The 72,089-nt window shown below is 43.0% G+C and overlaps 1 protein-coding gene across 1 annotated transcript; it reads left to right on the forward strand.

Moving 5' to 3' along the window:
• Positions 1–841: 841 nt before the first annotated feature.
• nfasca (neurofascin homolog (chicken) a) lies at positions 842–55,122 on the forward strand (the record flags this gene model as incomplete). Its single annotated transcript, XM_080000248.1, has 26 exons — positions 842–935; positions 5,748–5,853; positions 9,513–9,709; positions 9,831–9,953; positions 11,084–11,254; positions 11,698–11,748; positions 15,082–15,193; positions 15,746–15,930; positions 16,747–16,878; positions 17,011–17,154; positions 19,322–19,433; positions 19,528–19,694; positions 20,039–20,186; positions 20,761–20,885; positions 21,334–21,378; positions 22,281–22,382; positions 22,721–22,918; positions 23,192–23,262; positions 24,275–24,497; positions 26,271–26,386; positions 26,639–26,849; positions 27,796–27,918; positions 28,293–28,466; positions 39,724–39,855; positions 41,044–41,113; positions 51,167–55,122. The coding sequence occupies 26 exons, from the start codon at positions 842–844 to the stop codon at positions 51,393–51,395; spliced, it is 3,561 nt and encodes a 1,186-aa protein (XP_079856374.1). The 3' UTR covers positions 51,396–55,122.
• Between the last annotated feature and the right edge of the window lie 16,967 nt (positions 55,123–72,089).

Below are 72,089 nucleotides of genomic sequence, written 5' to 3' on the forward strand. Positions count from 1 at the left end.
TTCGTCTGGGGGAGCGGGGGGAGTTATTTGCGAGGTACTGGAGGGAGGGCATGAGAGCTTGAAGCAGGTGGTGGTGGCTTTGAGAAAGAGTAAGGGATCCCAGTTCTTGACCTACTAGAGTTCCCGGTCCTGGCTGGGGGTTGGCCTTTGCTCTGTGGCCGTAGAGAGCGGTTGGTTGGTTCCTGTGTCACTAAGACAGATGGTTCTGATATTTGTAGACTGCTGGGTGGCATTCTTTTCCCATTTTATTTTGGAGTTTAGGAGGGGGCGGCTTGTTGATTCCTGACTAGCCATCTCTAGGGGACCCAAGCGGGGATGTGAAAGTAAGCTGCCATTTGCAGCGTACTGAATACACTCAGACATGCCAACCCACTCACATACACACGTGCCTCATATGGCAAGGTGAGTACGGCCGTCTGCCAAAACGCTCGCATGTGGCATTCACGTGCACACGACACATTGAAAATTGACTGGATGTAATGGAAAAAAAGAAAGTTAGGTTTGAAGAAGCGTTTATTGAACCTCTTGACATTTGTACATCAATTTTTGGACACCCTATCTTATGTAGCTTCTTTGTTTGCTCTGCTCATTACAGTTCCGTATTTTAAAACATTCAAACCTTGCTTAATCAATCAGAGTATGTTTGGTCTACAGGAAGTTTCACACATCAAAATGTTCTCTCTCTCTCTCTCTCTCTCTCTCTCTCTCTCTCTCTCTCTCTTGTCCTCTCTCTCTCTGTTGCTCTCCCTCCCTCCGTTGCAGGTTGTGGGCACGGCTGTCAGGAGGTTGATCAAAACAGCAGGGGAGGTGAGGTGCTAGGCCAGCCCTTTGGAGGGGAGAAATGTTGGCACAGGGCAGCCATGCAGCCCTGGCTGTGATGTCACTACTGCTGCTGCTGAGGAAGCAAGCAGCAGCCATCGAGGTACCACAAGACCGTAAGTTACTCGGCCCAGACAGTACCGTGACAAATATACATGGAAATTAAAATAATAATAATAATAATAATAATAATAATAATAATAATAATAATAATAATAATAAATATAGCTGCAGGAAGTAATACATGGGGTCCAGTTTAGTCATGTTAAGCTGCTTTCACACATGCACTGCAACCCTGAAATTATCCAGACATTAGCCAGAGGGGCTGTATGTGTGAACGCAAATGTCCGAATCATTTGACCTGGACATTACCTGGACTTTTACCAGCCAGCACCCAAGTACAAAGTCTGCGCAGTGTCCGATTGAGCAGTTTTTGTGAACAGAGCAGGTAATTATCCGGATCATTCATAGCGAGCAAGTGGGAGTGTCGTGTGTTGAAGTCTCTATCATACGGCAGTTTACCTTTGTGCGGATCTTCATGCATGCTCAAGCGTAGCTGCTGCATACTTTTTAACACTATCTTGTTTATCAACGCAAAAAAATGCCCAACTACTGTTAAGTCTGTAGCCTCGTCCGCCATCTTGGGTGTGCTATAAAACTCTGCAGCGTCATTGTGTCATTGCGTCACGTCCTGCCTCCTGCACGCTCTACCCAGGCTCCGCCCGTCGTCTAAAACAAATGGATTATTTAAGGTGGTGTAAACGTATCTGACACAGACAATCTCAGTTTTTTTGCCTGTGAAAGGGTAACTCCAGACAATGCAAATGCAACACCTTGGAATGCGAATGAGCACAAAGCGATGATGTCACAAAGCTGCCCTCTCCTGAAACGAATCAAATCGTGTCAACGTTCTTCTACTTCCAGTAAAATTACGACAGTTTTTCACTAATTTCTACTCCAAATGTACATCGATATAAATCAAACTCAAATGACAAGATATCAGAAATGTCCCAGTTCTAACGAGACCTCAACCATGTCTGTGCGTACTGGGATTGTCGTGTTCCAGATACTTTTAGCCCGAAAAACGCAGAGAAGATTAAAAAAAAAAAATCCCAGCAATAACAATAGGGCCCTGTTATTTTATTAGTATTTATATATACTATATATTTATAAATATTTTTATTAGTAAATATATATATATAACATTTGCGCAGTGAAATCGGTGCAAATGATATATATCCTCCTTTGTTTACCATCTGATGCTCACCTGGAAGTTCCTTGTATGGAGAAAAAGGGGTGTGGTTTATGATAATAAGTGGTTTCACGCAGGTGTCTGTCAATTTAGAATGGTTCAGATTTATCAACATAGGCACCTGTTTAAAAACAAATGTGGCCGATACTCACACGTAATGAATCCGGTGCTGACTTTGCGTATCCAGATCTTTTGCGCACCAAGTAAGGACACTTCCATGCACATATTTGCATGCACACACCTAGTTTACATTGAATGGAAATGAAATGAATGATTAAAGTCTTGGATTTTAAGCACCACAACACTGTCTACATACATTTTCACAAAAATGTATTGTGAATTTTGTAGTAGCCTAGTACTTGACCTTCTCTGTGAACTTAACATGTCAGTTTATATTTGTGTTAAAACTGCCTTTACCTTCAGCATTAACCATAACCTGATATCTAAGTAGTGGTTGTACAAAAAAAGTTTGCATTAACATTTAATTATGACAGAAAAAAACACATCACCCTGTATTCCCCCTATATGTAGTAAATTCTTAATGTTTCATTGCCAGCTCACACTTCACAGCATGACTGAACACAGCATGGCAAAAAAGGGATGAAGCACAAAGTGGCCTTTCCCCTTCACAGCTCATCCTCATCCTTTGAGAGAGAGGATGAATAGTGCTGAATGTTTCACTCAGACGCAATGAAAATGCAAATGCAAATTATGTCTTTATAGCTCCCGACCTTCCAACCCTAGACTCACCAGGCTCTATTGATCTCACACACAGGCACACACACACACACACACACACACACACACGCAGACACGCAGATACGCACACAAACACAGGAACACCAGAAACGGCCCTTTACGGAGAAAGCATTTGTATACTACCTTTATAACCTGGTGACCTTTCCAAAATGTATGCCACTCGTTATCGACGGCTAGATGGACGGATATTTTGATGCATTCTCAGGCAGCTACAATGGGGAAGATGTATATATACAGTACACTGTATATAGTCCATTGCATATAAATATATATGTATATAAGTGTATATATATATATATATATAAATTATATAGCCGGTATATACGTACATATCCTTATATTTACTGTATATATGTATATATATTATTTACTTATATGTGTGTATATATATATGCTAATATGTGTACATATACATGTACATATACTGTATGTGTGTGTGTGTATATATAACTGGTATATATGTACAAATGTATACTGTATGTATATTTGCTGTATATATGTCTAAATGCAAAACATGATATCAAGCCAAAATTTGTGTGTCAAACGCTCTTTAATTTATTTATCACACAATGTCTTGACAACAGTGTGATGCAGCCAAAACACATAAGGCGAGTCAATCCAGTGAGTCTGTCAATCAAACATAACCCCCGCCTCGGATCAATTTCCTTTTGTTACCTTATCTGCTACACGCCAATGTGCCTGTGTGACCTTTATTGACGAGTGCTTTCTGCACTTCCATGAAGGACACACGCACGCCCGCACACATGTTAAATACACACATGTACACACATAAGGAGTTAAATAGATGGATGCTCACGTTTGCTTTGAGAAATGAAAGAAAAACAAATGCAGATCAATTTGGCTGCGCCACCATAAAATGAAATAGAGAAAGCACACACACATCATCGTGTAGGTAATATCTATGTTTGTATAATACAGTGATTGAGTTGAGTTGTGTGTGTGTGTGTGTGTGTGTGTGTGTGTGTGTGTGTGTGTGTGTGTGTGTGTGTGTGTGTGTGTGTGTGTGTGTGTGTGTGTGTGTCTTGTGTGTTTATGGCAACATTTTTCTGTTTCAATTACCGTCATGCTTGGCATTCTACCTGATCACAAAAATCACAACAAGAGGGAACCCTGGTCATTTACGTTGGAGGCACAGTTCCATTGTACATTCCATGATAATAAGACTCATAAGATTCAAAAATATATGATTCAGCTGCAAAGTATTTACTTAAACCTTACTTTTTCTTTCTCCTTTGGTTTCTCCTGACGGTGGTGGCTCCTTACAGGTAAGTCATCAGACACTGTATTTTTCTACCTTAATCCACTCCGCTAAATCAATGGACACCACCATCTTCATTTACATTTTTCAATGCTTAATATAGTTCACTGATAAGTAGCTATCTTTTTAACGCTGTCCCACCTCTAACCCGTTTAACCACCTCAGCTCTGTTTGTCAATCTCTCTCTCTTTCTGTCTCTCTCTCTCTCTCTCGCTCTCGCGCTCTCTCTGTCTCTCTTTCTGTCTGTCTGTCTGTCTCTCGCTCTCCATCTCTCTCTCCTCTCTCTCTCTCTCTGTTTCTCTCTCTCTCTCTCTCTCCCCTCCTCTTTGTGTGGCTCTCACCCTGGATTAACAGCAAAGATCCTGCAAGACCGTAAGTACTTCACACAAGAATATATATATATATATATATATATATATATATATATATATATATACATAAATTAAAGTGCAAAAAGGCCATATGAAGCAAACTGATCAAATATTAATTACAACCAATGAGTGTATACTCAGTGAATACAAAGTCCAAACATGGTGTTTTTGACATCATAAGCACAACTTATGCGACCTATATATGAATATACAGTATTTCTCTCTTCACTAGTGCCCTCACCATCCTAAGCATACTGGTAGAACTTGCACTGACGCCATGGTAACGTCAAGGATATACGTACGTACAGTCGTGCGGGGGGCTCGAGTTAAGTTGATCCGTAGGCTAACGCGCACTCGGGGCACTCTTTCAGGCGCTCTTTTTCCCCCCTCCATCTCGCTACACAACCTCAGAATTCGGTCATTCATTTATTCATTCAGAAACAGAATCGGTTGATTTGGCCAAGTACATTTTCAACATAAAAGGGGTTGGTTGGGATAAGATTTGGTGTGTAAGCATGATAAGCAGACGAGTAGCATGAAAAAGAAAAAAGGCATTACAGTCAGAAAAATACGATAAACAAAAATAGACAAATATATAAAAAAAAGATACAGGAATATTCAGAAATTGTTCTTCAAAGATTTCATCCATAGGATAAGTTAAGTTAAGCGATACTAGCCACATAGCCCCCAGCTTAGTGGCTAGTATGGCTGCTGGTATAAATGATACATTTAGATGGATAATATAGATGGTATAGATGGATATAGTGCACTGGATCACTAAATACAGTATGTATACAATAATATGGGCATAACAATGAACAAATAGGTATAAACTATTACTATGTTATTTACTTAATTCACGCAGCTCAGTGCCAGAACTCACTCGGGAACGCATCCAGTGTAGTTGCTCTAAGGTCAGAGACAGCCCTGCAGTGCTAGGTGGTCCGGAAACAACAGAGAGGGGCTGAAAAATGTCTTGGCCTGGCTGGCAGCCAGTCTGTGTGTGTTAATGGTGATGCCATTGGGGAGGTGGGGGTTTGTGGGACTTAAGTGGCCAATTACATATCCATAGTGGACTGAACCAATAAAAAAACAAAAAAAAGGGCCAGGCATTTGCATGCAGACCTAAACCTACGCTAAACAGAATTATCGATTGTCTTTTTGTTGTTGTTGTTGTTGTTGTTGTTGTTGTTGTTGTTGTTGTATTATTATTTCTGTCTTGACTGTGCGCCCCTATTGTCTCCTTGGCTTTTTCCGCCCACCACAGTCAAGCAGCCCCCCACCATAGTCAAGCAGTCACTGAAGGACTACATTGTGGACCCCAGAGATAACATCATCATCGAGTGTGAGGCCAAGGGCAACCCGCTGCCAACGTGAGTGATATGTCATGCACGCGCACACACACACACACACACACACACACACACACAGACACACACACACACAAACTGACACAAAGAAAGGTTGAAACGGATCCAAACACAAAAGAAATGTGAAAACACACCAAAATAGACACACACACACACACACACACGTCTTGTTAAACCCTCCCACCTCTCATTGGTCAAGTCGTCCTTTGCCTGACATTTCTCTAGACACCCCGCATCCTCTCTCTCTCTCTCTCTCTCTCTCTCTCTCTCTCTCAACAGCTCCTTGCGTACCTAGTTATCTCTGAAGAGAAATGTCTATGCTCTTACTGACCTGTGATTTTCCTGTGGTTTGTCTCTTAATTCTGTTGTTTTTGGTTCTGTCGTAATCAAGTTTCTGTGACATGACTTACTGAAAATAAAGGAACCTTAAAAGTAAAAAAAAAAACTCTCTCTCTCTCTCTCTCTCTCTCTCTCTCTCTCCTCCTCTATCTTTACATCTCCCTCTCTCTCTATCTCTCTTCACTTGTTCAGCGCTCCTTGCTCTCCACATTGTAAAATCGATACCGTTCGCTCAGTGAGGGAATGAGTCAGCGTGAAAACCAAAACAACAAATCCAACAACCTCTTTTCCCAGAAACCGTCCGTCCTCAATCTGTCTCTTACCTTGCATGTGCTACATTCTGAAGTTCCCTTTTTGTGCAGTGGACAGGACAGTTCATCCATTTCCTGATTCCGATTTCCAACCCTAGAAAATGGCGTGGGTAAAAAGAGGGAAGGCTTTTAGGACTCAGACTTATGCTTTCAGCACGTTGAGGGTTAGGGTACAGCAGTGTTTGCATACTTTGATATATCACCGTAGATGGTATATGTCACTGTATATGGTACGTCCTCCTGGTGCTTTGAGCTTTGCATGGTTTTGGACATACTAAGCACTAATGTGGTGCACTGGATTGTATGCCCACTTTCCTAGCTCATCGTACATTGACAGAACCACTCACTCACACGCATGCGCCACAATACCCAGCGTTTTTGCCGCATTGTTGTTATTAACCTTACCTGAATATTGAGCTTAATCTGTATGTTTAGTGCATGTAAACACACTGAGTGTTGCTCTATTTCTCTCTTTTTCCTCTCATCTCCCATATTTGTCTCTGCCCCTTTGTCCTCACATTGCCCCCACCCACCCACTCCATGCATTCCTGTCCATCCCATCAGTCCCCGTCCCCTTCACTCGCTCTATGGCGGTGTATGGGGGTTGATGCTTAGCGGGGCTGACAGTCATTAGTGGCAGCGGAAAAATGGAGGGGAACCAAGCTGTCCAAATCAGCTGTGCACCCCTCCCCCCCAAACAATACACATCCATGCACATACCACACACACACACACACACACACACACACACACACACGCACACACACACACACACGCTTGCACAAATGATGCTGTCTGTACCCCTCTGCCCTTGAAAAGTCCCCACACACTGTCAAACACACACCCACACACACACAATTTCCACTATCGCTCTCTCACTCTTCCCTTTCTGCCACACGTACCTTTCTCACATTTTTGCTTTCGATCTCTCTCTCTCTCTCTCTCTCTCTCTCTCTCTCTCCCTCGCTCGCACCTCACTGTCTGTCTCACACAGCACATCTCGCTCGAGCGCTAGACGCTTACGACACCTGGAAGTCACAAGCTCCCAATTGCACACTTGACATAAATAACCCCCCCGGGCTCTTCTCCCTTCCCCCGAAAACCCATGCCAAGACATGAATGTTGAGCAAATACAGTGTAACATGTAGATGAAATATCAGAAGTATATAGACATAGTTTGAATGTTCTCATTCAAATGACAAAAAAAATCTATTGATAAGTAAGGCAGTAAGACAGGGACTGTGAACGTGTCCCCATTACGCACGGTTACACACAGGGCCTTTTTTGTTTCATTCAACTAGGAAATGGAGTAAAATGAATAAATCTACATTAAAAACACTGTAGATCTGCAACTCAGATCTCCGCGCTGCTCCGCTGGAGCTGCTCCAGCTTTCCTGGGTCCAACGTGGAGCACAATACTCAGCATGATGGTGTGGGCCACTTTAGGGGTTACTGAAGTCATATTACAAGATTCCTCCAGGCATGAATATGAGAAATGTAATGTTTACAATCACGTTACAATAGTCATCCGCTTATATGGATCAAAAAGCCATAGGAATCTGTGTAGGAATCATTCCTACACAGATGCTATTTAATTAATTTGCTTATACAGTAGTAATCAAGTAGTCTGCTTACAGTGTTCATTTTGGGTATTTTCATCCATGACAAACTACGGTTATTTTTTCTTGACTCCAATGAAACTTTGCCTGGACGTAACCCCTCTGCAGGCGGGGCGCTACTCCAGGGCTTGCCGCTGCTATAGCCCCATCGGGATTTTGCATAGCACCGGCACAGCACCCCCCCAATTAATTTCATTAAGCATTACAATTTTACAATTTCACTTTAAATCCTGTCCGACAATTATTTTAGGTGTAATATTTATTTAAGACTGATAATTGGTAAAACAGGCAAGTCTAGAGCAGTGGCATACAGTAAATGCGTAATGGAGAGCGAGCAATCTCCCCTCTGCTGTGTGTCCCCGTTTCCCCTTACTCAAAAACAACAAAACAGATTAAAGTAGTTGGTTATTTTTCTCAATTTTCTAACTGAACAAAACAAAAACGCCCTGTGTGTCCCATGTCAGGCTCCGCAGAGCCATTGGTACCATTAAAAGGGAACCTGCATGAGAAATAAAGATAAATAAAATAAATTTGGTTCTAATAATCATCCGCTTATAGTGATCAATTTGACCCACACAGACGTGATCGCTATAATAGGTTTCCACCGCGGAGTCCCTTGTGGTTACATCATTCAGGGTCCGGATTCAGACTGTAGTTTCATCCAGGGAGACGTTGTTCTTTTTAAGACAGATTGGTTTTACGTATCACACACACACACACACACACACACACACACACACACTCACACACACACACACACACTCTCTTTCACCACTTCCCAGGACAGACATTGTTCTCGAATAATGTTCCTGGTTGACTATTCATGCCCATGAACATTCAGCGAAAGGGATCGTTCACTCATTCACTCCCAATCAGTCTCTCACCGCCTCACCACACCATGCGCAGAGTGACCCTGCAATGCAATAGTGGTCCTTTGTTCTACATCCTGCTAGCTGCTTACCACCAATAAGCAGGAGGAAAAGGGCTGAACTCCCTCGCTCTAGTCTGACAGTTACACATGACATCAACATTTTTTCTCACCTCTTCACCTCACTCGAAATAGAGCAATCACTTATGCTTAATTTCACATTACACTAACTTGTTCTCTATTATCATATCCTGTTGAAATCCAAGTGAGCATTGGCTTGTGAAGTGATACTCTTTCTGGACGGCTTCCGTTTGATGACGGGGATGGCAACAACAATCTGCACTCAAAAGACTTTCATATCAAAATGTAATAAAGAACCCACAAGCTCTCTGATAGAATTGAGAGAAAAGGACAATACAGCAGCCAGGCACTTCGCTGTGGTTGGGAAAAGTCAACCACTGTTATAAATTTCTCGTCCCTGCAATGTTTGGCGTCTTCCAGTCTTCGCTTTCTCCTCCTTATCAGGTTCTCATGGCGAAGGAATGGGAAGTTCCTCAACATCGGGAAAGACCCCAGGGTCACAATGCGCAAGCGCTCAGGGACGCTGGAGATCAGTTTCCGCAGTGGGGGGCGGCCCGAGGACTATGAGGGGGAGTACCAATGCTTCAGTAACAATGACTACGGAATGGCCCTGTCCAACAAGATCTTGCTGCGGGTGTCCAGTAAGGAGTTTTACACACATACACACTCGCGCACACACACACACACACTATTGCTAACACCTGTTCCGCAATCTTCTCTTCCTTTTGCTGTCCAAACCGCCCTGCTGCACCTTTTCTACAGAGGCCCCCCTGTGGCCCAAGGAGGTTCTGGAGCCGGTGGTGGTCAGCGAAGGCTCTCCGCTGGTGCTGCCCTGCAATCCTCCCCCAGGCCTCCCACCCCCCTACACCTTCTGGATGAACAGCGGTGAGCGCTCTGTGTGTGTGTGTGTGTGTGTGTGTGTGTGTGTGTGTGTGTGTGTGTGTGTGTGTGTGTGTGTGTGTGTGTGTGTGTGTGTATATGTATATATATATATATATATATATATATATATATATATATATATATATATATATATATATAAACTATTGCATTGCAGGGTCACTCTGCGCATGGTGTGGTGAGGTGGTGAGAGACTGATTGGGAGTGAATGAGTGAATGATCCCTTTCGCTGAATGTTCATGGGCATGAATAGTCAACCGGGAACATTATTTGAGAACAATGTCTGTCCTGGGCAGTGGTGAAAGAGAGTGTGTGTGTGTGTGTGTGTGTGTGTGTGTGTGTGTGTGTGTGTGTGCGTGCGCGTGCGTGCGTGCGTGCGTGCGTGCGTGCGTGCGTGTGTGTGATACGTAAAACCAATCTGTCTTAAAAAGAACGTCTCCCTGAATGAAACTACAGTCTGAATATATATATATGTATATATATATCTCGATCGGTATACAACCCAACTTGCACCCTGATGTTCTGAAGATATATATATATATATATATCTCGATCGGTATACAACCCAACTTGCACCCTGATGTGAACTTTTCACAAGCATGTATTCCATATGAGTGGCCACATCTACTCCTACTCACGTACTGACGCCAGTTCGTGAGTAGGACCGCCGGCATGACTGCTGATTGGTCCTTGGGCATCATTCAGTCTGACAACCATACGGCTAGTTTCAGTCGCCGCTGTTACACAGCGTGCGATTATGCGTCGGTCCAGCTATGTGGGTGTGATTTGAGTTAACATTAGCCTGTAGCGACTGACACAGTCTTTACGCAGGATGACACATTGGGATGGTTAACTGAGAGCCTACCATAGCCCAGCACTATTTCAGATGTGGCACTGGCATAAATATGAAAACCCATGGGGTCATTCGGCAGAGTTTAGCGAGGGGGCATCAGGCAAGATAATAAACAAATTGGTACATTGTGACACACAGTGATTGTATTATGCTGTCTTAGAAGAACTGGATCTGAAATGATCTCTCCGTTTGACTATGCTTAACTATTTAATTATCAATGTTATCTACCTATGTTCTGTATTCAATCCATCTCCCCTTCCAGCCATGACACCTATCCCCCAGGATAAGCGTGTGTCCATGGGGCTAAACGGAGACCTGTATTTCTCCAACGTGCTGGCAGCGGACGCCCACACGGACTACAGCTGCAACGCGCGCTTCCCCTTCACGCACACCATCCAGCAGAAGAACCCCTTCACGCTCAAAGTCCAAACCAGTGAGTAGACACGCCGATGCTCCTTCACCATCACGCTCTTACACCAGCGAAAAACAATATGCAGATTTTTACGAGTATACATTGGAGTATGTGTCCTTTAAACAGCCTTAAATAGGTCACAAACGTCTGGAAAATACTAAACAGACTGAATTACTATCAAATGTACACTTGTCACATGCAAAACGACGCGGAAGAAGCAGTCCTTGTAGAATCGTATTATCTGTGCTTTGCAGACATTGTCTACCAGTCTGACTCTGATTGGATGAAATAATGAAATATGATTTGTTGCCATCTAGAGGTTGGGTGATGACATGACAAATAAATTTTTTGGCCATTATGTAACAGACGCAATTAAGATCCAAAGAACAGCAGAAGTTTCCTGTAGTGTTGAAATGATTTGACATGTTTCTGGATTGCTGACTTTATTGACCGCCTGTTAACAGCGGAGCCGTTTCACGACACTTCGTCTTACAACTCCACTGACCCCTACGGTGGTGAGTCACTTCCTGTCCGGACGGCGCCACCTTCCCGTGCAACCTGCTGTTATTAATGCTAACAAGGCTAGCTTGCTAATATGCCGCAACAAATATCGCACAACCGATCTGCAAAATGCGCAGGAGAGTCATGCATTAGTGTATTAATACATTTTTACCCTTTAGCTGTGCTCTTAACTTTAGAAAAGTAAAAGAGACATAACTGTAACCTTCGTCTGTTGTCTGTGTGTAGAAAAACCTCCCCCCGTATGTCATGATTGCCCTGGAGTGCTGTTTTGTAATTTCAAAGCAGGTACAGATTGGAGCCAAAGGTGAGCGAAGCAATTTAGGAATTAATATACATATACACACAAACACACGCACACGCACACACACACACACCCCTGAAAGCACACAATTGAACACAAACAAGCAATCGCGAGCGAGTGGGTGTGTTGATGATGCTGCCCACTTCTCCAGTGGGAACTTCGTGCACACTCTTTTCTGCTTGCCTCTATAGAGGATATAACATATGTAAGTGCTGAAAACGAGTATAATATTATTATTATTATTATTTAAATTGTGCTGAAAACCGGGACAATTTGGTAGTGAATGTTGAAAACTGGGACATTTTTACTGTCGATATCTGTCGGGAATCGGGACACATCCCAGAAGAGTAAGAGAAAGTGACGTCAGACATCAAAGGCAAGAGTTAAGGAGGTGTAAATGTGACGTGCATGTCCTCGTATGTGACAGCACTCTCACAATATGATCCACGCCGGGTTGGCCTCCAGAACATGCAAACGTTCATGAAAAGGGAAACTCATCTGCATATATTGAATGTTAACATTTCCTTTCAACAGTGTTCAGATGTGACATTTTACCTCTAAGTCATTGTCAAATGGTACACACACAAGTACACACATACACACACACACACACAATTTCTTATAGTATATTGGGCTTTAACAATTAAATTGCTCATTCATCAGGTCAACCCCCTTGACTCTAGCTATTTGAACAGGCCATAGCTGGAGGGGGGGCAGATTTGTGAAGTGACAGCATATGCTTTGGTCTGAGGGGACTATAGAACCAAATGCCTCATGGGATTTGTATTTCTCTAGGGGGGGGCACACCAAGAAAAAGCTGGGTCTGTTCCCATAGAGAAACTCCAGCAGAGAGGTGGTAGATCCCAGGGAACTAAAATGCATGAATATTCAATCTGTCTTCACGGTATGATTACCAATAGTTATATGCGTATGTATGTAAATCGGTTCTTACGCGTGAAGTAAGGGGGCCGACGTGTGACTCGCTGGGCTTGTGCGCTCATGCAAACTCACACACACGCGCACACACACGCGCGCACACACACACACACACACACACACACACACACACACACACACACACACACACACACACACACACACACACACACACACACACACACACAAGCATACGCTCCTTTCCTCTATTTGATCTGATTCTATTCTATTGTATTCAAAGAGAAAGTCTATACCTATTCTCTGCCATCACCGAAAACACATAAGAGCCACCTCTCTCAAGGAGGGAAAAAGGGGGCCGTCTGGCTGCGCCCCCCACCCATGAGACAGCACTGCATCCCGCAGGGGAAGCGCTGCCAGAAGGCATTGGTTGCGTGTTACCATGCCCACTGGTTCCCAGGGAGCTCGCCAACCAGCCGTGGTTGCCTGCGTTGTCAATTGCGTGCATATGTTCTTTGGCACTTGTCGCGACTAATCTAAGAGACCCCTCCTCTGGTGCTCCTTCCCTCTCTCTCCCTCTCTCTCTCTCTCTCTGGACATCACTAACAATAGCCTCTCCTTGCCGACTCCTGTCTGTTTCCTCAGCCACTGGAGTTACTAACAGATGCTTTAATCCTGTACGGATCTGCATCACAAAGGAAAGTTCACGCTAATTTAATCCGCCACCCTTAACATCAAGCAGTGGCTCACTAGCCTGTGGGTTTGCGCGACCCTGGGGTCTGGCCATGCACCTAATCCATGAATCTAAATTTGTTCTCAATGTTTCTTAACTCTCTCACAAATTGAAATTGCTTGGTTTCTCAATGTTTGGAAATTATGAAATTAAATCAACCCAAAAACAAAAAAACGCAGATGGGTAAATGTGCCTATAAATCTGTTTTTTGTTTTTTTTGTACAGACTGTTAGTAAATGGATTTAATCCAGATAAGAACAAGCCACATTGTATTAATAGAAAATGCATCAGGGCAATTCAGAATGACTGTTAACTCTTTAATAAACTAGGAGAAATAGTCGGTCTTCTGGGTTGGCCAGCTGGCTTCATCTAATTTTGGTGTCATCAAATCCTTAGCCTTCATGTTGGAATTCTGACTAGAGCTATTAGAGCCCTACAAGTGAAGTTGCGCAAAGAGAGAATTTGAAAAAAACTGCATGATTTAGCATTTTAATTCAAAATGAAGTGAGAAGAGCTAAAACACCTCAATTCATAACAGTTGTTTTCACAGATCCCAGCATTATTGTACAGTCAGATTCTCTGTATTTGCAGGCAGTTTATGTTTTATATTAAGTTCCTGGAAATTGAAACAACAATAACCCTGCTAACTAATTTCTCTTTTCTAGTAATCGCAGTGGCCAACATCCCGCGGGGTGAAGCATTAACTGTGGGTTTATTTATAGATCTCCCCTCCCCGGTTGTTGTTTTATGTGTTGGATTATAAAAGCCCTTAACTGCTTTAAATCCCGCTCCAAAAGCCCTAAGAAGATTTCTGAAAATAGTCCAAGCGCTGGCAGGGGGAACCATTTAGGATGCCATAAACAGCCGAATGCCTTCTCCAAAGGCCCTACAGGAAATTTGTACGCAGTGCTGGAGATCACTACATGTACTAGCAGCATGACCTTAAATAAAGTTTGATTTGAACCCCAATTCCATTACAAGAGAGGAAGGAAAGTTAAAAAGAATGGGATTGCCAGTTTTGAGAAAGTGGTTTAGCTGTAATCTCTGCTACTTTCATCACAATTTGTTTGCCTTGGTGAGCTTAAAACAAGATCAATGCTGCCATTGTGTATTCGTCTGCTAATGTCTTCTCCCCAGTGTAACCAGGGGCAACAAAAAGAAGATTAGTGCTTTAATGCTTTGGCCTCAGTCTGAAAAGACAGATCAAGGCCTCCAGTGGAGCTTCCGCCTGCTTGGCAGTAGATGTGTGTGTGACATGGAAACCTTGAAAATAATGGTATTAGATGTGGTGCTGTGATTCTTACAGAACGGATGCTGTCCTCTTCATAACAGGTGAGTAATACCTCAGTTTGTGTGTGTGTGTGTACACTAACAGCCTTCCTCCTCCTCCCTCTCCAGGTCGTAAAGTGACGACGTCCACACCCACCTTCCTGTCTCCATCAGGAACTGAGAGCTCCAAGATGGTTCTGAGAGGGGAGCTACTCTTGCTGGAGTGCATCGCTGCCGGACTGTGAGTAAACACAGGCAGTCTTACAAACGATATATATGCAGTGAAATGTCTATATGTGACAAATAGACCTCTTGAATCTTGAATCTTGAAACTAAACATTCAAACGTTCTGTCTTCTGACAACGCAGCCTGCATCACATTGCTTCCCATACAATGGCTAAGATATTTCCTTTGTGACATAAAGGGTAGGCTCTGCATTTTTGAACCAAAGCCTTTATTAAAATGTTGGTTCCCATCATTTATAACTGTTCATAGCACAACCACACTGAACGCTTCACTGTTGAAAACTTACCACTGTTGCAGATTCTCAATGTGCTTAAATGCAGTCCAATGGGTCAAATGGGTGTTTATATGGTGGTGTTATGTGTTAATATGTTCAGTGTTTATAGGTTCAAAAAAATGGTTGCAAACAGTCTTTTTCACTTTTCCGCAAATTAGCTCTTTTGACTACAACCGTGTTCACGTAAGGACTAGAAACAAGAAGATGGGCCATTTCCAACTGGCAACCTACTGTTGCCAATGTCTCGCTTTCCTCTCTTTCCTCCTCCTGCAGTCCAACACCGAGCATTAAGTGGTTTAAGAAAGGGGGTGACCTGCCGGGACAGAAGGTCAAGTTTGAAAACTACAACAAGACCCTTCGCATCGCCAGCGTGTCTGAGGAGGACGTGGGGGAATATGTGTGCATGGCCAATAACCATCTAGGCAGCATACGCCATTCCATCTATGTGCAGGTCAAAGGTGAGAGGGCAAGATGCACGCATGTCTCAGTTTGCGTCCACTGCGTTCATGCAGAGGGTTGATGAGGAAGTACTTCACCTTTGAAGTAACCAAGTTTCCGTGTTAGCAATGTCTGTTGGCTATGAAAGAGGTCTGAACGCTTTTGGGAGAGCAACAGACTTCCATAGTGGCCAAAAAGTCAGTGCCTGAATTAGAGGGTATAATCAATGTAAAAGCACTGAAATGGTACGCCAACAGTCTAGAGGTGTAGGATGACACTCTATGGGAGTCATAAGGTCAGCATTGGTAACACAACGGCCAGGGATGCACCCTATACTGTAAACACGCGTTCGTTCCCTTGTGATACTCTCATATTTTAAGATGCAAATTTCAGAGGGGTTCCAGGAACCCCAGCATCAAGTGAAAACTCCTCCACAGCCTCTTCGATGATCTTAACACCAATTTACCTTTTTACGAAGGTTTTGGACTGACCACCTCCTGTTTCTCTCAAAGTATTTGAGACTTTTGATAAGTATACTGTAAGTTCTAATGTTGCACTTGACGCTGTTCAAAAACTGTTTGCATACTTTTAGATTTTTGGACTAAGGGGACTCTGCTAATGTGGAACATCACGAAGGCATGCGAGTGAAGGTTCTCAAGCGCTGCCAATGTCGATACTTTTACATTGTACATTGTATAACTGAGCAACCTGTACCAATGTAAAAACATTGGTACAGGTTGCTCAATTATACCCTTCAACAGCTATTTCTGATAAAAGTTTTGATCTTCAATTCCCAGCCCTAAACATCACTTACTCTGTTTCTTCCCACTCCCAAGCTGCCCCCTACTGGCTGGATAAGCCATCCAATCTGGTGCTAGCGCCCGACGAGAACGGGCGCCTGGTGTGTCGAGCCAATGGCAACCCCAAGCCTCACATCCAATGGCTGGTCAACGGAGAGCCAATCGAGGGTAAGATGGAGTTTGATTAATTGTTACAAATTACTGGTTACCTCCATGGTTTATGAATTTCTAACCTCCTCACCTACTCACCTACTCTCCCTCTCATTGTTCCCAACCCGTCCGTCCCGCTCTTCACCCCAGCCTCTCTTCCCAACCCCAGCCGCCAGGTGCTGGAGGACACTCTCATCTTCCGCTCGGTGCAGATAGGAAGCAGCACCGTCTACCAGTGCAACGCCTCCAACCAGCACGGCTACCTGTTAGCCAACGCCTTTGTCAACGTCCTCGGTGAGAAGTGTGTGTGTGTGTGTGTGTGCGTGCGTGCGTGCGTGCGTGCGTGCGTGCGTGCGTGCGTGCGTGCGTGCGTGCGTGCGTGCGTGCGTGCGTGCGCGCGTCGTACAAGGTACAAATACAGTACCTTCCATATATGTAAAGTATCTGTAAAAACTCTGATATAGATAATGGGCTGTGTATCTTAATCGTGCTGGTTAAACTGAGGGGGGTGGAATTGGAGTGTTTTAAATATAGACTAAATGAAAATATATTTTTTTATGTTTTACCACAAGAAAGTGGAAAATAGTTCAGATAGAGTCAATGCAACCAAGAAAAAAAACATTTTGTCGTATCTGGAAGGGGGTAACCCTTATGATGAAATATAGTTACCTCAAATATTCATAATATTTAATTCAATAATAATAATTCTAAAATTTACAACAAAAATAATACATTAATTTATTTAGCATTTCAAAATAAAAGTTATACACAGGAAAAACAGTTCAAAAGAGTTGAAGTCAAAAGAGTACCAGTTACAGTTACAGATATACATTTGTAATAAGGCAAGAATGTCACCCGTCATTTTCACTAGTAATTAATACTATTTTATTGACGCCTCAATAAAATATATTGAGGCGTCTTTAGCATTAAATGCTGTTTGTACTTCCAGATTTTTAGATTTGATTAGATTAGATTCAACTATATTGTTATTTCACAAAGTACAAATACTGAGACAACAAAATGCAGTTTAGCATCTAACCTGACTGAGGGTTTCACATGTTGGATGAGTGGTGTGTATTTGGGGAGTAGGAACAGTGACAGGTGGTCAGACTGTCCCAGGTGGGGGAGGAGACTGGCTTTGTAAGCTCCAGCCATTATTGTGTAAACATGGTCTACGGTCTTGTCCCCTCCAGTGGGGCAGGAGACATTTTGGGTGGGATTTGGGGAGTATAGTCTTCAGGTTGGAGTGGTTGAAATCACCTGCAACAATATAGGCTACCTCTGGGCGTGTAGTCTGTTGTTTGCTAATGGCAGCATGCAGTTCTTTCATTGCAAACTTAGCATAGCATCTGGGGGGATGTAATACTGCGGTCATGACAACAGGTGTATGCTCTCTAAGCAAATTGAGAGGTCTACACTTAACCATGAGATATTTAAGGTTAGCAGAGCAGTGACTCTCGATGATGCCATTGTCCGTGCATCAAGCTTTGTTAGTAAATGCACAGTCCCCCTCCTCTGGTCTAACCTGAGTTAACAGCTGTTCTGTCCGCCCTGCAGTGTAGCGCCCCGGAAGCTCGATAGCACTATCGGGGACGGCGCTGTTAGGCCACGTTTCTGTGAAAATCATGACGCTGCAATCCATAATTATTTTGTGAGTGGTGATTCGCAGAAGCAGTTCATCCATTTTGTTCATCAGAGATCGTACATTGGCGAGGAAAATGCTTGGTAGAGTTAGCCTTAGCTTAGCCCTCCTCTCTTTCCTTGCCTTTGTTTATGCTCTCGACGCCGCCTGTGACCTCTTCCGTCCGGCAGAGCCGGGTTGGTGGCCTCCGGTGTTCTGATGATCACAGTGTAGAGCCGGAGATCGCTGACAAAATTATTTAAGATGAGTAATCCAATGTCCAGAAGTTCTTGACAGGTGTACGATAGTTTTGCAAAGCTGTTCCGACTGAACAAACTTAAAACTAGTAGGTGTAAGCCCGCTAATTTGCAGAATCTGGAGAGACACTAAGCCTCACGTTGTGCACGCGCCGGCATCTTGGTCCGATCACTTCCCAAGTTTCTTCTTCACTCCTTACATTAAGTATCAATCAGGGCTGGTAGAAAGTCTTTTAGGATTGTTTTAAGATGTGTTAAATATAATGGATAATTAATGTTGCATTTTTCAAATTTGGAAAACTCTGCTCGAGAATTGAAACAGAGCTTGGAATGGGATGGGATAAATTTAATACAAAAAAAAACATGAGTGCGACAAATACTGATTTTGAAAGTTTTATTATGTAAAATAACATCTTACATGGAACCTGAAAAAAGCCCACAAGTTGCATGTCTCTTACGGAAATGTCAAGGGATACATTTTGGTGAATAGTGGCGAATAATTGGCATTGAAACTCCATGGAAAGGTGCTTAACATTTCACTTGTGAGGTGTGGCTGATCTGCTCTGGTTTTGTAACCATGTAGACATGGCTCCCAGGATGCTGGGACCCAGGAGCCAGGTGATCAAAGTGATCCAGAATAACCGCACCTTCCTGGACTGTCTGTTCTTCGGCTCCCCTCTGCCGGAGCTGCGCTGGTGAGTGCCGGCGTAAAAAATACTGGCTGGTTGAAAAGCATCTATTAAGGTTTTCAGGGTTAGGTCTAAAAGTGAGCATTTCGTCCTTGTGCAGGTTTAAGAACGGGCAGGGCAGCAGGCTGGACGGAGGCCACTACCGGGTGCACATGAATGGCACCCTGGAGATCAAGCGGGCCAGGGCCGAGGATGAGGGCACATACACCTGTCTGGCCACCAACATTCTGGGCAAGGTGGAAAACCAGGTCCGGCTGGAGGTCAAAGGTCAGACGCCGCCACGTCACAGATCTGAAAACAGCTTCAATTAAATAGATCGATATGTTTAGAGCGCTCCTTCCCTCTCATTGAACAAGTGTCTCCCCTCAATGAGAACTTTGTCATTCCACCGGTGCCAAGTAGCCCATTCTGCTGTGCCAAATCCACTAATACACTGTATTGTGCCTTTTGGTGTGGGACATTTAGTGCCTTATTTTTGGATTCAGAACACTTAATGGTTGTTAGTACGATCGCGTTTTGTAAACCAGCATCGTTTTCGTATGTATGACAGTGACTGTGTAATGTACTGTGTGTGACGCTTCCCCACAACCTTCCCCACTGGTCAAAACCAGAGCCCACCCGCATCGTGCGGGGGCCTGAGCGCCATTCGGCCATCCGGGGGTCCATGGTCCGTTTCCACTGTAAGGTCACATCGGACCCCACGCTGCCCGTCAGCATCACCTGGCTCAAGGACGACAAAACCCTCACCCTGGGGTGGAGGTGAGAGGTTTAGGTTAGGTTTCTTGTACATTGCCAATTTTTTCTTGTTGATTATTGTTTTGGGATTGTTTTTCTTACCTATTGTTTATTTTAAGGTTTATTTCGATTATTTATTGTTAGGGTTAGGGTTAGGGTTAGGTTAGAGTTAGGGTAGGGTTAGGATTAGGTACTACAAACATTTGTTAGTAAATCTTTTGGTTTATTGTAAATTTCCTTTTTTTCTTTTTTTGTTGTTAATTTTTAGGTTTGTTATATATTGACTTTTTTTTAATTCTATTGCTTTATTATTATTATTATTATTATTATTGTTTTGATGTGAGCTACTGTCATGCTACAATTTCCCTCCAGGGATGAAAAATGGATGTCAATCTATATCTATCTAATAACCTAACATCGAGAACATATTCTGAGATAATATTTATCAAAAGAACACTTTGTCAGTCCCCATGGGGAAAGTCAAGCATTACAGCAGTACAGTACAATCTCCCTCTCTGCAGACTAGAAGGCTAGACAATCAACTCTGGAAGTGTCTTGATCTTCTCACCTTTTCTCTGTGTTTCCATGCCACGCACAGGCTGAAGAAGAACGAGGAGTCTCTATCTATCAACAACGTCAACGAGGGGGACGAGGGAACATACACCTGCACCGCAAAGTCCGACATAGACCACGACACGGTCTCGGCACGCCTCACTGTGCTAGGTACACTTACCGACACACACACACACACACACACACACACACACACACACACACACACACACACACACAGACACACACAGACACACACACATGTGCTTTGCGCTTCCTTCTGCTTACGCAAATAACTTCTACATAAAATCCTTGTGTGCTAATCCTAATCGTGTAGATCTAATACATCTAACGGCTAACAATGCGCTCCTTACTAGGCCTAGATGAACTATGATGTAGCAGAAACACTGCATGCAGCGTATTAATACAGTGCTGTGTAGTACTTCTGTGTTGAAAATCAAAGTGCTGCTGTAGTGCCTGTTTAGTGTGTGCTCTTTCTCTGAGGTGATCACGTCTAATCAGAGTTCCCCCAGACTGAGTGGCTTGACTCGACTAACCTGTGACCTTTAACCTTTACCCCCCCTACCCCACCCCCCATCTCCTCGAACCCGCCTCACAGAGGAAGCCTCCCTCAACCCTTCAGTCTCTAGTGCCTTCCCTGCAGGTAACACACAGGTGTCTGGTTGAACTCCCTTTCTTTTCTTTTCTATTCATTCTTTTGTTTGTTTGTTTGTTTGTTTGTTTGTTTGTTTGTTGGTCTGTTTTTTAAAGGATAGGTTGGCTTTCAAGGCAGGCCTTATTAAAATCTTGGTCCCGTTTTTGAAATCAGGAAACTGGCAACACATGCCTTAGTGTATTTGATTTATTTTTTCTAAGTACATCAAAAAGCCTAACATGGCTACGGTAGGAAGCGGCATATAGTCCTGTTTCTATACGTTAATGTTGATGTAGCCCAAAGAGTTGAGTTGTGGAATGCAAGAAAATCAATTAAACCCTGAAAAACCTGATAAAATGCACGGTTGTGAGCTTCCAATTTTAGAATAGGAGATTAAATGCTTTCCCCATTGGACTGCATTTAAACGCAGCAAGGTGCTGCTGTAGAGCGGCCTTACTACTGAGAAACGCACCGCTATTCTGTGTGGTTTCTTTTGAGATAACTTTTCCTTTCTTTGTTTTTGACTTTCTTACTCTTTATATGTTGTCATTGTCTGTCCTGCTGTGTTTCTGTTGGTCATTTGTTCTTATATGTTCTATTTTTATGCTTATCTACCTCTTTAATTTCTACCTGTGCCTCTATTTCATATTTCAGTTTTAAAAAATACTGCGATAATGAAACTGCCTGAATGTTTTTTTTAGGTGCCAATTATTTTAAATTCTGTGTTTCAAAGAGACCATGAGACTGAGAGCAAAACATGCAAACGTGCATTTTTTGATACACACTGTGTGTGTGTGTGTGTGTGTGTGTGTGTGTGTGTGTGTGTGTGTGTGTGTGTGTGTGTGTGTGTGTGTACACTTTACATTTACATGTGTCACATTACTGAGGCCAAATTCTTACCCTCCCCGCAGACCGTCCGGACCCTCCCATGGACCTGGACCTGTCTGACCGTGCAGCCCGCAGCGTTCGCCTCACCTGGATCCCTGGCAACGACCACAACAGCCCCATCTCACGTCAGTACACAATATTATGAGGCGATTTCTAGGATTAACACAGACATGACTCATTTGAATGAGAGTATGTTGACTGTGTGAAGCGTTGTTGAGTGACATTTGAGGTATTTTATGAGGGTGAGCATCCTTCGTTCACACTGCACCGTCAATGAGTCTCCATGTGTTTTGCGACCGCCTCGGAATGTGGTTGTTGGATTCTCAATGCATTTTGAATGTTTAACAACCAGTATCTAGAGCTGTATTTAATCTTGCGATCACCAAATCCAAGATGCACTACAGCCCAACTGATACAGTACTGCTGGGGTTTCACTCTCTTTCTGTGTCTCTTCACCCTCCAGAATTCCTAGTGCAATTTGAGGAGGACCACTGGGATCCGGGGACGTGGCAGAACCTGTCCAGCTACCTGGGGGACCGCAACTCGGTCATCCTGCAGCTTGCCCCCTTCATCAACTACCAATTCCGGGTCATCGCTATCAACTCTGTGGGCCAGAGCACTCCCAGCCACCCCTCGCCCCGGTACAAGACCAGTGGAGCCGGTGAGGACCCAACAGAATGTTTTTATTTGGTTTGAGAAAAATAAAACTTACTGAATAACTCATTTGGTTTGATTTGGATCAATCGGCTGAGTTCTATGGTTCCTTTCGGCATTTGTTCCAGTAATTGCTCCATTACCCACTTGTTATAGGCAGGATTTGCATTTCAATTTTGTTTGGGCTTTGGGACAGTTGAAGACAGGCTAAAAAACAGGCTACCATGTTTTGTAGTTTCCGTTGTTTGACCAGACAGAATCCTATCTCTCTATGTTCCAGCTCCTGACGCCATCCTCAGTGGTCTACGAGGATGGGGCACCAACAAGAACAACATGGAGATCACTTGGGAGGTACAGTAAGATATGGACTTCCACACGCTGGCAGATGAGGCAGACAAAGACTTAAGTGTTAAAATAAATTAAAGGTTATTTTTGCAGAGGTTTACATCAGATTCCATCTTCCTCGATAGAGCCAGTCGATAAAAAGGAATCCTACAGTTAAAGATAATTTAATTAATTACCATCCATTGCATTCCTATGATTCCTGTTATTTCTCTTGTACATTTAAATTAATTTCAATTGTTGCCATTTACATTACATTACATTACATTTAGCAGACGCTTTTATCCAAAGCGACTTACAATTGTTCAAACACTGACGGATGCAGCCATCTGGAGCAATGAGGGGTTAAGTGTCTTGCTCAAGGACACTACAGCATGCTAGCAGGAGGATCCTGGGATTGAACCAGCAACCTTTAGATTACTAGACGACCAGCTCTACCTCCTGAGCTACCATCCCCCCATTTAGCCCCACTTTATAATTCAGACTTTTTTTTTTAGGCTAAGGCTGCCTACAATGAAAACCGCTGTGTGGTTTAAAAGGTATCCTAACTGACAAAAAGTGGCCTCACCACAAAAACTCAGCAGTTCCGTCCACATATTTTGTGAAAAAATAATGATTTAAAAATGAATAAATATATCTATAAAATAATAAAAATGTTTACTGCAGACATCCTGCAGTTTCTCCAAAGATGCCTAGGGGGTCTCGTACTCCTGTTGTAATTTACTTCAAATGAACGTGTTGGATTCAATGTGGAATGGAAATTACATTTTGTTTTGTTTTCATTCCCTTGCTCTGTATCCAAACAATGGCAACTTTAAAAAAACAGTAATCTGACAACAACTTGAGGCAGCTTGACTCATTTCAGACAATAATTGGGCGTTAATTGTCATGACCAGTGAGTACAAGGTGACTGAGGTGAAATCACACGACAGCCCTACTGGTTCTCATACAATATTGGCAAAGCAATTGACGTTACAATTTTTTATTCAAAATAATTACTGCCTCCTCTCTCTTTGTTCAGCCCCTGCCCAACTTGGAGCGAAATGGCCCCAACCTGCATTACAGCGTGTGGTGGAGGCGGAAGGATTCAGGAGAGGAGTGGAGCAACGTGACCACGACAGGGTCCAAGCACGTGGTCCACGACACTGAGACTTACGTGCCTTATGAGGTCAAGATTCAGGCCAGGAATGACTTTGGCTCGGGACCAGAGTCCAACGTGATAGTCGGGTATTCTGGAGAGGACAGTAAGTACACGTGTAAGGAATAATGTGCCGCCAGCCGGTCATTATTTCAGAAATAAGCCAGATTCAGAGATCTTGTATCACTCTGAGGTTATTTTGCAATAATCCTGCTTATTACGCAGCTAATTACTAAATAAAATAATACATTGTGACAGAATGTTAATTTCAAAGGATTTTATGACTTTCATGACTAGTTTTAGAACTATTATGACCAGTGCTTAATTTATAAATCAGGAGGTGCCGAAACACAGAGAGGTTGCCGATCTGTCGGATCGGGGGAAGAAGAAAAACGGAACATATGCACAGACACACCGGACACACAAGGCTTTATTTGTTTCGTTCAATTAGGAAACTTAAATAAAAAATAATAGAGCTGCCCCCTGAAACTCAATGAGTCCAATCATCAGTAGGAAACCCATCAGTCAACTGAAATTCTTCTAGTCGAGCAGTCGTTTTTTGTTTTTTTTCAGTCAGTGTCCATTACAATAACAGGATAAAACAGCTTGAAGCTTACAGAATGCACAGGGATAACATTTCAATGAGGAATTATAAATAAGGGGAATCATAAATATATTTTATAAGTGTGTTTCGAGATTCTGGACCTGGTCATGCTCCGTTCCTCCAAATAAAACAACTAAAACTGTGGGGACGCGGCACTGAGGAACCGGACATGCATGGAGAGTGGGAGTGATCGGGGAGAGAGTCACGGAGAAATTGTCCTCATTACGCACGGAGGAGACGTAAAATAAAAACACACTGTTTTGGCACTGATCGCGGGCACCCCATCGCTGTCTCGCTGTCTGTACCGTCAGAGTGGGAGACAGGTGCAAATCCGATTCAACTGACAAAATTCTGAGTTGGGTACAGCTCAGGTATTAGATTATTATTGAAAAATAATAATCTAAAAACACACTATTTGTATTTGTTTTGTTTGGAAAAACTGTGAATGTGGAGCTTGCAGTTCAAGCCACAGCTCCACAGATTGTGCGGAGGTGCTGGATCCAATGAAATAGGTGCCCGTCCCAATCTGGGAGGTCCTGGAAATGCTCCGGCAGGATCCGGCACAAATTAAGCGCCGATTATGATTGATTGTGACAGCAAAGCTTCTGCTCTATAGCTTCCGCTGAGAAAGAGTCTATGACAGCTTAGCTATAGTAACACTGCAATAACATAGCAAACTATTTTCCCTACATTAACTTTTGGCTAACCTATTAATTGTTATTGATGTTAAATTGGACATACATACATACATACATACATACATACATACATACATACATACATACATACATACATACATACATACATACATACATACATACATACATACATACATACATACATACATACATACATACATACATGTATCTGCATTCATCTCTTTAAGTCTTCCATTGCAGTTTCTCTGTAGCGTTGCAAAATGGCCTTGCTAGCCGGTGTTAGCATTTACATGTCCACGGCGGGGAAGTTGGGACATGAATCCAGTTGGAGAAGTGGTTGGCCATGACAACAGTCATTATTCTGAAATAATTGCCACCAATTGCCACCCTTGACCTATAAGAATCGAGTATTCCACAGAGCAATGTAATAAGCAAAGTTAACATGACAACAAAAAGCCACGGAAAGCCAAAATAATGACTAAATTAAGTTTTTTCATCAGCGTCACATTTTTATGACAGCCTTAGACAACACAATGAATTCTTTTTTTTTTTTTTTTTTTTTATTATTTACATTTCTACTAACCGAAGACCTCCCACAAACCGCCTCTCCATCCAGATCCCACGGACCCTCCGACGGATCTGCAGGTATCAAAGGTCAATGCCACCAAGGTCAACATCCACTGGAACCCCGTGGATCCCAGGACCACCCGAGGAGAGTTCAAGGAGTACAGGGTAAAACACACACACACACACACACAATTCTGCTTAGAGGAATTCTGCTTAGTTTGCGTTAAAAAGCAGCGTAGGTAAATGCTGTCATCTGTGTATTGCTCTGACTTTCAGAAAAACCTGCAAACGAGTGCCTTTTCGAAATGTTTTTGACCTCTTTCCTGATTTCCCCCTCCTTGTTCTTTTTCTTTTCTTCCTCCACCTCCCCATTTTTTTATCCTCTCCCTCCTTTGTTTGGCTCTCCTGTCATGTCAGCTGTACTACTGGCGTGAGGCCAGCATGCTGAAGGACCTGCAGGTTAGTAAGGAGAAGCTGACCCGGGGCTTCTACAGCACCTCCGCCCATCCCGAGGCCGTGCTGGGCGACCTGGTGCCCTACTCGCACTACAAGGCGTTCATGGTGGTGGCCAACAGCCGCTACGAGGGCCCGCCCAGCAACACCGTAGACTTCCACACCAAGGAAGGAGGTGATTAGAGGGAATAAAAACATGGGCCGGTTTGTACTTTGCATCTTAAAAAGAAATTTGATTATGTTTTGTGATATGATAGTGTTCATAAATATGAGTAAATACTCACCCCTCATGTAATACCCAGGGAGGTTTCCAGCCTTTTCTCCATACTTCACTGTTACTGTCACCGATGTTGCACCTAAATTTGTGACCTGTAGAATTGAGTGACACTGTTTTTCCTGTATATATACTGTACAATACTGCACATCAAAAAGATTACTGGGCACAAAGATGAGAGAACAGTTGCTCACAGCAAGAACATTTAGAGGGAATTGACACACTTAACTGTATTTAAAGACAAATATATGCGTATCCCAACACAATGCATTTATATCGATATGAGATTTTAAAAAAGGACACTCCTCTAAAAACAGTGATTTTCTTGAAACTGCAAAGGCATTCGTCTTCATCACCACACAATTCTGCATGGACTCATTCGGTTGTAACACCGTCTTGCTGCGGTGTAGCAACAAAAACAGCGGCAGCAAACAAGGAATTTAACAAAAAAAGCAATCATATTATTTTAAATAACTCCTTGAATTTCAGAGTCAGACTGCTGTTTATCATCTTAGCTTTAGCATTACTTGCATTGCTGTGGGAATTAAACCTACCTACAGTACATACTACATGGATACTCTTCAAAAAATCCAAACTACTCCTTTAATTTACTGCAAAACAAATCAAAACATTCTGGAAACAGTAAGGATTTTTTTCTATGCTTGGTCAAATTTGTTATAACCAGTTCAGGTTTCAGTGTTTCAATGGGGTAGGGAAGAGCATGCCATTCATACAGCTATTTACTGAACTTTTAGCCCTATAGATTATGATTAAGTTTTCTGATTCCTGCTTTCTCACCCGTTTCTCTTGTATTTGTTTGTGCCCGTGTGCTCACATGCATGCGCAGTTCCAGATGCACCTAAGTTCTTCAAGATTGTGCAAAAGAGTTTGGACACCATCCACCTGGAGTGGGACAAGCCTCTGGAGCCAAATGGCATTCTAATTGGATACAAGCTCAAGTACCACACAGGTGCAGATCTCCTACCTCGCATGATAGCCAGTCAAATGTCAAACACTTTCCTCCTGGTGACATATGGAACCTGTCCATGAAATTTGATGTAAATCCATCCATCCTCTTCTGGTAGAGATGTTTTGGTCACAAACAGACAGACGATGTGTGGATGATTTCCTCAGGACTAGGCTGAGATGGATGAGTGCGGAGAGCAAAAAGTCAAAGTAACGGCGTCTACCTGAATTTAATAACAGCCTGGTATCCTTGTCCATGTGTGCCCTGCGAGACCCACAGGGGCCCACAGAGAGAAGCATTAGCATTTACAGATGGTTGATTGACAGATACTAATTTCTCTGTGTTCCGTGTTTTATTTTGTGTGTGTGTTCATGCAGTCAATGGCTCCCGGAGCGGCCGTCCCCAGTTTGAGAGCTTCCCGCCCAATGTGACGCAGTTCACTTTGCGACTGCCGGACCGCTCATCGCGCTACAAGTTCTACCTCTCGGCCCTCACGCAGGTGGGCGCGGGGGAGGTTTACGCAGAGGAGTCCCCACACTTTGCCAATGAGGGTAAGCACACGAATCGTATCGATCGCCCGAATTCCAACATACCAAGGACCAAGGTTTCCTGCAAAAGGGTTTGTGGTGGCGCTCATGCACTTGTGTGGTGTATGAGTGAAATTAAAACGCGATTTCTATCAACCTCATTTATGAAACCGGGCTGTGTGAATCCATTTACCGTTTTTCTTTGCTAGTGTTAAAATTCCATGGAAGACGATCCACATATCCAAATATCTTGGTTGCATTCAGACATTGGTTGCATATTTAATTTTTAGTCACCTCCTCTATCCGTGTTCTACTCAGGATTTGTATATTCAAGCATGCACATTTGGTAAAGGGGGGATTAAATCTCTGTCTCCTATTACCAGTCATTGTACAGTAAGTTACTGGAAGCAGTATTTTATCAACCATCGTTGTGTGGATGAGATAAATCCACCGGTACTGAGTGGCCTAAATTCTGGCCAACTGTTTTACGTTACTTTCCACGAGCACTCCCTCACTGAGTGGATTTTTGAGTTGTCATGTTTTTTCTTTTGTTTGATAGCCATATAATAAGGCAGAAACCACTGTAGTTTTTGTTTGTGGCATAACTAAGACGCTAAGAAGAATTTGGGTCGGTTGTTCATTTGGCCTGAAAGAATGGACCTTCCGTAATGGTTACCACTACGGGAGGTTCGGGTTATGGTTTCAAGATCTATTTTGAGACCCCCCCCAAGAGCTATTGTGTGAATAAACGTAATTGTATTCAAACAAATCTTTAATCTGTTGAGGAAATGATTGAACTCTTTTCATTACACACACACACCCCAGTTGATGTCTAAGTCCCGCCGGACTTGCAGACTATGTAATTATGCCCATTTCTCGATCGGGTTTCCTCCACTGCCTGGGAACTGTGTTGGCTTTGTGTTCCTGGCCATTTATATGTGGGTGGGGGCGCCTCTTCCAGACCTGCCAACCTGTACACATTTTGTGTACCAACTACGCAATTCTTAGTCGAAATTCACAGGTAAGAAATGCCAGCTGAAACTACGCAATTTGATTCTGCAGGTCAGACTTAGAAAAAATCTGAAATAGGAATCGTCCACGAAAATTGCAATCGATGCATCTCTCGTTGGTAAACATGTTCGGTAACTTTACAAGATGATGCATTTCAAGGGGTATATCCTAATGATATAAATTACTATACATAGTCAGCCGTAGTATCTCGCATACAATGTGATTATTCTCATTACGAGACGGCTACGGTGTGAATAACTGATGGAGTCATTTAGCTGTGGAGCCACGGAGACTCCCTGTTACACCATTGTGGTACTCACAATATTTTCCTACGGTTGGCAGATCTGCTCTTCCAACATTACAAAAACTCTCTCAATGGCCAAACCCCCTCCCCAAAGAAAAACCTGATTGCGGGTCAGCTTATTTATTTGGAATGACAATGGGCTAAAGTGACTGGTGGACCAGCGATCCTAGACCCAGCTCTTTGTTCTCTGACTGCCACAACAGCCTGTGCGTGTGTGTGTGTGTGTGTGTGTGTGTGTGTGTGTGTGTGTGTGAGATGGGTAACACAGGCTTCTTTGTCCATGTGTCCGTCAAACAGGGTCTTTCTCCGAAAAAAACGGCGTTAGCTCCATGCCAATGCTGCCATCACTCACCAGCCCTGAGTGAACCGGCACATACACACAGACGCATACACACGCAGAGCACTGCTCTCTGCTCTCTCTGTGTCTTTTTTTCCCTCTGCCTGTGTCTCCATGTTGAGCCCTCTCTCTCTCTTCCCCTCTACCTCTCCCTCTGGCCACTGTCTTTTTCTCCTAATTGTAAACCTCTCCTTTTCTTCCCGTAACACCTGTTTACGCGTCTCCCTCCGTCTTCTCTGTCTGCTTTTTTCCCCCTTCTTCAACAGGGAACTTTACCAGCTCAGGTATTGACGACACAAGCCTAGGTAATAGTTATTTTGGGGGGGGGGAGGGGTTCACCCCAGCTTGTATGTGTGTGTGTCACAGCTTGTAATGCTGTCCATCTGCTTGTCTTGTCCATCTTTTTTTTTTTTACTTTGCCATCCCTTTGCAGTCTTTGTGTCCTTTTTTTTTTTTATGACCAAATAGTCGTTTGACCGCTCCCTGCTGCTCGCATTGATGCAACAGCAGGCATTGGGCTCTATAGAGCTCAACAGTGCCCACTTTTTGAAGCTCCATTTTCAAAAGTGGATTTCCCATTCATTCAATCTATTGATATTTCAGAAAACTGTATACAAACAGTTTTAAGCCTAAAACCAAGCCAACCAACTACGAGATGGATCATGACCATAACAATTTTGATTCAGAGCAAAATAAATGGAAATGGAACAAAAGGTAATGGTACTGGTTTGACACAATATCGTATTTTTCCGCGCAAATTTAAACTGTAAAAGGGATTTATTTTTATCAATTCCTGATTATGCACTTTCGCTCCACTCCCTCTCTGATCACAAGTCGTTGCCCAGCTCACATCTGCCCACATAAACATGTGCTCATCGCATCTGCATAGAACGCAACGCCATGAGAGTTGACATGGCCGCTGCTTTGGGAGTACGTATGCCTATGTCTTGGGGGTGGAAGGCTTTTGCACCAGCTTGCACCTGAATGTTTGAACTGACATGGGAGAGCATTTTTGGCTTTCCCCTTTCGGTGACACCCATCATCTCAGCTTGTTGCTTTAAAGCTCCTTTGTTTGATCGGCACGCTCGCTTGCTTGACTGCCACGACTGCTTTTTGCCCCCAAATCATCTTACTATGGCATCTCTTCCACTGCTTGTAGTCATCAGTCAAAAATAAAAATGGGGTACTACGAGGTAAGGAACGCCTTTTGTTTTTCAGCCGCAAACCCTTTCAGAAATTTGCAGAGTCAATGGTCTCTTGATTGAGGCAACCATTGGTTAATGTTTTTGAACAGGCATTAGAACTTGAGGCGACTGTGATGGTTTGGCAGTGGTGTTGTGTTCAATCTACCTCTCCTCATTCACCTCCATTGTCACACAATGGGGATTTCAAGGTGGTATTTAAGGACACACTTAAAGAGCAACTATCAGGTTACATTTTTTAATGAATTTACAATCTTCGGCTAGTAGCAGGGTGGTAGTCAGTCGGCAGGTCAGTCAGTTTCACAGCTATTTTGGATGGTGAAGTACTGTGTTTGTTCAGTTTGCATAAACTCTAACTTTAACAATATCAAATAAAAACACATTTAGAAGTGAAGAATATATATATTTTTAGAAGTAACAAATATTTACACAAAAAAATCTAATTTTTACAAAATAAAGTCCCATACCAAAGGAGACCGTGGTAAAGTCAACGAGAACAGAGAGACATGAGTGAAACGGTACAGCGTGCACAGGATTTGTTTTGTTTAATTCAAGTAGGAAATGAATGAAAACAAATAAATCTCAATTTGAAATAAAAACATGCCCTGTCTTTTAAAATACAGCGCAGATAAAGCTCTCACAGTGGAAAGGAGTGGAACCATCTTTAAGTTATGTTTACGTTTTTCATTTCATACAAGTGAGAAACTAACGTAAATTAATTTATTTTTCCAGCCTAGCTCTGTCCTGTCTCCCCTAGGTGATGTCACTTGTCATTTTGCTAGCAATGTCAGATCTTTAGGTGGGCGTTTGCTAATTGCATTACAAAAGTCAATCTTTTATTTTAAGTTAAAAAAAATGTTTTTTTGAATACATTTTTAATCTGCTACATAATTTCCCCACACATAAATTCACTGGGTATGCCAACCTGAAAGTTGTTCTTTACCATCCAGGTTGGTGCTGTAAGCATGCTGGCTGCATTGTAAGGAATTGGAATAACAGTGTCATATTTAATGGAGTGGGCCCTCAACGTCAAGGTAAAATAGTTTTTTGACCGTGAGGAAGTCAGAAAATAAACTCTACAGTACAACAAAGGATGGAGTGACCCTAAAGTGTCAAAACTAAGCTGAAAATGGCTCTTAGAGAATAATCATTTAGGGAAAATGGTGTTAAAAATCTTAACACGCCATTAAGAGGAGATGCAATACTTACTCTTAGCCCCTTGGTGGCGGTGATGTATAAGCGGGTAGAGCAGAGAACGCAAGGCACTGGCAATTGCATTCACTTGTGATTTTGGAAGATTAATTACCCATAAATCCAAACATAAAAAATTATGACTCCTTCTAAAAGATCCTGTGCTCACCACCTTTATAGCCACTTTACTGAAATAAACATTACATCTTTGCTCACAAAATTTGTCATACTTTAGTAAGAGTGGGTTGTTTAACCTCTTAACATTCACCACATATTTTACTCCAAAAGTAGACTGCTTTCTTTTTCAAATCAGAATGGCAATAAAACAATTTGTCCGAAGATTTGTACTTTTTTGTTCAAGCGAATCATGGCCACTAATAATAATAATAAATAACTTACAGTATATCAGTGGTTATCAACGTGGGGTTCCAGTGACCCACATGGATCCTTCAACAGGTTCAAGGGGCTCCCCAATTAAAATGATTAATAGTTCAACTTGACTTCATTTACAAGAGGCACTACTGAAGAATCTGGAGAATGACAATCCCGAGAGTTTTTAATCATTAATTTTCTGTAACTGTAGTGTGAACAGGTCAAGGTGCTTTGGATGAAATCATATCTAACGTCACAAATCTTATCATATTTGGGGTTCCAAGAGACAGTCTTATCAAATGGGGTCTGTGGCTTACTATGAAAAAGGTTGGGATCAGTGACTTATAGTATATAGACTTACTATTGTCAGTGTTGACGACACTACAGAAGTTTTTGGGTAACCTTTTGTGTCTTGGCGTGCGTGCCGGCGTGCGTGCCTGCGTGCGTGTGTGCGTGATTTGACTTCCTGCTCTGTGTTTGACCCTCTGCTCTCTCCCATCCCCTCTCCCCCCCATGTAGTTGAGCCCTTCGACGACTCTGTATCCTCGACTTTTGCTCCTACACCTTCTCCTCTCGCTCCTCTTCCTCCTACAACCATTAGTACCTCAACTACTGCTGCTTCTGTTCCTCCTCCTCCTACTACTACAACTACTTCTACTTCTACTACTGCTGCTACTGCTGCTACTGGCGCTACTACTGGCGCTACTACTACGACAACTTCAACCGAGGCAACGACAACCACCAGCACCACCACTTTGTCGGTGTTGGTCACCACGAAGCGCATCGATCAGAACGTACTGGGTACATCCATGATTAGGGTTTAAAAATGTGGAGTCTCCATTTTCCCATCTCGTGGGTTTTTCCCTGTGTTTTAACTTTTGTGGCTGTGATGATGACTGGGTTTTTCTCCCCACCTGACGGAGCAGGGTGGGAGGGGATTCAGGGGCTGCATTTCGACATGCTGTCCTCCGTGGCATTTATACCGACAAGCGGTACCTCAGGATATCGGGATGTAGCTAGCCCAAACCCAAATATTGACGCCAAGCCCGTCAGGGAGCGAGAATCCAAACCGAAAAACCAGGAGGAGACTTTTTTTTTTTTTACGTTCTTAACTGCCGAAAAATGTGGTCCAACCCTTTGCGATCCACTTTAAGATAGAAGTGCGACAGTATATAAAAATAAAAACACAAATATTCCCTGATTTAAAATTTTGTTTGAGAGGGGAATTCTCAGTTCACTAGAGAAAGGGATATCTGCTTCTCACTTTAAGTGGTGCAATATTGCAATTGACCACTGAGCTGCCACACACACACACACACACACACACACACACACACACACACACACACACACACACACACACACACACACATACACACACACACACACACACACACACACACACACACACACACACACACACACACACACACACACATACAGCGAGGATGACTCCCTTTGTCTTTGTACCGAGTGAAGTACTGACGCTCCAAGACCACCGGATCAGTGGAGTGGCTCTTGTAACCCTGCCCCTCTCCACCCCTCCCCTTGACCCCTCTAACCTCTCGCCCCCTCACCCTTTTGACCCCTGACCCCACCCCCCACCCCCTTGTGTAGTTCCCCCCGGGCGGGAGATCTGGGATCTGACGGTGGAGCCTAACAGTAACTACGCTAACGTCAGCTGGAGACACAACTTCCCGGCCGGCAACAGCGAGTTTGTGCTAGAGTACACACTGGACAGTAAGAAACCAGACCCACCCACCCCCCCCCCAAAAAAAAAAAAAAAACACCAAAAAAATAACACCATAAAAACATGTCAGGGAGGCAGATTTAGAGTGGAGTGAACGATTTGTGACAAATCACAATTCAAAAATTCCAAACAGTATTTTGAGGGTGTTGAGGTTTCCCTTATTGCAGTCTGGTTCCAGTCCTAGAGCTTCTAAATGTACAGTCTTAACGTTATTGTCCAAACCAAGGCTGTGAGGAATGGAATCAGGAACAGTAACAATATGAAGGATAACGGGATTTAAGTGAGTCCAGAAGAGGTCCTTGTTTGTGACGCCGCTTCAATAATGACCTTTTTTTTCTTTATCTGCATTCAATCTGTAGCCCTGCCAAAATTTGTTACAAATATAGTATTTTAAATACAGGTGTCTTACATCGCCGGCTATTATCACTGATGTAGACCAGTAATACATGTAACACGTGTCTTTTTTTATTAAATACCAAATATGATTACCTTCCCCTTTGGGGACAGTCTTTCCTGCTCTAAAATTTCCAGCTTAACAGAATGATCCTCTCCATCCTTTTTTTTTTCGAAAGTCAAGTGTCAAGAAAGCTTGATGTTTAAATGAAACAAGAATAGAACAATGACAGAAAGAGAGGAAGAAAGACAGAATAAGAATACCGGATATGGTGAAAGTGAAATAAGGAACGGGGAGATCAATATAGAAATCGCCTTAAAATTTAAATTGCAAGAATTAGTCAAGAAAGTAAAAGAAGAAAAGGCAAAAAGAAATCCCTAAAAACTTAAATGAAACAACATTATCACTGGGGTGATTGGAGATTATTATTTTATTACACCAAAAGATTTGTTGAATCAAGAAAAAAAATTATTAGCCACAGCCAAGTTGTGTTATTATCCTGAATCCTGAAAAAAAACATTGTAATGTTAAACTAAAGAAAGATGCATTGAAATTGTTCAATTACAATAACTTAATTCACTTAAAGAAGGATTGCTGAGAGCTACTTTTCCAAAGATAGACGGTAAGTCAGACACATTGTCTCAAAGCTGGCTGAATAATATTTTTTTAATTTTTTCAAGAGGCTACATGCATGTGTCTCTACATTTTAAAATGAGGGATAAAATCTAAAGCTCTTTAACCTTGTCTCAATCTCTTGTTCTCTTCCTTGCTTCTTTCCTATTTCTCTCTCTCTCTCTCTCTGTTTTTTCCTTCCACATGAGCTCAACATCATGTCACGCACGTGGCTCACACAGCTCACCCCCATCGCTGCGGTTTCTTTGAAAACTGCCCGGCTCTGATTGGCTTGTCTGCTTTTGGGCTTGATGTCTTTGCTTTTCTTTGTGTTTTTTTGTGGCTGTTTTTGTTTTTTTGGGAGCGTTACACTTTACACTTTTCATTCACGGCCTTCCCCCCCACTTGCCTGGCTGATAGCTCTCTGTTATCACTCCATTCCCAGTGCCTCCGCCGGGCCCTTACCGTGTGATTGAGGAGGAGCGGTGCATATTTCATTTGGACAACGCCTGGAATACTTAACGCTGGTCCCAGTATCATAGATAGCGAGTGAGGCCAGGGGAACATGTCAATAATGACATGTTCTGCCCCACACACGCGCGCCCGCTCCTGCCCCTTCCCTTTAATCCCCAAGGTGAAAGAAACCCCAGAGCTTTGACTCATGGCCACCCAGGGGGGACCCAGCGGTGGGAGGTCCATCACGTAACGTTAGTCGCGGAAGGATCTGGCAGCTGAGCTGTGACAAACACACTCACACAAACACATGTGTGTGTCATACACTCAAAGCTAGGCATGCTAACCTGTGTAAGTTCAGAGCATATGAAGCATGTCAATCCATATGCAACAAAGGCATGGTGTAGTACAGGGGTCCCCAAACTACCGCTGCGGACCGGATAATATATAAATAAATACATTTTTGTCTAGAATCACATTTTCGTTCCCTAGGATCTATTTTCCTCTAAGCCCCCTGCCCCGTAGCCTGGTTTCACCAGTCTTTCTTGCGAGGTCTTTACAGTCTCCATCACAAGATTTGGATTTGAATCCATTAATTTATTTGAAATCTTAACATCACAATAGTATCGATCTACAAATCCCATATTGATCTAACTTTTGAAAGATCAGGAAAAGTTACAAAACAAACAGTCATACAGTTTGCCATCAGAGATGATCTCGGGATATCCACTAGCCAACGTTAGCTGGTGGCGTCTTTGTAGTATATGGGAGTTGTTGTGAACACTGATCTCCATGGCAGTGATCCCAAGCTTTGAAGCCTCGTGTGGCCCTGTCTAGTATCTGGTATCTGGTGTCACAGACCCCCATCAGAGATAGGCAATCATGTGGCCCTGGCAAGGAAAAGTAAAAAAAAAAAAAGGGTACCGCTGGTCTAGTAAGATGCTGCTTAATAAATTATTTACATTTCTTTATACTCAGATGGACTCACAGACGAGGAGTTCAAGAACATTTCACTTTCATGGTTCCAAAGCTGTTAGCGAGGGGACTGTGGTGACTGCGTTAGGTCGCTGACATAGTCTTTATGAACGTTTGGCAGGGCTTCTTCTGTCGTAGGCATTGCAGAACTCAGGTGAAATGGGCTTGGGTTTGGGATGATCCTGCCCCTCTTAAAATTATATTTTAAGAAGTGTCGGTGTGCATAATGGCATGGTGCATGATACGTCTCACTCAGAGGTGGGTAGAGTCCTCCAACATGTAATTACACTCGCTAACCAACGACATGAGAGAGCGAGTATGAGTATGAGCGAGAACAAGAGTTGCTAAAGCACTCGATACCTTCAGTAAACGCAAGCTTATTTGTTATGTTCTACTTCGATAAAAGTAGCAAGTAAAAGTATGTGGCCAGGATGTAGAGGAAAGGAAAGGAGAGATGTGACTAAACTATAAATAACTACAATTTTTCAAAATGAAGCAATAAGTACAATGAAAAGTACAGTTCATCGAAATGTATGAAGTACATGTAACTAAGTGCATGTAACTATTTACTACCCACCTCTGGTCACACCTTCCTCTCTGTTTATTTTTATTTTTGAATTATTCTAGTCATTGCTCGTAGCTCGGCCCTGTCATAACTGACACGTCTTTCTGCTGTAAAGATGCAGCGCTTCTACTTTTACCCCTTTCTTTTGGTCTTTTACCTTTTTTGAAATTTTCTTTCCTCTTTTTCGTTGGATGAGAAGGAGTACGGGTCCATGGCGAAATGAGATAAACAATGCTTCGTTGCCCTACACCCCCGCTGTTCCATCCCAGACAATAAAACTTTTAAAAGGAAAAAAAAAAAAAAAAAGAGGTTCTTTCCAAGGTGTTAAATTACTGCCAGCCCGGCCACAATGTGGCCGGTGGAAGCCAATTCATCGGGGAGTCCAGTTTTGTTTTGAAACTCTGATGTCCACAGCATAGTGGTTGTCTGAAGGAACACCTGCTCCGTATATATATCTAGCGCTTCACACTTTTTAAAAATATTTTTTTCTCTGAAGAGTTTTATATACCCCATGGGGTCATCAAATGGAAAACAACAATCTGAACCAGTCAGGGTTGATGGGATTTGATATGAAAAAGTTGCACCATGTACCGGCCAAAGGTACAGGCACAGGAGTTCAGGTCATGTGGAGGGGAGCGAGGGGGGTGGGATCGGGTGCACTGCATTGTTTTCCATCTCTATGGCTCAGAAGGCGTCTCTCTTCCCCGCTTGCTTGATGACCTTTTGCTAATAATCCACCGAGGGCTTTGACTTGTAGGGGGAATACCCAGGCCACCTGCCCCCCCCCCATGGAGTGTGATTGGCGCTTTTTCATTGTGTTTCCAAGGCAACAGGACAGTGAGAATTGTGCCGGTTAAACAGCAGCCACCCATTATGGTGGCGAATCTGATTGAGGGCGCCAAGTACCATCTGAGGGTGTACTCCCACGAGCAACACAGCATCAGCAGCAAATATGTCACCTTTGAGACAAGCGCAGGTGAGACCACAGCTGCAGGGTGACATTTGGGGTCACTGGGGTGGGAGTTGGGGGTTGCTTCATTCGGGCCGGGTGCGGCACACAAGGCGAGAACCACAGCCTGTGATAGTTTGATCACTTTGGCTAAGCCTCCACACTGGTGTAGTACCTATTATGGTTTTTTTTTTGCTAGCATGCACTTCGAGTTTTGGCAAATTTGGCTCATGGATGATGCCGATGTTGATTGCTACTCCATCCTGTGGCAGGAGAAATGCTCATATACGGTGAAATATGTTCTGCTCCCTGGGTCCTATTTCCATTTCTGACCATGTGCAGGTATACAGATTAATTGTACATACGACAGAAAATGTGGCAATTCTCAACTTTTTCTCTTAAAAGGCTGTGTGGTTCCACAAAGGAACATTGGCAATTAAAGGACCATGTCACTTAGTGGCTGGTTCTTCACGTTCCTGATGTGGGTCTTTGGGATATTAAAAGGTTCTTAACTCTTATTCATGCTATTGGCTGGTGGGTGATGGCCTGAATTAGGTAGATAACAAGACCCTTCACGGTCCTGGGGTATCTTAAGGAAAGTGGCGCAAATATCTTCTTTAAAGAACCTTGCTCTGACAGGTTCTTTGTAGAAAGAAAACAAATGGTTCTTCTAGTGGAACATTCAGACAAACCATTTCCTGTTCCAGGTGGCACCTTTATCTTTCTGCGCATTAAAAGCTGTCAGCATGTAATTACACCAAATTGGACTTTGTTTGGTTAGTCAAAGTCAGCACAGGAGTTGTCCACATTGGGAGGCGAAATTCATTGCTTTTTGTCCAATGATAATATGATAATTACCTCTCACATTTCCAACGCTTTCAAAATGACCTGTCCTAACCCTTCCAAGCTGTTGCGATTTGTATGTCACGTAATGTGTCAGGAAACGGAAGACAAATGAAAAGCACTGTAAAAGGCCGTAAACTATGAGGCTCTCTGCTCAACTGGGACCTCCAGTCCTAACGTTGGACTGCCGTGTCGAATGGGTTGCAACCGTCTCTTATTTTAGTCAAGAAAAACACACTCATTACTTTTCGTGTTTGTTCTCCCCTTGTGTTTCTACCCTATCCCTCTTTCTGTTTGTGTCCGTATGTCGGTTGTGTCTCCAGCCTACATTAAGGACCAGGTGGACATCGCCACCCAGGGCTGGTTCATCGGGCTCATGTGCGCCATCGCACTGATCGTCCTCATCCTCCTCATCGTCTGCTTCATCAAGAGGAGTCGAGGGGGCAAGTACCCAGGTAAGGTCCAGTGGGGGAAATGTTGACGATTATTTTTTAACCAGTTGTTGTTGAGAAAGGCCAAAACATGCTTTACTACCTTAAAAGTCCAGGTTTTGTAGGCAGGACTTGGGGATTACTTCAACAGGCCAAGGCACTGACCTGATCATTGAAAAAAGTCCATATTCAAAGATTAACCCCACAGAAGCAATTTTGTGCTACATAGCTACTGATATACAATGACTGAAGTTATTTGACATCGAGAAAAATAGGGTGCTTTTAATGTTTTACAGTTTTTGTAACATCTAGGTGGCCGCTGCCTGACTGGTTGCCCAAAGTTTTTAGGTAGGTGACTGACGTCAGTGTGTTTGTCTCGAAGTGCAGAATAATAACCCAATGGCTATGGAACTGGGAATAAGAAAACACCATAAACCCCCCCACTCGCCCCCCAAAAAAACTAACAGAATAATAAAAACTTTAAACCTAAAACAGGGAAATGTTAATAGAATAGCGTGTTTCTCTTGTGATTGCGTTTATTTATTTCAATCAGACCGGTCAGGGGAAATGAACAAACGTCGCCAAAACAGACAATTAAAGGATAGTGTGGCAGTTCTCCTAACACACGCTACCCAAGTGGTGTTTTCAGGGCCCTCGGGCACAGAGACACAGACGACGGGGAGTTGTAGACACCAGTTTATTGTAGAGAGTTGGCCAGTTGGAATTAGCCCAGGAGCAGATAGAACATGTCATGACAGGGCTCCTCTCCTGAGTGTGTGTGGGGATGAGGGTTTTAACCTGTTGCTGGGTAGACCAACCAACAAACAACAGCCACTCTGACCCAATCACCTGGATCCAGGTCAGGTGTTGCTGCTCAAACCACACCAACCCCACACAACAGATAGGTTTGATATTTTTCAACCCCTGCCTTATTAAATTGTTGTTATTAAATTGTTGATTCCCTTCATTTAATTAAACTGTTCATAGCACAACCTCACTAAACCACTACTGCTATTAAGAAACTTACCACTCTGCTGCAGCCTCTCCCTGTGCTTCAATGTAGTCCAATGGGGCAAAGTTTAAACCTTAAAAAGCATGTTAAATCTCCCTTTCAATAACAGGAAACTCACATTATTTTATTGCAATTTTCAATTGCAATATGATAATTCTAATATTTAATCACACCATTTTTCATTTGTGCCTATCCCACAGTGCGAGATAAGAAGGATTTGCCTTTGGATCCTGTGGATCAGAAAGACCCGGATGGATCCTTTGATTACCAGTAAGTATCGCTGCAAAGTCTCTGCTGCATCTGTGTGTGCAATGCATCTGAAGATCATGACTTTGGAATGTGATTTTTGGAGGATTTTTACGTTCAATTAGGGTTGTTCAGTGACTTCTTTCATGCCTGTAACAATAGGCTCACTGTTTGTAACAGAACTATGACATGGGTAGAAAAGATATAAATGACTATGGGTGTAAAGAATATGCTACAAGTTTCATAGTTTTGTCTGAAAATGCATCAGACAGACTTAGTTGTGATATTTTTTAACTATCTTGTGGATTTAGAATCAGACTAGGTTTATGAATTTAGACTTTTCCTCCCCACTCATTATTGACAATTATTATGGAGATTGACAGTTAATGACAATCAAAACAACATTTCAAATAGCCATCTTTCCAAATTGTAAAATAAATACCGTATCATAAAAGATCTACTTTTTTTCATCTATAAATATTATTTTGTTGATTGGTGCAAAAAGCGTATATATTTTTTTAAATATTAAAAAAATAATATTTTTTAATTAAAAAAGAAAATATATATATATATATATACACAGTGTATATATATGTGTGTATATATATATATATATATATATACATAAAAACATTACATTTTTCGGCCAAATTGAGCCAAAACTAGAACCTAAATGAAAAAAAATATTGTAAATTAAAACTAATTTAGATAAGGTCAGGAAAAAGCAAAACATGGAAAAATCAAGCTGGTCAAGAGCTCATGAAACTCAACTGGAGCTAAACCATGAAACTGAAAGGGAAATTTTGAAATAGTACAGAAAATAGTATTTATGTGATATTGGGGTAGAAAGTTCCAGTGCTTTCAGAAGCAGTCTGCATGTGCCAGGAAGTGAGTGACGTGTCGTTTGCTCCTTCCAGGTCCCACTGATCGTTCTGGACTCATGCTTCCTCGTGGGGAACCGAGACTCTCTCTGTCTCTTTGTCTGTCGAACACCCCAGTACAGCACTTAAAAACCTAACAAATTTACGGCACCCAGTCAACATTTAAATATTCTAACAACAACAAGAAATAATCCTGTCGACAGCACACTGACTAATGTTCCTTGAGCAAAAATATCTACTCTGCTCAGTTTTGTGCAATAGTGCTTAACTGATCAGTCCTATTTTGATAGAACAATTTAGTCAAATTAGCAAATAAAGACTCATGAACGATTCATTCCGAGTGAGCAAATTTTAAATGACTCGGGAGTCACTGCAGCCAAAGAGTGGGTGAGCAAGCTAATCTTCAACTCACAAACTGAAAATAATTACAGAGGACTGAAATAAAGTCCAAGGAAATAAATAAATGATTTAGACAGAATGTAATGATTCTTGCGACGAAACCATTCACAACTCAGTCACTCTGACTCTCGTAAGTCCTCCCTCACTCACCCACATGTTACACCAACCAAATCAGAAGGAGTCAGAAAATTGTATTGACTTGTAATTGTAAATTGACTCTTTTTACTGAGTGATTTGTCGTAACCAAATCTCAAAATAGAGTCTAACCTCTCGTCACTAATTCAAATATATTTCTTTGTTGATAACTGGTTAAAACTGAGAATAACGTCTCATATTAATTGCTTATATATACAGTATATTTATATTATGTAATTGCATACATATAATAACACAGAGTGCCATTGGGGTCAAACCCAGGACCTTCTTGCTGTGAGGCATCAGTCGAATGCCCTGTGCCACCGTACCGCTCGTCTCGCAAGATGAGATAAACGGATGACATGAACAAGCACAGACTGAGGACAGACGGCAAATATACATGCCAGAGTCTACTTAATTAGCAGTTTCGATCAAAGCAGAATTGCGTTATAATTACAGTTAAGAAATGCAGCCTGGGAATGACACCATATGCCAACAATGGTGGCAATACTATAATTGTACATCTACATGGGTAATTGGGAAGCTAATTTTAAACTCACCGATGTAATCGACAGTTATTATCAGCTGGTGGCGCTGCGCTGAAATGCTTCTAACTCTGTGTTCCATTCCCTTGGAGGGGAATATTTGTCCATAATGTTTCATGTTATTAATATTAATGCCCAACCCCTCTCTTGCAGTCTGGGTCACGAATAAGCTTGCTCTCTTGACTCGGGCACTAATCTCTCAGGCCTGCCCAACTGTGTGTGTGTATGTGTGTGTTCGTCTGTGGCTTGCATACACCATGTTCCTCTTATGGAGGACTTTTCTCCCACTTTCCTCCCCACATCCCCCCTCTCTTTCCTCTTGACCCTCTCACACTTTTTCCGAACTCCCCATGAACACTGAAATGGGGTCGTCTGTCACCAACAGGAACGACAATGAGAAGGAGAACCCGAACAGGTACTTCGGCTTTGTGGCACGGTCTCTCTCTCTCTCTCTGTCTCTCTGTCTCTCTCTCTCTCTTAGCCTGCGCATGCCTGGGTTGGGTGGGTGGGGGTTGTAGATCTTTGGGGCAGAAACTCGAAGAAATTGAAAGTGTGATTAACGCTCATGCTTGATAAGCCTTTTGCAAGTTAAGGTTAATATAACGTCCATCTGAACAAACCAGTTTGGTTTAAGTGGGGCAACATCTGGCAGGAGGTGCTGGACAGGCTCAGCTCGGTGTCTTTCCTTGTGGGTGTCAAACATCAGATTCAGAATCTGAATCAGAAGTTTCAGAGTATTTGGTAAAGTTAATTTAAAAATTCAAGGAATTTGTAGTGGTGAGGATTGGTACCTTCCTCTGCTGACAACTAACATTCAAACATGTTATAAAAAAAGTACATAATAATAATAATAATAATAATAATAATAATAATAATAATAATAGTTGAATGTAAAAATGTGAATAAAAATAGCCAAATATACACAAATTGCCAAAAATAATAAACAACACAAATAGACAAATACATTGAAATATACAGAACATACCTTCAGAGCAAGGCTCTCAAATCACAGGCATACTCCCACATCGGGCCCACGAGACTATTTAATGTGGCTCACAATTGAATTTTAAAATCTGGGTTTCACTTCAATTAATCCACACAATTGTACTTAATGTTTTCAGATTATAAAACAATCAAATAGAATATAAAAAAAAAACATTTAATGATACTGTTTCTATTTCCTTTACTTATTTTCAATATGCAGATTATTAGCCAATCACTTTTCACAAAAAAAGGGACAGTTTGTTTCTCCCTTTATTTTTAACGCCCTGGCACTGCAGGTTATTTTAGTTTGACCCCTGCTTTCGAGGGTTTTCTTTACTTGTTCTCCTTCTTTTTACTTTATTTACTGTAAATGATAAACAGAACATAAAACAGGGACAAGCAGGCAAACAAGAACCAGTGACCAAAACCACCAAACAAACAAACAAACCAATCAAAAACATATAATAACAACAAATACATTTAAAAAACATTGCACAAGTTTATCTTGGTCCTGTCATTTCCAGAACACATCATAACGACTTCTACATGTTCTCGACTTGAGGCTGAAGCTGTAGATGTTGGCGCAGATAAAGCCATGCACAACATTGACGTTAATGCTAATAAATGCGGTAATACCTGTATTTACCTTCTGCGTGCCCAAGACTTTTTTTTTTTATCCTACGAAAACATCACATCTGTTTGCAAAGTATGTTACAGTTTAAGCAATGATGAGGTTATGGATATCAACCATTACTATTGCCCTAAGGGGCGCTATCTCTCGTTGCACGGTTCAAACCGTGAGCCTGCAAACCCAGATTTTTTATTAATTTTTTTACAAAAAATGCTATGAAAAGTTTGTTTCATAACAGTCATAACACTCTTATTTAATGTGTGCTGGTTTGGCAGTTAGTTGAGTTAATTACACTGTAATTAAGTGTACAGATGTTAAAACGACATTGCAGCTGCGTTCCTCAGGTCCGCCACCCAAGACCTTTACTGAAATGTATATGAAAAACACACACACAACAAACACAAAACACAACAAAGCATGTCAAACTCTTCACAGATCCAGTGTTTCCATCCGGCACAGGGAGACGTAGTGATCCCTGAAAGGCAGGGCCGGGTTGAACAATGCGATCACCTCACTGCACTTAATGTTTTTTCGTCCGGCGTTAATTTCCCCACCCCTGCGCTCAGCTGACAGCTCAAAGGTGTCCCCGCTACCTGTGTGGGCGGGAATCCTTGCAGGGAAATCAATTTGCACTTCGTCGTGTGGAGGGTCTATCTTTGGCGCAGTTTGACACACCACAAGGAACTGGGTTTCATGGAAGGAGAGACGGGGGGCAGTGAAAAACAAAGACTGTAGCAGCACGCCATCGCAATGATATGGATACCTCAGCGCAGCATGAGCAACTGAAAAGAAAACTGAAAATGTGCTGTTTGAGACTAAGAATGTGTCTTCCGAAAAAATTAAATGATATAAAATATCTGACAGATGTTTCTGACAGACGACTCTTACATTTTCTTTAAAATTATCCTTATTTATTTAGCATCGTTTGAGTTTGATGTGTGGGATCTACTGCTCATCAGGCAAGCAGGCCCATAAGGGTGTGGAAACATGTGGTGCCGTCAAGTTGTCTGACAGAACAAGCACCGCAAGCTACGCTTCATTATAAAATAAAACCAAATTTGAACTGCACATGCACACATGCATCTAATCTCTTGTCAGTCTGTCACTGAGATTGAAATTGTAAAATAAGTTGTGGTATGGGACTTGGGGACCCAGTTAGTTTGGTCACATGCCCCCGCATGTGAAAGGGTTTTTCTTTTTTTTTTTCTTTTTTTTTCGATAGTTATTTGACACTATGATGTTAAATCCCTCAGCTGTTTATCATCCGAATACATGCTATACTGCACTGTTCACTAAGTTAACTATGTTTATTTAATTTTTTATTAATTTGCCCGACGTCTTTATTACTCCATGCCTTGCAGTGGTGATGTCATAAAGCATTCTAAATGACATTGGGTAATGTTTTGCACTTCCATTGAAGTCCATGAGTGAACGAGATAACACGCTGTTCAGAACAATAGAAAGCATTGTTTTTCAGCATAGAATGGAACCCCCTTATCTTTACAGCGCATGTGTCTTGCTCATGAGCACCAGGACAATTCAGTGCTGTAGGCCGAGGGTTAAAACCGTCCAATGGTGAACCAGTACAAATTGGACTGTATATCAAAAATGATGGTCAGTGAGTGAGCCATCATTTTTATTATTCATACACTTGTATTTCCCTAGGTAATTAAGTTCCATATTTCTTTATTCCAAATAGCCTAAAATCAGCACCGGCTCCTCCTATAAACCAGGGGTTTCAAATTATAAGTCCCAAACCGTTCAATGTTTTCTGGTGGTCGCTAGATGATTTTGACGTAAAAAAAAATATTTGATATATTATATATTAAATATATTAAAAATGTTTTAATAGCTCTTAAAAAATATATATCTGAAATAATTCTCAGTTAAATGATTCAGAAGATGCACAATGAATTACTTTTCAGTAGGCTACATTTTCCATAAGAGAGACAGACAGCGTCTATGTGGTTGTGTCTCTGTAATCATAGCAACCTCACTCTCTCACCCCTGTCCCTGAGCCCGACAGCGCAGGAGAAGAGGAGACACTTTACTGTCACAAAAACTGCTGCTACGCTGACTCTCTGCACAGTGTGCATGGGAATAAATGTCAATATTATTGGACCAAATGGGTCAAATTCTGATGGGGAAATTAGTCATTTTGCAGGGGTAGTGACGCTCAAAAAAATGTATCAACCGTTTTACAGCCGCTTCTTTTCCACTGATTGTGTGCGGAAAAAATTATTTTGGGCCCCTGTCGGACCAGGTTGTAATTACATGGTTTGGCCACTATGTCAAATTGTCTTCAAAGCTCGTCGCTGTTGCTAGGGGCTTCCTCAGAAGAAGCACTGATCCAATCAGAGCTACGTCAGATCAATCCACGTCAGATCAATCTGATCTGATCCACGTCAGATCAATCTGCTCACTGACTCGCAAGCTTACGGGTCACAAGTCAGACTCAGAGCTGCTCAACTCGAGTTGACAGCTGACTATCAAGTCATCCAGTCACTTACTCGCACCCGCTGAACCAACGGGTCCCACCCACTCCCAGTCCTCACTGATTCAGGCCACCGTCTGTTACAGGAAAATCATCCATATCATTGTGATAAAAAACTGAAAGACCAAGAGTTCTCAAACGGAAAACATTTTTTTTTAAATTATTTATAATTCAAATTTAATTTAAATGTTATGATCAATCAGAATTGAGTATAAGTAAACTACTAAAAATGGACAAATTAACATTCATGGAAGGTTACTGACTGTCACTGTGGCATGGAACTTGTGGGTGAGTGAGTGATTTTGTGCAACCTGAGTCAGACCTTCGGTTCCGGGCTGGAAGTGCGAATACTTAGTGACTGAGTGAATCACCCCCTCACTCAGAGTCGGAGTTAGACCTTGACTTCAGCTCCAGCAGGCTGGGAGAGCCAGAAATTTGTGCAGCCCACGTCAGATCAATCTGCTCAGGCAAGGAGGCGGGCTCCGGGCTGGGAGAGCGAGTACAGAGTTGATACAAGCACCAAAGTGCCAACTCAGGCAGGATCAGGGCGCCAGAACAGTGTGTTTTTATTTTAGATGTATGTTATTTTATTTTCCTTTGTTTCCTCATGGATTGAAACAAGCACCTTTTGAATGGGGACACTTTCTCCATCACTCTCTTACCACCCCTTGCCGGGCTCCCGGCTGGGAGAGCAAGTACTGATTTGAAACGAGCACAGTGCGTGATGGGGACAATTTCTCCATCACCCACCCCGTCTTACAACTACTATATGTTTAATTAAATAGCTGAAGTTACCCCACAGCCTATCATTGAATTTAATATCCACCAAACCACACAAGGTGAATTTAGAACGTTTGTGGCGTCCCTGCTGCAGGAATGGCATTTTAGAACATTCTCCAAGTGGTTTTCTGGCTTGGCATCTGCATTCTTGAAGCCGTGGTTCACTGTGTGTTTCGTGCCCTTGTCCCGTCATGTCTGATGTCATGTTTTTTCTGTTCTAGCAAGCCCATCTTTTGTCTTTTATCCTTTACTTCCCCCTCTCTTTCTCTCTCTCTCACTCTCTCTTTCTCTCTCTCCCCTCTCTTTCACTCATTTCTCATTTCTTTTATACCCATTGGTCCAAAGGTCTCTGGAAAGGTATGGAAGGGAATAAAAGCCTGCTGCATTGCCACCCTATAAACCCTGCCTCTAAATCCTGCCCAATATGCATTATTTATTAGCGCTGATTTGCAATGGGTTTTAATTCATTACCTTGCACAGCAACCTCAACTTAGTAAACTCCACAACGTTGAAACTTTCATTTGTATCGACAGCATTTGTCTGATTCAAAACATGTCATCCTGTTTTTGTTTGATATGAATCGATCAAGAGTAGTTTGCATACATGGCTTTCTTGAACACACTCAAGTTCAGAGGTTGTGATGGGAGTCTGCGTCCTTTGTTATGCAAGTGAGTTCAAGTTACTCTCCGCCTTTCTTATTTTTTAGCTCCCCCACTCCAACAATAAAGCAAAAATATATATCCTATTCAGACTCTTTCACTCCTGATATGTTTTCAAGTCCGAGAAATAATGGCGTCCCTCAGCGAATCCCTCTCACTCCCAGGTAAAACGAAGAGGCCTTCTGCTTTATCTCTGACACACATAAAGAGATGAGTCAGTGGTACTGGCAATGTTTATTCTCCACTCCTGCACCGTATCGCAGGTACCATATCGCCCAAATTCTTTTCTGCCAGGGCACACTTTTCACGATAAATATTCCAATGGCACCCCACTATCCTGTTAACCACAAAAAACCTCAAAACATCTATAACTGTCCTTGTGATTATGGCCTGCTAATAGTTAGTGATGCAAGACTTGTGAACGATTTGTTCGTAGCGAACAAATGTCTTAAATGTCTCAGGAGTGGGGAGACATTCTGGTAGAAAAGTGGCCAAGTGAGTCAAACCTCGACTCACAAACTGAAAATAATTACTGAGGAGAAATTTGGCATAAATTAATATCGAAAGTGACTGATTTACACTTTGCATTCCACCAAAATAAATAATTTGGGCAGAACTAAATGATTCTTATGAGAATTCCATTTAGAACTCAGAGCCAGCTGACAAACGCCTTTCGCCCGTGCAATACACCTGTATCAAATTATAAAATTTCAATGTCTCATTTTACTGAGTGACTCATCAACAACCAAATCTCAAAAAAGAGTCAAACCTTCATCACTACAAATAGTCTTCACTTTCAGAGTGAAACTTGTTCTGGTGAACACAGAGCTGGATGGAACTGTAACTGATGAGTTGGATTGATTACTCCAGTCTTGTAGGTCTATTCTCGCAACACAAGAGTTAATTTTGAATTATTATTTAAGGAGAATTTGAACGTTTCTTTCACGGCACACATGGCGAGCTCTCACCTCGGTTGAAAACACTGCAATAATCAATTCAAATTTCAGGAACCTTTAACGAAAAGTTTTCCCACCTGGCAAGCTCTTTGAGAAAAAGGTTTCTCCATAGAAACGATAATCTCCTCAACTCTTATCAATGCGCAACGTCAAATTTCGTTCTTTCTCTCTTTCTGTGCGCTCAATTTTCCTCCCTATATACTCTGTTTCTCTGTCTCTGAGACAGAGAAACGAGTCAGATGGGTCGATAAAAAGTTGATGAGCACGCGGCTCCCGGATTCTGCCCAGGTTTGATATGCCGCACCTGAGGTGTGAGATGGTTCTCGATTGTCCTCTGGTGCTCTTTCATTTTGTGGGGGGAAAATTGCCCCAGTGTATAGAACGTATCCACATGCAGCATGACATGTTTTCAGACATTTCGCAGTGCGCTACATAGCCCTCAGATAAACCAACTTTTTTCTCGGTTGAATAAAAGATGAGTGTCGTTTGCCAAGGAACACAGTGCGATTGTCGGGCATGAACAGGAATTACAATGGCAAATAACTGTCAAAGAGCTCGATTGGTGCATCCCTCTCTGTGCTCAGGAAATGCCTTTCCCGCTGTTTTGCTGCTAGCTTGTTCTTGAGTCTAGAAAGCAAATGCTGGTCGATGGTCGTTCCCTATGCATGAAGTCCCCCCAATGAGCAGTTTGAGTTTGGGGAAGTGTAGCCATGCTCTGAATTGAGATCGTGCAGCTCTCATGTCAGAATATGGCCCCTAGGTAAGCATGCGTATGGGAATGTGCGTGTTTACAAAGGGAAGTACTTATATATGCTTTAAAAAAATGTGAATTTAAAATTCTACAAGGTCAGACATCAGTCATTCTGGACTGCTTGTAGACACTTGGCGCAAGTTCTGTCCATTTTTAGAGAAGGGTACAAACTACAAAGGTGGACATTGAAAACAAACCTTTGGACTGCTACAGTATGTCGAGGACTAATCCGGATATATTAGAAAACCCTCCTTTTTGTATTGAAATGTCTCCCCTCCACACACTTGCATTTTTAATCGAATCTTCTTCAAGTTGAATTGCCCAAAACGCTTACATTTCTTTGAATGGTTATGCGCAGCAAATCTGCCAACCAAGCTGGTTTACATGGTTTCCGCCATTTTCCAAGAACTTGATTGAAAAGTGCGATCGAGAGCCAAACGAAGGAAATTTGACAACAAAAGCAAGATGGACTTTTGTTTTGGCTACAGTGCGTGACCGTTTTCGAAAAGACTCAAGACCTGTCCTACCCTACGATGCCAAAATCTGTGTTTTAAATTGTATCCATTGATTGAAAAGGGCATCGCAGTGTGAATGGAGGGCCAAAATGGGGAGGGTTTAAAATATATCTGGATTAGATGTGGGCCTGTGTATTCGGCCGACACAGGTCTAGGAAGCCTGACTTTTCAACAGGAGCCAACGCTAGAGACACCCGAAGAGGCCTCTTGACAAATTGTTTCCTAACCTCTGCTTTAACTCCCCCTTCTTCATCTCCCATCGCATTTAAGGCAGGTGGAAAACCAAAACCCCAATTCTCCGGTTCGAACCCCTAACCCTCCCCCTACCGTATTTTTTGTCTCCACAGTAGCGACGAGGACAACAAGCCGCTGCAGCGCAGCCAGACGTCGCTGAACGGGAACGTGAAGGAGAGCGACGACAGCCTGGTGGACTACGGCGAGGGCGGCGATGGGCAGTTCAACGAGGACGGCTCGTTCATTGGACAGTACACAGTCAAGAAAGACAAGGACGAGACGGAGGGCAACGAGAGCTCCGAAGCCACGTCACCCGTCAACGCCATTTACTCCCTGGCATAGCCTACCACGGTGCCCACTTCCTAGGAGACCTGAGTGTCTACGGGGAGACCGCTAGCTCAAACACGATGCTCAATCGCGCACACACACAAACACACACACACACACGCACACAACGAAACACGCAAGTATATAAATATATGAATATAGGACAGTCGGGAAGACTGTTTTACTGTAGGCTGCGGCTGCTGCTAATAGCGCGGCGTAGCAGCCATATTCTTCCTTAAGATGTAGGGTTGGAGGATTGAAGGCGAAGGAGACCCTGAGCTTAGTGTTAGTGCTTTTATTATTTTCTTTTATTTTCGAGTCATTTTTTTTCTTGTCGATGTTGTCGTTGCTATTGGTCCAGGCTCGAGGAATTTGGCCCAAGGTTTTACATGGTCAAAAGTTTGGAAATAAATTAATAGTGCCCTTTTATTTATTCTTATTCCTTATTTAATTAAAAATGTCCCTAAGCCTGCCCCGTCCCCCACCACCCGCAACCTACCCCACCTCCACCCCACGCACCCAATCTCTCAAGTGTGCCTTCAGGGCAGCTTTTTTTGTTTTGTTTTTTGTGTTTGTTTCCTCTCTGAACAATAACCCTGCCCCTCCCTTTACTCCGTCCACCGACACCGCCCTTCAACACCTGCATTGCTTCCTGCTAGCCCCCTACTGTGTAACTTATCAGCTTGGAAGCACCACCTCAACAGGATGCTGGCAGATTAGTTTATCATATTGATATTTGCGCAATGAGAGATCTTGTTTTATTGTTTTTGTTTAGTTTACTTTAGTTTTGTTTGTTTGTTTTTTGTTTTTTTGCTGGTAAATGAGACATTGAATCCTTATGAGGACTGAATACAGTCCCGGCACATATTTTAGTGCCCCTGCAAAACTATGCACTATCACATCCTCCAAACTTTTATTTTATTATATTTATGTTTTTTGTCATTAGTATAACATTTTTAACAACTTTGCTTACTTAATCTCGGTCGACACATTTTGTCACTTCCACAACTGACATTGGTAGCCCAGGATTTCAAAATGTCCGCCGCCAACGAAGCTATTTGTGCGACATTTTTTTTTAATATAATTTTTTTTTGGCGCCAAGCTCTAGTATGTCGTTATAAATGGCATTTCAAATGAAAGAAGAATACATTATTTTGAAGCATGGTAGTATATTAGTGCAAGAAAAATTATGAAAGGGCAAACGCAGTGACAGTGATAAAAAAACAACAACGAAAAAACAAACCCAGTGTCTCTCCGTCCGTCGCTATCACGCAGTGGATGCTATGTCCTGGTTAGCGTACGGGCTGAGCAGGCCGCGATCCTCCTAGCTTTCAGAATTTTCAGAAGACTTTTCTTAACAAGCTTCTATATCAAATTTTTTTTATTTTATTTTACAGCCCAATTCATGTGTATATTTTTTATTTATTTTTTTATTTTTTATTTTTATTATTTCATTTCCAGAGAAAGAATAGGGGGAAACAATTAATTATCTTTTTTTGGGGAGGGATCACAGTTGAAAGTATTCAATGTATTTTGCCTGTTCTGCGACGCCACCATACGAATCGATGTCCTAGCAGGCGAGATGAGCGAGTGCTTATTGCTTTTGGAAACTCATTATGGCACTCACTTGTTGCATTGCTGCATTTCACACGGCGGCACTATTAAAATCTCCCGCGCTTAATCATAGATCGAGCAGGCTGACGAATTTGCGCATGGAGGTTGTTTTATTATTTTATATTACTATTTTTTAACATTATGTCAATAGTATTAATATATGGTAAACTAATATGGTAGGTAAAATATATGCCCTTTTTTGGACGGACTTACTTTCTTGTTTTTACTCCAGAAATAGCCAAAATAAATATATATCTCACAAGGGTATCTGACTGTAGATTATGAGATTTGCATCACAACACATTGGTCTGTACACAACGTTGTTTTTGTGGCAAAAGGCTTTTCTGCTGATGACACATATAAAAAAAATACATTTAAATCCATGTACCGTCATCTTTCATTAAAACATTCATGTTTATCTGTTCATTGTGCTGCTCTTCTGGTACTTGCATTGTATTACTCGTTCTTCCTCGCCGGTATTCTAATTTATGTGACGATGTGTCAGATTTATAATATTTATGCTTATTTTGTTCATTCATTCGGTACACATGGGTTCCCCCCGAATAATCAAGTGTTATTTTGTGTAAATATTTCAAAGGTTGCTTAGCTTCCCCCCACAACGTAAAAAAAGCAAGCAAAACCTGCTTAATTTGGCGGCAAAGTCAGTCACTACCCCTTAATTACAATGGGTTGCATATTGCACTCTTTGTGTGGTAGCTTTTAGATGACATTTGCACTCCTTTATAAAAGTAACCCGAGTACTGAAGGAATCGCCCCGACTCACTCCTTGAAGGCCTCTCTGCTTTCCTCGCTTTTGAAAATGTTTGTAATATATTGTACGGCCGTGGAGAGAGTCCAACTGGGGTTTTTTTTTATTTTCCTTGTTTTGTGCTGGTTTGGAAATATATGTTTGTGAAAGAGCAAAGATATGAGATTCTCTATTGTGTAAATAAAGAAGCACACGCCAGCACTAGCATTGGTGAAAAAACATTATAATCAGAAAGCTGCATTTTGCTGATGTGACAAAGAACCCTGATCCACCCGGATACATCCCCCTCCTCTTTAAAACTAGTGGACCGATTTGGGGGGGATTAACCCATATAAGGATTTGCAACCACCTGCCCAAGAAGAATCCCTCATTCAGAATCTCAAAAGTATTTTTTTGTTGTTGTTTTTGTTTTCTTGTTCGTCTGCTTTCTGGTCGGGATGTGGCTCAGCATTGATCTGGAATAGATCACAGGAAGCAGGAAACACCTCCAAACCCCCTTCACTGCCCCATTGCCCCACAAAGCCTTGCTCACCACACTCAGCGGATCATGGAACAATGGAAAGAAAGAATTACGCCTTTATGCTGATGACACACTGCTTTTCTGTCTTATTCCAGTTGTGCTGCAGTGGGTTAGGGAAGTAGTGTGTTGCGAAAAAAATATTCACTTGGTGCACATAACATTTTTTAGCAAGCAAAATTTTTAATGTGCTGATGTCATTCTTTATTTTATGGTTCACATCTTATTTGGCGTTTTTTTCCAATTAGTTCTCACTTTAAGCGACTTGTTTTTACCATCTGTACCAGAGCAGCTTGCCAAAGTCTCGCTTCTACACGCAAAAATAACAGCTTTTGTAAGTTACATCTAATCAACAGAAAAAAAAATGGCATAATATATTCACCGTGTATGCGTGTATGATGAAATGTTGCAACTTCTGCTAGAGACGCCTTCTTTATAGTAAAGCTATCTCTTTTTCTCTACCTCTTCCAGATGTGTCTTTCCTTGTCTCTGTTGGACTTTTTCCTGGTTCGCATACATCTTCTGACACTCATAATGAAGTTAATTATTATTAGAAAGATAGACAGATAGATTCATAGACCGATGAATGATTCATAGCTTGTGGAGCTAGTTCTGTCAAACAACTTGACAGCGCCACATGCTTCCAGCCTTATGGGCTCAGCCTATTTAAGCAGCCAATCCTTCCAGCCAACCTGCTTTGCTGGCTGCTTTGCTGCGCTCCCTCCACCTCCCCTGCATCCACCCATTGGGCTCTATTCTTATATTCAATGGGGGGATTCAAGCTCATCACTTCTATATTTCTAGCTCACTAAGTATGCCTATGTTTGCTGTGCACCTCGCCGGGAGGGATGAGCAGTGGATGAGTCGTCATCGCCAAACTCAAACGATGCAAAATAAATAAAGATAATTTTAAAATTAATCGAAGAGTTGTCTGTCATAAATTGTTTGTAGTGTTTAAATTGTATAAGAATGTGTACTGTATTGTAAAAATGAGATTGAATGTGTGAGGTAGATAGAGTAGGTAGGGTACTTACTTACAAAAAACTGTTACTCTTAACTGCACCCTTTTAAAAGCCTAGACCATAAATCTTTGATACCCTGCAAAGATATTCAATATAAAAGCTTTTTTTTTTTTCTTTTTACATTCTAGGACACAAGACAAACCGCGCTGCAGCCATGTTTCAATCCACAAACCCAACCCAACCATAATTCTCTTGTCTTATTGATTTATCCACTCCATACCTGTGTAAAGTGGATTACACCATTGTCATTAAACTGGTGTGGCCTCCCTTCTCCCATTACATGAAGGGGAAACAGCTGCTAGATTAATATAAAGGGACCACGGCATAAATTCAAGTCAAACAGATGAAGAGGTGAATAGGGTGTGGTAATGGCATGTTTTATTGAAAATAGCCCAATCCATTCTGCCTTGAAACCCCACGAGATGAGTGAATATTAATGTCCAGCCACTCTGTAGACCGCCACGGTTGCACCGCCGTGTCTCAATACATCAATGGATGAAAGCCATTAGCAACACAATCCATTGACTGTAAGAGTAAAGCTAGGGACGGTGATCATTACATCCCCCTTTGCTTAAGGGAGTGAGGGGAGCTGTACATCTCTGTATGTTCTGCGTGTTGTGTGTTCACTAATGAGATGGCAGGTACCCTCCTCGATGAAATCCGGCCTGCATAAATATTATTGTTTAATGGGTGATCTGTCACTCTCATATGAAAGTGTAATGGCTTTATTACAGCATTAGCCCGAGCCCAGGAGCGCGAACGCCTCTGGACCTTCCCATGTAGTCGCTGCTGCTTGCTTATGGAGATCTTAGGGAGAAAGAATGCATTTGTTAGCTGGTCCTTAAGCTGTGGAATGGGGGACTTGAGCCCAGGGCCTAGAATGTTTAGCTGGGCCAAGAACGTCTTGTCTCTCTCCTGGTCACAGATGTTCTCTGTGTCCCGAGACCCGTGCCAGATACAATACTTGTCATGAATCCTCCCTGATCTCCCAGTATTTGTATTTGTTTTCATGTTTTATTTTTATCTAGCCATCTCCACATGCCATGTCAATAATCTCCATGTCATTTCAGAACCGCCCCCTCCCTTTTGCTTTGCTGTCACTCCCTTCCCTTCACCCGGTTTCCTCCTGCAGCTCATTCCCTCGTTAGTCCCTCGGTATTAATACCATTCCACCTCCCTTTGTTCGCTACCAGATTGTCTCTTGAAATCTTATGCTGAGCTTTCCCGCCTCTACTTCCTGATTCCTGTCCGAACCAATGCCTGATCCCCTGGACCCTGATTCTCTTCTTGATTCCCTGGACCCTGATTCTCTGCCTGTTCCCTGCTGAATAAGTTTACCTTCTCTGACTGATCTCCTGGTTTTGCCCCTGCATGTTTTTTTTAAATAAACTTTCTGGACTTTGATTTCTTACCTGATTGTTTTTGTGTCGTGCTTATGGGTTCACATCCGTTCTGAGTCAGTAAGTGTAACAATACTCTGTCTACCACCGGTCCTGGGACCACACTCAAACACACAACAACCCATAGGGTCAGTGATTTTAATCTGGCCAAGTGCTTTGGTCTCCCCACTCCCATTGTCTCGGTCTTTGGATATGAATCTCTTTAGAGGCAGTGTCTGCTTTTTACTCAAGGTCAGGAGATGGAGGGGTCATTGCCAAATAGTGCCTCCCCACAGCTCCGCTCCGTCCCCTTCATGCTGGAAGCACCATTTACGCTGAGCGCTGCTAATCTCACTAATGCACCCTCCAGCCGAGCCAGAGGGCCATATAGAAAATGAATTGGCACCCGCATGAGATCATGTCCATTGTCCCTGACTTCAAAATATGTTCTCTCAAAAACCCTGTTGGGGCCTATCGCCACAGCCAAGCAATGTACTTACTTACTTACCCCCTGGAAAAGTCTGAAAAACGACGAATGACATGCAGGACTCCTGCCATGATGCTTGATTTATTACAAGGGAATAGACGCGCTGTACGAAAATATATATTTCCCAGGAGTCTCTGCGTTACGCCGAAAGGGGTTCAAGCTGCGTCGCAAACCCTGTTGCGTATATTGATATTGTAAGAGCAGGCCATCAGTCTTTATCGATTTTGAGACTGGATTTTCACATCTGTTGCTTTCTTAGCAAGGCTCACAAAACACCATCTATTTTAATGTTGATTTCAAGGTATTTCTCCCAACCCCAAAAAATGGAAAGAAATAGGAATAGAAGAGGAAACTTGGAGGGATGTTACAGTGTGATTTTCTGCTTTAGCATTATACTTTACTAACTCAATGGTGACATCACTACAGTACTTAAGGATACAAGCAAAATGGTTTGTGTTTCATGTTTAGAAGGAGTCCTGGACATCGTCAATGCGGGTTTCTGGCCCATGGCCCGATGCAAAGTCTGACAAATTGTGAAAGCAATATGTTAAGCTTCAACGCTTGAATGCTGAGGAATACAAGGACAAATTTTGTCTCACTACCAGATTAAACAAGACTGATTCGTGGATTAACATTTGTCCATTTATAGTGTTTTGCCCATAAATATGATGGTAACAATGCATATCTGTGTGTGTATTTTTGTGTGTGTAACTGCGAAAGCGAATAAATCCGGAGCGATAGCAGTAGGCTCTGTATCAGTCACCACTCAGTGCGCAAAGTGGGTAAGCAAGGCCGAACGTAGATTTCGAGCTCTGCGCTGGGAGTTGGACGTTTTTGAGTCTTAGAGTCAGTTATAGGCTGTGGTTGTAGACATTGGAGGCCGTTTTGCTTTGCTCAGGCTCAATTGACGTATTGCACATTGCCATTAAATATGATCAGAATCACATAAAACATGTAATATTACATATTACATTTCCAGCTCCATGACGTAATTTATCAAATTAATCAAAATAGATTTGCATGTATCCACCTTCCTTTGAACGCAATTTGCATTGCATTTTTTCTAGGCGCCTCTAATTTTTACAATTTGTTAAGGTTAAGTGATGCAAAACATTCACAAACATTTTTGATGTTTCCATGGAACGAGGATACTCCATTCTACATACAACTTTCAGAAATGTCTTGTCTACGTTAATAATGGGCTCTGCAAAGCAACATGGGAGTTGTTCTCCTGCACTACTGAATGTTGGCTAATAAGGACCAGTAAAGATGTGGCCATTGTAAAGATTCCAGCATGCGCTGACCTTCATCTTTTATATGTCTTTTCATGTTTTATTACTGTCAGTCAAAACTGTGAAATCAACTTCCTTGCGCTGTATGCTATATATATGCTTTTTCTGCCAACCTGTTTTGGCCTGTCTGTTTCTCTGCCTCATTCATACATTTATCTCTCTGTCTCTCCCCTTCATTGTCTCTCTCTGTGTTTCAAGTCTATGTACAGTATATGTTTTTTTTCCGACTAATATATAACAGCTTGACTACTAATGAATCTCCGATTTCAGTCAAGTGCCATTTTTGAAAACTCTCTTACTCTTATCTTACATACTTACAGTATGTCATCTACCTCTCAAGGACTGAAGGACTAAAGGACCAATTCACCCATCTCTCCATGTTTTAATTAGTTGACATCTGGTTGCTACACCGGTACATTAATTTCCATCCTTCTTTGAAGCGGACATTTCGTTGACAGCTAGGACACCTGACTACCAACAAATAAACCATTATGATTGGTGTAGCTCCCTCATGAGAATAACAGAGAAGTTGTGAGATACATCCTGCGGATGTGCTGGGACACATCATCAGTGATGTTACCTGGGGTCACTGGGTGTTTTGGGTCTTTCAAGCATCAGACACCCTCGCCCAGGCGACCTGGCCAGGGTTGATCAGACCCCAGCCTGTGTCCCAGCAGCGTTTGTCCACAGTTAAGCCTTCTTGATCCAAAGCCACCTGGTGGCTTTCTCCACGGCTTCAGTTATGGCCTTCCTCTTTGCCTTCCCGGTGATGCCCAGCAGCGTGAACACTTTGGAGAGTGAGCACCCTGTGAATCCTCTGCAGCCCACCTCCACAGGCTTGCAGCGAGTTCACCACCCTTGCCTTCTGCATTCTTTCACAAGCTCCTGGTACTTGGCCCGCTTCCTTTCATTGGCCTCTTCCATGCGTTCTTCCCAGGGAACTGTGAGCTCCAGCATGATCAATTGCTTGGTGGAATCAGAAACAATGATCATGTCTGGGCGAAGCCATTTAGATGTTATCCTGGCTGGGAACATAAGTTGATTTACGAGGTCCACTTCCAAGTGCCAGTCAGTAACAGTGGTGAGGAGACCAGACTTTGCCCTCAGTTGAGTGTGGGGCTTCTCTCCCACTGTGAGGAATGTGATGGTTCTTGCCCTGTGGGGGCCCTTACTGGTGTTGATGGCTGTGTGCACACTCTCAGTGACTGCCTTAAGCACCTGGTCGTGGCGCCAGTGGTAGCGCCCGTTTCCAAGTGCTTTTGGGCAGCTGCTAAGAATGTGTTCCAGGGATCCGCTTCCCAGACAGTGAGGACAGCGAGGTGTATCACTTTTGCTCCAGACATGGAGGTTTGCCGGACTGGGTAGGACGTCGTAAACAGCCTAGACAAGGAACCTGATACGATGGAAGTCTGCTTTCCAGATGTTTGACCAGGGGATCTTTCACTGCAGAACATTTTCCCATCTAGTCCAGGCTCCCTGCTGACCCATTCCCACCTGCTGGCTCATACTTCGTCTGCCAGCACTTCCTCCTGAATGAGGTTTCGCCGTTCTTTGCCTTGGGCTCTGTCTTCTCTGATGGCTGGGAAGTAGCCAATCCCCACACGCCCTCTAGCTGTGGACCCCAGCAGGGCCTTCTGCCTCAGCCGTGATTCAGCCACCTCCAACTGTTTAGCTGCGCTCCATTTCCTGCCTGTTTGAACCTGTTTGGACCTATCAGGAGACATTAATACAGCGGAAGTCAGTGCGGCCATCAGCAAACTAAAGCAAGACAAGCTTTAGTCAGCTTCCCAAGAGCTGGCATCGTGCTTCAGTCATAGCCCTGCTGAAGCCAAACAAACCCCTAGAAGACCCAAGTCCTACAGACCCATCTCGCTGATCTGTGTCCCATTTAAGATTCTTGAGAGGGTGATCCACAGCCGCATTGAGCCAGTGGTGGACCCACAACTTCCCAGGGAACAGGCCAGGGCAGGTCAACGGTGGACCAGGTAACACTGCTCACGCAAGACATCGAAGACAGCTTTGAGGCTAATGAGAAAGCTGGACTGGTGCTACTGGACCTGAAAGCCCCATATGACGCCCTCTGGCACCGCGGACTCCATCTGAAGCTACTGAGGTCAGTCCCAGATAGGCATATGGTGAACTTCATTATGGAGATGCTGTTGAACCACAGCTTCATCCTACAGACGGCCAGAGAAGTAGGCTCAGAAGACTGAGAAACGGGGTTCCTCAGGGTTCTGTCCTCTCACTGATTCTTTTCAACATCTACATCCATGACCTTCCATATGCAACATCGAGGAAATATGGTTACACAGTTGACCTGGCCATCATGCTGCGTCAACCTACATGGAAGGCGATGGAAGAGGGTCTCAACCAGGACATGGGCGTCCTGGCTACCTACTTCCACAGGTGGCACCTGCAGCTCAGTACTGGGAAGATGGTGTCGGCAGCATACCACCTTAACAATAGAGAAGCAAAAAAGGAACTGGATGTGTTTGGGGATAACAACCATCTGGAGTTCCAGCAGGCCCCAAAGTACCTCGGCGTACGCCTGGTTCGGACACTTACCTTCAAGCAACACCGAGAAGATGTGAGGGCCAGGGGGACAGCAAGAGCCTCGCTTATTCGACGTCTTGCTGGTACAAGCTGGGGGGCCTCGGCCAAGACACTCCTAAGCCCACCCCTGTGACCTACCTGCCAGTCCTTTCAGGCTTCGACGAGAGGCTGCTACCATCAACCTTTCCAGGAAAGCCCAGACACACAGCTGGCATATCCTGCATGACACGGCTGTTAAATCAGCGCTTCCACACAGACTCAAGTTCCACCACCCCTACAACAAGGTGGCACAACAGATGCTCCGTTCTATCCCGGAGGACTTGTCGTCTAGTGCATGGCTGGCGGCATCCTGGAAGCAGAAATGGGAGTCGGCTGGGCCATCACGTATGCACGTATGCATACAGGACCTGGGAGATGGTGTTGAAGGAGAACATCTACCTCAATGGACCATGCTGAATCGCCTACAAACCGGAGTCGGCCGCTTCAAGTCATCTTTGAAGAAATGGGGCTTGGCAGACAGCGCAGCATGTGAATGTGGTGAGCCAGAGCAGACTGCTGAACACATAACCACCACCTGTCCTCTGTACAAATCACCATCAGAGACCGGCCTCTTCCAAGTGGGACCAGAGATGAGGGTGTGGCTGCACGACACTGAGTTGGTCATCTGAGGATGATACACGAGAAGAATATGAACCTGAATGCCAGCCAATGACACTTTCGGGTCCCTGGATTCTTTGTACTGCAGTGCCTCCCGGGTCAGAGACACCATGAACTCCTCCGTGAAGCCACTGATTGGGAGCTGTAGCATGTTGCTGGTGCTGTACAGAGCAGCACGGTTCCAGCTCCTGGGCTCTCTCTGGGCATTGTGCGCTCCAGCATGATCAATTGCTTGGTGGAATTAGAAACAATGATCATGTCTGGGCGAAGCCGTGTAGATGTTATCCTTTCTTGGAACTTAAGTTAGAATAATAATGTCTCACGAAGCCAAAGTGGAACAGCAGCGGCTCTGAGGCTTAAAAGGAGCAAGGCCACTGCAGGCTTTATCTGTCAGGGCTAAATTATTCATGTCACTTAAGGCATCTTGCCACATACTACATAGGAAAGAACTAAAGACAGACAAATTTAACCACTGTTTAGCTTCAGCTCCACAGTCGTTTTGTCTCTAGAATCCCCCTCAAATGAGCTAGCGATTCTCTACTCAACATGCAAGCCATATGGCCAGCTAAAGACCTCTCCACAATTCAAAAAAGGTTCCAAATGAAGGTGAGTAGAGGAAGGAGAGTTGGGAGTTGGGTCTTCAGCTGCAATTCATTCCGTTAGATAGAGAGGTGAGATAGAAAGGGAAAGCGCGAGTAAGGTGGGTAGACAGAGGTTCAATGCAAACCAAGCAGGGGGATTCAGGCCGACAGACGACAAGAGAAGCAAACATATGAGACACGAGGTGCACTCTGAGATGAACCAGATCGTGGATGCAGACAGTGTGATCGAGCAGCAGAAAGGGCTGATTAAGTGAAACACAGGTACAGTAAAAGGTACGTTTTGGCGGGAGACATAATTAATCTGAAAAGCAACAAAAACAAATATTGCTAACAGTGAGCAAGTTCCCTTTGTATAGATTATTATTTATTTTAACATGTGTAATGTGGTTTTTAACTACTTTGAAGCCCAAAGTCGCGTATTATAAGTGGACTTGGCATCTCTGTCGCCAACCTTCGTGCCAAATGATTTTATCCTGCAACTTTTGGAAGATACCAGTACCATAGGGAAACAGGGTGTGTGACTTTTTGAGGTACAATCTAGAGTATGACATAATTAGAACAATACTTTTTACTTATAATATAAAATGATCATGACTACATATTATAAGAAATAATAGTAAACAAAACAAAAATTCAGATATCAAAAATCTGGTGCCCTCTCTGCCCCAGAGAGCTGGATGGAATTAGCCCAGGAGCATATAAAGATGTGTCATGACAAGGGCTCCTCTACTGAGTGTGTGTGGGGATGGGGGTTTTACCTGCTGCTTGTGAGACCAACCAACAATTAACAGGTATGCAGCCACTCGGATCCTGGGTCCCCAATTATCTACATCCAGGTCAGGTGTGGTTGCTCAAACCACACCATCCTCACAACAAAACTACTTGAGTAAAAGTTGTAAAGTAGCTGAGATTAAAGGTACTTAAGGATCAAAAGCAAAAGTAAATCCTATGGAGAAAAAAACAGACTTTTTTTGCTATGAGCTTTTTCTTTGCTCAGATTTTATTTTGGTATTTCCATATATAATATTTCCATATTTTTCGATAAGTATAAGATTTCATTCAGTAAGATGCGTCCTCACTGTGACATTTGAAAACATTTTTTGTAAACATGACCACAAGTGTTGGTGTCCATCATTCATAGCAGGTGTTGGTAGGGGAGCATGTGGTCATTGCTCTCAACACGCTGCTCGAGTTGTCGCTCTCTGGGACAAGCCTGTGCTTGTTCAGTTGCAATGCCAAGTCTCGGTGACAAACCCAGGCCCCAGAAAAAAAAATACAATCCGCTTCAACACTTAAAAAGTAACCCAATTCTGCTGGAAAACTGCAGACCTGGCAACTCTGAACACGGGCTTGAGAGTGTTTGTTTTAAGATTCAAGATTCAAGATTCAAGAGGTTTATTCGTCACATACATATACATACTTTCATACATATATGCAGTGAAATGTAATGCAACGTACCCAGTGTTTACACACAATATGTCCTCGGAAAATTTCTTTCTACTAGACCAACTAACTGATTCCTAAAACGTAATACAGTAAGTCGAATACTTATAGAATAAAATAAAAATATATAGAATAAAATGAAATAAAATAAAATAAAATAAAGGGATAGGGATGCAGGCTCTGCTACTACACCTCCTGGTGTATAGCTCCTGCAGGGAGGGGAGGGTAGTTCCAGTGGTACGTTCAGCTGAACGCACCACCCTCTGCAGGGCCTGCCTGTCCTGAGCAGTACAGTTCCCAAACCAGGCAGTGATGTTGCCTGTCAGGATGCTCTCCACTGCTCCAGAGTAGAAGGACTTGAGGATCCTCACCGAGACCCGGAATTTCCTCAGCTGCCTGAGGTGGTAGAGACGCTGCCTCGCCTTTCCCACCAGAGTGTCTGTGTGAACAGTCCATGTTAAGTCCTCTGTGATGTGGACTCCCAGATATCTGAAGCTGCTCACCCTATCGACAGAAGTCCCATTAATCCACAAGGGCGCGTGCGTCCTCGATTGTGATCCACGCCTAAAGTCCACAATCAGCTCCTTGGTTTTGCTGACGTTCAGGTGGAGGCTGTTGTCCTGGCACCAGAGTGACAGGTCAGCCACCTCTGCTGTTGCCAGACTCAAACCGCGCATAAAAGGAGTTCAGTTCGTTGGCTAGGGAGGCGTCCACACTCGTGGCTGGGGAGGAGCTGCTCTTGTAGTTTGTTATTGTCCGCAGCCCCTCCCACAAGCGTCTTGTGTCTGTAGCTCCACAGTCTCCTTGTACGTCCGTTTAGCGTCCTTCACCGCCCCAGATTGTACGACGCCGCTTTGTAATTGTCCATATTTCCGGATACAAGAACGTCGTTGTAAGCGGCCGTGCAAGCATTCACAGCGCAGCGGATGGATTTATCAACCCACGGTTTCTGAGAGCCATTGTATTATAAAAACAGCAGAAAACTAATAAGACTCAAAGTCTGATTGGGGTTAGCTTGTGAATGCATTTGTACCTTGAATATGTTTAATACATTGTTCAGTACATCTGTTTTTGAAGTAACACGAAAGTAACTTAAAGTAATCGAGTTTCATCGGTGAAGTTAGTCGCTAAGACACCCTCACGTGGAGTTAAAGTAAACGTTTAATACATTATCCTATAGCTTCAACCATTAGCAAAGCGGATCTCAAGGCCCGTGGTGGGAGTGTTTAAAATGGAGGAAACCATCACCACATCCCCTTTTGACCAATTCTCTGCCAGAATATAAATTGGTTTGATGTAAGTCTCTAATCAGGAGTAGTTGGCAATTTTTAGCTAGCTTGCTTGTGAACCGTTAACTTCACAAAGACACATGAAAGATCTCACACTGCCAATTCATGCTGTGGTCCAGGGCAGGGCTGACCCCATCCATTAACGTTTACATTTTCAATATAACCCGTATTGATATTCTAATTACAACCTTCTCCTACCCATTGCATTTTCCGCGGTTTTCCATAATTTTTGTCTCGATATCAAAAATCTCATTGTCTGTCATCACACCCACGATCCTCTGGGCTGTTCCATTGTCCATCTGTTCTTATTTGTGTCTCCTTCCTCCCCGATCTACATCCTGCTTTCCATCTGCGCCCCCTCCTCAATCCTTTCTCTACCTGCTCCCGTGTGTGACAAAGTTAAGGTCTAAGGGGCTTGTAGTGAGGCAAGCAGCAAAGGAAAGTGAGTGTACTGTCGGCAACGGCAACTTGTTTGTATATGGGGGCACGGTAGAAAATCAATGCAAAACAATCTGGTGCCAAATTAAGAAATGGGATCAAATCGCTGCAGTTTCTGTCTCCGAACTAAACTAGCCTCCGCTGTATGATAATTCTCTCCATCCATCTTTCTCTCCCCTTTCTCTCCTCCATTTTTCCTCCATATCCATCCATCCGCCATCCCTTCCTCTCTCCATCCATCCATGTAATTGGGGGGATGGGGGGGGTGGGGGGTGGCGGCATATAGCGTCTCCTTAATGAGCTGTATGTGTACACAGTGGCCAGATGCCAGCAGACACCCATTAGCTCACATGACACGACATGACAGGGAGAGGGTGTCCACGCCCCCCGCCCCAACCCATTCACCGTGAATCTTGCTGCCTCCTCCAGTTACATATTAGCACAACCCCACCTTCCCTTGTCTTCTCTCATCAATCAGAAACCCACATCTCCCTCCCTCCCGTCCCCGTGCCGCATGGCTTGTGCAGCAGCTCGGCCATGCCAAGCAGACATAGCCGGTCCCCCACTGGGAATAGGCGCAAGTGTGCACCGTCTCGCCTGGAACGGAACGTATGTGAGAGGGTTCGGTTGGAGGGGGAGAGGGAGGGTAGCGGGGGTTAAGAGCAGCGGGGGGTTAGAATAAGTGCATCTTTTATTAATTAGGCGGGGCCCCCTTTAGTGATCTTTATTAATCATTCACATGCGGGTGGCATTAAAGTTCCCATCACTTTGTGGATACAGGGCTATTTTCTGTTCATTGTTTCTCTGTTTACTCTCTTCTTGAGAAAAACAACTCACTCACAACAACACACACTGAGACACGCACTTTTTGGTTTTGAGTCAGAGTTCTCTGCCATTGAGGCAATGTATACCTTCAAATGCATAAAGTTATCCTTTGTAAGGATAACTCGTAGCGCCTTCGCCATGACAAAGCCAAACTACGTCATCCGCTTAACCAAAGGGAATACATTCAGTCGGGTCTATACGTCCTACTCACTTGTGAGACGCATTGCATGATAAAAACAACAAAAGGGTTTAAGTGTTAAGGTCAACTAATAAAGTTCAATCAGGGTTAACTCTTGAATGCATTTGTACCGTGAATATGTTTTATACGGTGTCCAATACATTTGTTTTTGAAGTAATAACTTAAACTAACTACAATTAATCGAGTTTCATTGGTGAAGTCAAGTCGCTAAAACGCCATCACGTGGAGTTAGTGAAACCACCCAAGTCAAGGGTTTTGTCGCATTTATTTCAAAATGCACAGTGGCTGTGCGTCACAACCAAGACTCAAGGTCATTCACGGTGTCAAATAGAGACTAGACTGTATTTGAAGGTGAGACGCCGAGCAACTGCTTACAAAGACGGTGAGACAAAGACAAAAAAACAGAGCCAATCACAAGGATTCCTGACAGACAATTCTTGTATATGAAAGTGATGAGCTTGAATGCACAAAGATAAATGCCTTAGTAACAGACTTAAAGAGAAGATTGTGTCTTGAGGTTTGGGAAGATTGGCCCTTTCTCCGTAATCTCCTACAATCTCTTTCTCCCCTCCCTTCGTGATGTTGCTGTCGTGCTGATTTCAAACAGTTTATTTTCACTGAGCAAACAAATCCATGTCTCTCTCTTCCATGTCCGTCTATCCCGACTGAATAAATATTAGGCTTATTTCCTTCAGTTAGCGGAGGAACACGGAGCGGAGTACAGAATGGAGAGTCTGAACAAACACTGAGGCGATGTTTTGGGCGATTGAGTAGTTCAAACACACAGTCCATGCCACCATAAACACAAATCAGACAGCCCATTATTTATTCCTTATATAAACACATTCTGGATGACAGTCTGTTCGCAGGGCTCGGGAGGACTTCCCCGAGCATAATGCGCATAATTTCGCTTCTTCTACTTCTATGCCACGTTACCGCCACCAACTCAGAGAAAAGACAACGTCATTAGAGACCGTCATTAGTTCCACCGAAAATAAAAGGCAGTGCGTAGGGAGGTTGGTGTCATGTTGAGATTAGCAAAGGGTCAAGAATCTAAACGGATTAGCTTCTCCTCAGGAGCAGTCATCTGCTAATGAGTAGATGAACTCCGACAGACTGGACAGAAGACAGGTGATTGATGACTGTTGTTTTCCCTCTTTAGTTCCTATTGGAGATGGACCTCTATTGACTTCCTTGATCCAATTGGGGCTCGTCAGAGGAATTAAGCGCTCAGGCCTAGTTTTGTCTTTATTATATTAGGGCTGTCAAATGATTCATCTTGATTACTCCAAATTCCTGGATTAATCACCACTAATCTGACAATTATTTGCTTGTTGAAGTTTTATGACGAAACATAGACGTTCAATTTTGTGAAAAGGCTATTCCCCCAAATCCAGATTAAATGGAATCTCTGGAGTGAGGTAAGTTTTTGCAGAATTCTCCCCTTTGTTCTTCTCCTCCTCTCCTGAGCTCAGAATGGTGACAAACTCAGAGGCTGAGCTTCAGTCAACATCCGAGAACAGAGAGACGTCAGTAGTGCTGCCGATGGAGGGAGGTGAAATCACAAACCTTTACAGAGAAAGATGTGAGATTTTGAACAAGAAGTTAGTTTATTGCAGGAAGGAAGACCGAGGCCAAGTGTGTCTGGTGCAACAGGAGCAACATGATCCGATTTGCACACACACACACACGCACACACACGCACACACACACACACACACACACACACACACACACACACACACACGCACACACACACGCACACACACACTCACACACACACACACACACACACACACTCACACACCCTGTCCTTGGGGGAGCTGACTGTTGTCTTCCTTTCTGTCTTTGTCTGACACAGGAAGATGTGCCCACTTTGCCAGATCAATGGTAGCCCCCCCCCCCCCCCCACATCAGCCATATTCTCTCTCTCTCAAGATAATGGCGTTTTAATGGGGCTGTTCCCGCGGGACCCCTCCACTCTTTGAGATGAGACAGGGGTGACTAAAGCGGGGGTGGGTTTATCCCGCTCCAGCTATAGGAGCCGGGCCACTCGCAACTCCTCTGTTGCGATCGAGTTTGCAAGCCCCCCCTCGGTCATGACGTAATCGTCATATTTGATTGCCAGTGGCCGCATCACAGTATTGCCAGTATTAATCAGAGTAGGGTTACACCATGTGCTGACCTTCTGTATACGTGCTCTTCTCTATCCGCCCAAACCGGAAATCAATACGGACTCCCGTGAATGGGAGATATGGCCGCCTCGGTACTGCATTAGGACAACACCACAAGACGTTTCTGCCGGTCCCTGGGGGCCAGACCTGCGTGTCTGTGTTGGTGGGTAAGGGAGTGACAGAGTTGCTCTACATTGTTGAAATATTCCCTTATATTCTTCCTTGTAAGTGGACTGAAGAATGTAACACCAATCTGGACATTACTGAGACAATTAGCACAATTTGCCAAGGGGTGATACCGTAATGCAAAGTGTACATATGGTTCTCGTAGTGGTGGCTGTCACAGCTTGGTAGCCAACTTAGCCATTTGGAGCTGGTTTATAGAGATTTATGACGGCACTGATGCCTGAGGTACTTTCTTTAAGTGAATGGAGATGTTTGGATAGACTGGACTTCTGTGTGTAGCCCCCTAATTATTACAGTAGCAAAAGGGATTTAATATCATAGCCTTTGACATTGTTGTTTATGTAGGTATACTGTGGGTAAGGCCCAATGACACACTCTCCCATCACCTCCTAAGCACTGTATGGTACATCAACAACATTTGACAGAATTACAGCATGCTGTAATGCTGTTGAACTACTTTTATCTGGCTGGTACTGTAAGGCATCTTTTTATATACAGTATATACAAGGTTGTACAGTATACATATGTACTATATTTATTTTGGTGTCTAGTGCTCCTACCTCCAAAGACATCCATCGGAATCAAAATCTTTAGAGTCGCCAAGTGCAAGGAACAATGCTTATGGAATTTCTCTTTGTGAAGGTGCCAACAAACATAAAAATGTGTCATACACATCTACAAACAGCAACCCATGTTAGGTTGATTTGGAGCTGTATCTCTCTATCTGATTGCTTTGTGTGTTTGTATATGTGTTTGACTCAGAGGTTGACATAAACAGAAGATAAGGAGAAAAAGAGAGAGAGCTGGACAGAGAAAATGGCATGGAGAGAAGCGAGAGACAGCTACAGATTGAGGGAGAGAACAGGCCGCCAACCGGGGAGCAGAGGTGCCGGTGATGTTTACTGGTGCAGCTGTTTTGGCCCAGGTGTGTGCTGACTCCATAACAACAATCATGTATGCCTTACGCAAGCACACCACACAATACACACACAAAACACTCACAATATAACCCAGAATGCCATATATGCCATATGCGCTTGGCAATGGGCGTAAACTCATCAATTGCCACTACGATGGCAGAATTCTACTATAAAGAGGAGTGCTGGAAACTTTTAAAGTTTGTTCCCCAACCCTTGACATTTCTTAGGCTCTTTGAAGGCCACATTCAGTTTATTCCACTTCCCGCTCCCCCCAGCAAGTTTTCTCTTGCAATTTTCGGTCCTTTTTTTTGATGGGATATCATTGATATCAGTGAATATATTTGCAACGCCTTGGCAACCAACGATAAACAAGACGGATTCTAGAACACCTTGCTTACTAGCTAGCATGAATAATGGAGAGTGAAAGGGAACATAGTGACCTCGCAAAACAGTGTGACAAAGTGTTTGAGGTGGATGATTTATCTTAAAGCTGACTCGCTCAATGGATATCCAAAGTGTTTTGGTCGCTCAGTCGATGAGGGGACAACTGTGATAATAGTGAGTTAATAGTTAATAATATTTTTCTTTCTCAAAAATCTATGTATTCTGCCAGATCACTGTGTTGTTATTCTTAATTTACCATTTCCCTTCAGATGCAAAAATCTTTATACATTTCGGCTGAGTGCACTTTTCTAATATTTTCTTTTTTTCTCATCTTAATTGAATCGCTAAAACATTGTCCGCATTAAGGTCAAATTTGCCGGACTCCACAGATGTCACTTAAGTCTTTCTCCCCTTTTCCAAAACATTGCAAGAACTCTTTCACTCTCTTTTATGTCATGTAAAAGTCTATGACAGGGTAACAGCAACTGTGCTGACTAATGTAAAATAATGCCTGGCTGTCATTTTTACCCAAACACTCTCCAGCAGCTCCCTGCTGTAGCAATAGCAAGTAAACAGGTCAATACCAAAACAATTGTGTTTCCTTTATTTCTACATTTGCTACCTCGCTTGCAAACAAATTATATACTGTATACCATTAGAATGCTAGGATGCCAAAATGCAGTTTGCTAACTGCCTTGTGTAATTGATCAGGGGTATGGAGGTAGGAGATAAAGTGTATTTTAGGCTCTTCTCATACTGTTTTTGCACCAAAATCAGTTGGTACACCCAGGTTTTTTAAATGTTGGCAAACCTGCTAAAACTAGGCGATAGGCGCCATTGACATTGCAGGTAGATGGGTATGCCTTTCTATTTTTTTTTCTGGTTCGACATCACAAACGGCAGAGAAGGAGTGGTCTGTCTGTCGTATTTCCGGTGTGATTTGGAAGAAAACAGTGCGAGGCAGCGTGGAGGGCAGTAAAAATGTTACGGTGGTTACTCCTCTTTTATATCTCTTACTTACTCAGTCTCATTTTCAAACTCAGTGCCGACTAATTTGGAACGATGCTCGAGCGCTTCTTGGATGGAGATGGGCGGAGTTTGTGGCTTGGGTGACAGAGTTACCAGCAGAGGCAACAAGCCTTCATTGACTTCATGATAGCTGTTGTTGATAGTGGCGTCGTATGTGGGTGCGAGATCGAGCGCACAGTTTTTGGTGAACTATGGAAAGTTTTGATGACGATTAATAGGAGCCCACTTTGGAATGTCATGGGCAACATTTGAGTATTTGGTCTATTCCTTGCTCCAGCTTCTCCAACATGGAAAACGACAAACTTTTGGAGCCTTCCAATAACCGCCAAAGACTCGCCATAGTTCTATGGGGGTTTGCAACCCCGAGAATACCACACAGTTTCTTGTTTATTTGGAGTTGGAATAGAAACTGTGTGCAAGCTGGTGCGTGAAGTTACAAATGCATTGGCGAATGCGTTGTAACCGCATTTCATTTCCCTTCCGACTGGAAAGCTCCTTGACAATGCCAATACAGGATTTCAAGAGGGTGGTTACCTTCAGTGTACTGGTGCCATAGATGGGGCACACAATCCAGTTATCTCTCCCAGGGACAACCCTGCAGATTACTGGAAGGAGTGGCATTTGATTACCCTACAGGCTGTGGTGAGCCACAATTTCTGGTTAGCATGAATTTCTGACAATATAGTGTAATATTCTTTTCTCCTCGTTTACTGTCACTTATCAAAGCTATTCTATTCTATTCTATTCTATTCGATGTACTTTGTAGTTTCACAGATGTCTACCTAGGCAGGCCTGGATGTACCCATGATGCCAGGGTGTTTGCCAATTTAGGCTTTTCATCACTGCCGAGTAGCACCAAAATGGCTCTCCTTTCCCCAGAAAAGTAAGTGTATATGTATATTGGTTTATTGTTTTGGACAAGGTGGATGT

Source organism: Zeus faber (assembly GCF_960531495.2).
Source record: "Zeus faber genome assembly, chromosome: 5".
Taxonomy (NCBI): domain Eukaryota; kingdom Metazoa; phylum Chordata; class Actinopteri; order Zeiformes; family Zeidae; genus Zeus; species Zeus faber.